Here is a 72,089-nt window from a genome sequence, read left to right as displayed (position 1 = left end):
AATTATTTCCAGGCCTTACTCAGCTACCTGTGGGGTGCGGGGAAGTAAATTACACTGCGCAAAACAGAGACACTTTACAGTATACAATCCGTACTCTGTGGGCTTCTGTTCTCATATATTGTGCCTCCCAGGTATTGTGGCGTATTGAGTTCACAGCATTTTTTTGTGAATGTAAAATAAAAGTAAAACCCAAACAGGGAAACAGCAGAGCACATAGTGCAGGCCTTATGCAGCTAGCAGTGGGGTGAGGGAAATTAAAATATGCTGCGCAAAACAGGGCCAATTCACAAAGACACAAGCTATACTCTGTGGCCTCCTGTTCTCGCATATCGTGCCTCCCAGGGATTGTGGCCTATTTCGTTGTCAGTGATTTATGGTGACTATAAACCAAAAAGAATAGAAAACCGGCAACAGAAAATACACACAGTGCATGTCAATGACCTCAGAGTTGTTCAAAGTCGAGAGTGCATCCACTACTAATTATTGGCAGGCCTTACGCAGCTGCATATGGTTTTTTGCAAACAGAGTTAGCTGAAAAGCTACATAAAACTGCACTAAAAAAAATAAAGAAAGAACGAATAAAAAGAAAAAATGAAAGCAAGGGCAGGGGATGTGTCGGTGATGGTGGTGGAGGTGATGGTAGAGGATGGGCCAAGTTGGCCCTTCAAGCGGCTCCCACTGAAGCAACAGCTCCTCATTCTGTAGGAGGCGATGCAAGCCTATCGCTATACCTTAGATGTGTTCTGTCAATGCAGCCTGCAGAACACGTCATAGAGTGGATGACACAGCATGCCTCAAGTACCACAAAGGGAAGTCTAACAGAGGGGTGGCATCATTTTTTTAGCCTGTCGCAGCCAACAGCAACACTACAGGGTAGGACTGACAGTCACAGGCAGCACTTATCAATGATGGTCCAAGAGTATGTCAGCTCCCGTGTGGTGTACTGCTGGAGACTGTCCCTGGTGGTAGTGGAGGTGGACAGGAGGTTTCGCCCACTAGCCCTGTCTTTTTGCACAGCCGGCAGGCCGTTCTTTTTTATCAGGGCTCTGCTATGCTGTCGGGCCAGAATGAAGAGGGGAGGAAGGAGGATGCAGAGAGGACAGGGGCATGTAGGAAGATGTTCAGTCTGCTTAGTCTTGTCCTGTGCTGACTGGGTAAGAGTCCTCTGCTGCTGTCCTGGACTTAATTTCAGCAGCAGGGATGGTAAGTGTATGTGTACTGTATATGTATATATGTTCCTAATGTATGTGTAAAACCACAGAAGGGGAATATTCAAATAGACAAAAAAGTCACAGAAACCATATACCTACTGATTAACTGATGCAAGAGGGCAGGCATATAAAGTATGTTACCCTCAACATGCAGACAGTCAGAGTGCTAAATGGGGGAGCGATTCACACATATGCTGGACACTGATGAGTCAGCCACTCACAAGCCCTTCTTATACTGAGAGGGGTGGCTGCTTAGTTACATAGTATGTTAGGCTGAAGGGAGACAATATCTATCTAGTTCAGCCTTTTTCCACCCCCTCTTGTTGATCCAGAGGAAGGCAAAAAAAAAAAACCAATGAGGCAAAAGCCAATTTAACCCATTGGCGGAAAAATTCCTTCCCAACTCCATAATAGCAGTCAGAATAATCCCCGGATCAACATTTTGAAAGTTCTTACCTGACTCTAAGACGCGGATTAACATCCCAGTTGATTATTTAATGTCTATATCCTGTAATATCAAGTGCTCTAGAGAGGCATCTAGTCTCCTCTAAAACTCCTCTATCGATTTTGCCATCACCACATCCTCAGGCAGAAAGTTCCACAGACTCATTGCTCTTACAGTAAAGAACCCCCTTCTATGTTGGTGATGAAACCTTCTTTCCTCTAGATAAGCAGGATGCCCTCTTGTTACCATGGCAGTTCTGGGTATAAGCCTCTGCACAGAAGAGCAGATACAGAAGTGCACCATGCAGTCTTATAACCTATTAATGATGCCATATTTGAATCCAGCGGGTTGCCCTGCACCCCACAGGTGGACCACACTGGCACTGGCAGCCTGGGCTTCCCTAGTGTTCCAATCTGCACTGCATGTTATTGATAAATACTAGAGATGAGCGAGCGTACTCGTCCGAGCTTGATGCTCGTTCGAGTATTAGGGTACTCGAGATGCTCATTACTCGAGACGAGCACCACGAGCTGCTCGAGTCACTTCCATTTTCTTCCCAGAAAAGTTTGCGCCGTTTTCGGGCCAATAGAAACACAGGGAAGGCATTACAACTTCCTCCTGTGAAGTTCCAGCCCTATCCCACCCCCCTGCAGTGAGTGGCTGGGGAGATCAGGTGACACCCGAGTATATAAACTGGGGCCGGCCACGGCTCACCACAGATGCACGCTGAGAGACATTAGGGAAAGTGCCGTCCTGCTGTAGCTGCTATAGGGAGAGTGTTAGGCTGTTATCTTCGTCTTCAAGAACCCCAAAGGTCCTTCTTAGGGCCACATCGGACCGTGTGCAGTACTGTTGAGGCTGCTTTTAGCAGTGTTGCACAATTTTATTTTTTTTGTATATTGGGCGTGCAGACCATAGCGTCCTCAGTCTGCAGTCATTTTACTGAGTATAGGGGCAGTACTGGTGAGGCAGGGACAGTGGTACAGGGAAAGAGATATACTGGCTATATAGGCGTGTCTGCTGGGGGTAGTAGTCGCTGATTAATACCCAGCCTTGCGCATAATTTTTTCTGGCTGCACTGTGCTTTCAATAACCACAGTCATCCTCCAACAGGGAAATCCATATACAGGCTATATAGGCAGTGGGCTTTTTCCCAAAAATTGGAAAAAAATACTATATTTGGGCTGCCTGTGACCGTCTTCGGTTTACTGCGTGTCTGCTGGGGGTGGTAGTCGCTCATTATTACCCAGCCAAGCTTGTGACCGTGTACAGTTTACTGCGTGTCTGCTGGGGGTAGTAGTCGCTCATTATTACCCAGCTAAGCGTTAGAGTAGGCTTGCGCATAATTGTTTCCTGGCTCTGCTGTGTCCGTAACATGATCGCCGTCATCCCGCAGAGGGAAAGAGTATACATATATACGCTGCATACGGTGTCTGTCTGGTTTTTCACCTCACCATTTTAAAAAATTGAAGCAAAATACTTAAGGCCTACCACTGGCCTTTGGCCACTTGACTGGTTCTGCCCTGTGAATTCCAGTAGCTCAGTCATACGCACCAAGGTCTCACTAGAGGCTTGCGCATAATTGTTTCCTGGCTCTGCTGTGTCCGTTACATGATCGCCGTCATCCCGCCACAGGGAAATAGTATACATATATACGCTGCATACGGTGTCTAGCTGGTTTTTCACCTCACCATTTTAAAAAAATTGAAGCAAAATACTTAAGGCCTACCACTGGCCTTTGGCCACTTGACTGGTTCTGCCCTGTGAATTCCAGTAGCTCAGTCATACGCACCTAGGTCTGATTACAGGCTTGCGCATAATTGTTTCCTGGCTCTGCTGTGCGTTCCGTAAGCAAAGTCAGCCTCCAACCACAGGCCAATAAGAGGCACATTTAATTACAGCGTTCTGTTTCTGCTCTACTCGTAATACCCCATGCTGAGGGGTAGGGGTAGGCCTAGAGGACGTGGACGGGGGCGAGGACGAGGAGGCCCAAGTCAGGGTGTGGGCACAGGCCGAGCTCCTGGTCCAGGTGTATCGCAGCCGACTGCTGCGGGATTAGGAGAGAGGCAAGTTTCTGGGGTCCCCAGATTCATCTCACAATTAATGGGTCCACGCGGTAGACCTTTACTAGAAACTGAGCAATGTAAGCAGGTCCTGTCGTGGCTGGCAGAAAGTGCATCCAGCAAACTATCCACCGTCACCACCCAGTCTTCTACGCCGTCCACTGCTGCATCCCTGAATCCTCTCGCTGCTGCTCCTTCCTTCTCCCAGCCTCCTCCCTCCCAGCAAATGACACATTCAGAAGAGCAGGTAGGCTCCCAGGAACTGTTCTCGGGTCCCGGCCTTGAGTGCGAAAAAATGGATCCTCTATCACCTGAGGAGTTTCTCATGACCGATGCCCAACCTTTGGAAAGTTCCCGGGATCCGGGTGAGGAGACTGGGGACTTCCGGCAACTGTCTCAAGAGCTTTCAGTGGGTGAGGAGGACGATGACGATGAGACACAGTTGTCTATCAGTGAGGTAGTAGTAAGGGCAGTAAGTCCGAGGGAGGAGCGCACAGAGGATTTGGAGGAAGAGCAGCTGGACGATGAGGTGACTGACCCCACCTGGTTTGCTAAGCCTACTGAGGACAGGTCTTCAGAGGGGGAGGCAAGTGCAGCAGCAGGGCAGGTTGGAAGAGGCAGTGCGGTGGCCAGGGGTAGAGGCAGGGCCAGACCGAATAATCCACCAACTGTTTCCCAAAGCGCCCCCTCGCGCCATCCCACCCTGCAGAGGCTGAGGTGCTCAAAGGTGTGGCAGTTTTTCACTGAGAGTGCAGACGACCGACGAACTGTGGTGTGCAAGGTTTGTTGCGCCAAGATCAGCCGGGGAGCCTCCACCACCAGCATGCGCAGGCATATGATAGCCAAGCACCGCACAAGGTGGGACGAAGGCCGTTCACCGCCTCTGGTTTGCACCACTGCCTCTCCCCCTGTGCCCCATTCTGCCACTGAGATGCAACCCCCCTCTCAGGACACAGGCACGACCGTCTCCTGGCCTGCACCCACACCCTCACCTCCGCTGTCCTCGGCCCCATCCAGCAATGTCTCTCAGCGCAGCGTCCAGACATCGCTAGCGCCACTGTTTGAGCGCAAGCGCAAGTACGACGCCACGCACCCGCACGTTCAAGCGTTAAACGGGCACATAGCCAAATTGATCAGCCTGGAGATGCTGCCGTATAGGCTTGTGGAAACGGAGGCTTTCAAAAACATGATGGCGGCGGTGGCCCCGGGCTACTCGGTTCCCAGTCGCCACTACTTTTCCCGATGTGTCGTCCCAGCCCTGCACGACCACGTCTCCCGCAACATTGTACGCGCCCTCTCCAACGCAGTTACTGCCAAGGTCCACTTAACAACGGACATGTGGATAAGCACAGGCGGGCAGGGCCACTATATCTCCCTGACGGCACATTGGGTGAATTTAGTGGAGCCTGGGACCGCTCACGTCCTACCCACCCCCAGAATTGCGGGCCCCAGCTCGGTGCTGGTATCAGCAGCGGTGTATGCTTCCTCCACTAAACGACCCTCCTCCTCCAACGCAACCTCTGTCTCGCAATCAAGATGTGTCAGCAGCAGCACGTCGCCAGCAGTCGGTGTCGCGCGGCGTGGCAGCACAGCGGTGGGCAAGCGTCAGCAGGCCGTGCTGAAACTACTCAGCTTAGGAGATAAGAGGCACACGGCCCACGAACTGCTGCAGGGTCTGACAGAGCAGACCGACCGCTGGCTTGCGCCGCTGAGCCTCAAACCGGGCATAGTCGTGTGTGACAACGGCCGTAACCTGGTGGCGGCTCTGCAGCTCGGCAGCCTCACGCACGTGCCATGCCTGGCCCATGTCTTTAATTTGGTGGTTCAGCGCTTTCTGAAAAGCTACCCACACTTGTCATACCTGCTCGATAAGGTGCGCCGGGTCAGCGCACATTTCCGCAAGTCCAACACGGACGCTGCCACCCTGCGGACCCTGCAACATCGGTTTAATCTGCCAGTGCACCGACTGCTGTGCGACGTGCCCACACGGTGGAACTCTACGCTCCACATGTTGGCCAGGCTCTATGAGCAGCGTAGTGGAATACCAACTCCAACATGGGCGGCGTAGTGGGAGTCAGCCTCCTCAATTCTTTACAGAAGAGTGGGCTTCGTTGGCCCACTACCCAGATGGTGAGCGGCGATGCTGCAATTATTAGCGTCACCATTCCTCTGCTATGCCTCTTGAGAAGTTCCCTGCAAAGCATAAAGGCAGACGCTTTGCGCTCGGAAACGGAGGCGGGGGAAGACAGTATGTCACTGGATAGTCAGAGCACCCTCATATCTATATCTCAGCGCGTTGAGGAGGAGGGGGAGGGGGAGGAGGAGGAGCAGGGGGAAGAGACAGCCGGGCCCACTGCTGAGGGTACCCATGCTGCTTGCCTGTCATCCTTTCAGCGTGTATGGCCTGAGGAGGAGGAGGAGGAGGATCCTGAAAGTGATCTTCCTAGTGAGGACAGCCATGTGTTATGTACAGGTACCCTGGCACACATGGCTGACTTCATGTTAGGATGCCTTTCTCATGACCCTCACGTTACATGCATTTTGGCCACTACGGATTACTGGGTGTACACACTGTTCGACCCACGGTATAAGGAGAACCTTTCCACTCTCATACCCGAAGAGGAAAGGGGTTCGAGAGTGATGCTATACCACAGGACCCTGGTGGACAAACTGATGGTAAAATTCCCATCCGACAGCGCTAGTGGCAGAAGGCGCAGTTCCGAGGGCCAGGTAGCAGGGGAGGAGCGGAGATCAGGCAGCATGTACAGCACAGGCAGGGGAACACTCTCCAAGGCCTTTGCCAGCTTTATGGCTCCCCAGCAAGACTGTGTCACCACTCCCCAGTCAAGGCTGAATCGGCGGGAGCACTGTAAAAGGATGGTGAGGGAGTACGTAGCCGATCGCACGACCGTCCTCCGTGACGCCTCTGCTCCGTACAACTACTGGGTGTCGAAGCTGGACATGTGGCCTGAACTCGCGCTGTATGCCCTGGAGGCGCTTGCTTGACCTGCGCCTAGCGTCTTGTCAGAGAGGGTGTTTAGTGCGGCTGGGGGAATCATCATGGATAAGCGTACCCGCCTGTCAACTGACAGTGCCGACAGGCTTACACTCATAAAGATGAACAAAGTCTGGATTTCCCCAGACTTCTCTTCTCCACCAGCTGACAGCAGCAGTACCTAAACAATACGTAGGCTGCACCCGCGGATGGAAGCATCGTTCTCTATCACCATAAAAAACAGGGACCTTTTAGCTTCATCAATCTGTGTATTATATTCATCCTCCTCCTCCTGCTCCTCCTCCTGAAACCTCACGTAATCACGCCAAACGGGCAATTTTTCTTAGGCCCACAAGGCTGTCATATTACTTTTGTAAACAATGTTTATACGTTTCAATTCTCATTAAAGCGTTGAAACTTGCACCTGAACCAATTTTTATTTTAACTGGGCTGCCTCCAGGCCTAGTTACAAATTAAGCCACAGTAACCAAAGCGATTAATGGGTTTCACCTGCCCTCTTGGTTGGGCATGGGCAATTTTTCTGAAGTACATTTGTATTGTTGGTACACCAATTTGTTTGGGCCCTCACCTACAGTGTAATCCTAGTAATTTTTATGGGCTTCGCCTGCACTCATGGTACAGCAAGGTGTGTGGGGTTGGCCTACACTTTTGCTACATAAATGTAACTGGGGCCTTGCCTATACTGCAACTACTGAAATGTGAAAGAGACTGTTATCTCCCTAAACTGCTGCAACGGGAATGTTACTGTGGCCTGTCTTGACTGCTACTACTACTGAAATGGAGCTAATACTGTGCTCCCCCTATACTGCTGCTTCGGAATTGTTACTGGGGCATGTCTTGACTGCTACTATTACTGAAATGGAACTAATACTGTGCTCCCCCTATACTGCTGCTAGTGATATGTTACTGGGGCCTGTCTAGACTGCTACTACTACTGAAATGGAACTAATACTGTGCTCCCCCTATACTGCTGCTTTGGAATTGCTACTGGGGCCTGTCTTGACTGCTACTATTACTGAAATGGGCGGTTGGGCAGCATGTTACCCAGGAGAAGTGGCAGCGGAGTGTCATGCAGGCAGTGATTGTGCTTTGTTGGAGGTAGTGTGGTGCTTAGCTAAGGTATGCCTTGCTAATGAGGGTTTTTCAGATGTAAAAATTGTTAAGGGGGGGCACTCTTGCCGCTATTGTGGCTTAATAGTGGGACCTGGGAACTTGAGATGCAGCCCAACATGTAGCCCCTCGCCTGCCCTTTTCCGTTTCTGTGTCATTCCCATCACTTTCTTGAATTTCCCAGATTTTCACAAATGAAAACCTTAGCGGAGCATAGGTCCTATACAAAAATGCTCGGGTCGCCCATTGACTTCAATGTGGTTCGTTACTCGAAACGAACCCTCGAGCATCGCGGGAAGTTCGACTCGAGTAACGAGCACCTGAGCATTTTGGTGCTCGCTCATCTCTAATAAATACTGATAAGTATGAGGTATTAGCTGATATTTTGGCCAAAATACGTGAGCCCACAACCCACTTCAAGGGTCCCTACACTAATAAAGGTTAAAATCGCAGAAAGGGCATATTCAAATAGACAAAAAAGTCACAGAAAGCAGCCATACACTTAGTGATAAATTGATGCAAGAGGGCAGGCATATAAACCATGTAACCCCCAACATGCAGACAGCCAGAGTGCTAAATGGAGAAGCCTTTGCACATGTGCAGGACACTGATGAGTCAGCCACTCACAAGCCCTCCTTATACTGAGGCAGGTGGCTGATTAGTGTTAACTCCTGCACTGGGGGAGCCCAGGCTGCTAGTGCCGGTGTTGTTCATCTGTGAGGTGAAGGGCAACCAGTTGGATTTACCACATGTACCATGTGGCCTGACACCTGGGATCTACTTTTCTGCACAATGCACGCACAAATATTCCCACATGAAGCTGCCTTAAAGGGGTTGTCTCGCGGCAGCCAGTGGGGTTATACACTTCTGTATGGCCATCTTAATGCACTTTGTAATATACATCGTGCATTAAATATGAGCCATACAGAAGTTATTCACTTACCTACTCCGTTGCTAGCGTCCCCGTCTCCATGGATCCGTCTAATTCTGATGTCTTGCTTTTTTAGACGCGCTTGCGCTGTGCGGTCTTCTCCCCTTCTCCTAGGTCCAGGCACGAGCGGCGTTCTGGCTCCGCCCCCTTCTACGCGTCATCGCGTAGCTCCGCCCCATCACGTGTGCCGATTCCAGCCAATCAGGAGGCTGGAATCGGCAATGAACCGCACAGAGCCCACGGTGCACCATGGGAAAGGACCCGCGGTGCATCGTGGGTGAAGATCCCGGCGGCCATCTTGGTGAAGGAAGAAGAAAGAAGGAAGACGTCACAGAGCGGGGATTCAGGTAAGTAATATGTATTTTTTATTTTTTTTAACACATCCCTTGTGGTTGTCCTGCGCCGAACGGGGGGCCTATGGAAAAAAAAAAAAACCCGTTTCGGCGCGAGACAACCCCTTAAAGATGTGCTGCTGTGTATGTAAACTGTATTGCAATGTGTATGCATGTAGGTAAACTTGTATTTATATGGGCAAGTGTGATAAAAGCTCGATAAAATCGGACCTATATCACACTTGCTTTTTCTGCTTGCTCTTTCTGCAGTTGCAATGCAGTTTGACAGTTAAATGTATCCCATCACTGTACATGCAGTTTTAATGCATGTTTTGCACGTTACTGTTGCTGGGGCCTGTCTATACTCCTACTACTGAAATCTTACCAATACTACGCTCTCCCTACACTTCTGCCATGGAAATGTGAATCTGCTGCTTTGTCTCTACTGCTTCTATGTTACTGTTGCTGGGGCCTGTCTATACTACTACTGAAATCTTACCAATACTACGCTCTCCCTACACTGCTGCCAGGGAAATGTGAATCTGCTGCTTTGTCTCTACTGCTTCTAAGTTACCGTTGCTGGGGCCTGTCTATACTCCTACTACTGAAATCTTACCAATACTATGCTCTCCCTACACTGCTGCCAGGGAAATGGGAATCTGCTGCTTTGCCTATACTGCTTCTACGTTACTGTTACTGGGCTCTGTCTATACTGATACTACTGAAATGTTACTGGGGTCTGTGTATACTGCTGCGAATGAAATGTTAGTGGGGTCTGTTCTCACTGCTGCCAATGAAATGTTACAGGGGTTTGTGCAAACTCTTACCGCTGAAATGTTACTAATTCTCGGCTCTGCCTATACTGCTGCTACTGCAATGTTACAGGGTAGTGGAAACGGAGGCTTCCCAAAGACATGATGGTGGCGAGGCCACGCTACTAGGTTCCACAGGCGCGACAACTTTTTAGCGACGCGGTCACTGGGAAGGTGCATATAACCACGGACACGGGGACAGGACACGTACTGCCTCAAAAACCTTCCCGTCCTCCTCCTCCAACTATGAAAACATTCTTGGCCGAAGCCCACCTGCATTTAATCTGACGTTAGCTCTGCTGTCCAGGGCACTGCAATGGGATATATTTATGTACCACCGGTGGCTTCCTGGGACCCACCCATGCTGTGGGTCCACAGGGACTTCACATAGGGGATTTGTACCTGCCTGTGTCTATGAATTAAAAACCCCGGTCAGGTTGGGGCATGCAGTGTGGGCCGAAGTCCACCTGCATTTAATCTGACGTTACCTCAGCTGTGCTGGGCAATGCAATGGGATTTATTTATGTACCGCCGGTGGCTTCCTGGGACCCACTCATGTTGTCGGTGCACATGGAGTTGTAACTGCATGTGTCTACTTATAAAGAACCCCAGTCTGACTGGGGCATGCAGTATGGGCCGAAGCCCACCTGCATTAAATCTGACGTTACCTCAGCTGTGCTGGGCACTGCAATGGGATATATTTATGTACCGCTGGTGGGTTCCAGGGAGCCACCCATGCTGTGGGTCCACAGGGACTTCACATAGGGGATTTGTACCTGCCTGTGTCTATGAATTAAAAACCCCAGTCAGGTTGGGGCATGCAGTGTGGGCCGAAGCCCACCTGCATTAATCTGACGTTACCTCAGCTGTGCTGGGCAATGCAATGGGATTTATTTATGTACCGTCGGTGGCTTCCTGGGACCCACCCATGCTGTCGGTCCACACAGAGTTGTAACTGCATGTGTCTATTTATAAAAAAACCCAGTCTGACTGGGGCATGCAGTGTGGGCCGAAGCCTACCTGTGTTTAATCTGATATTAGCTCTGCTGTCCAGGGCACTGCAATGGGATTTATTTATGTACCGCCGGTGGGTTCCAGGGAGCCACCCATGCTGTCGGTCCACACGGACTTCACATTAGTGAATTGTACCTGCCTGTGTCTATGTATTAAAAACCTCGGTCTGACTGGGGAATGCAGTGTGGGCCGAAGCCCACCTGCATTAAATCTGACGTTACCTCAGCTGTGCTGGGCACTGCAATGGGATATATTTATGTACCGCCGGTGGGTTCCAGGGAGCCACCCATGCTGTCGGTCCACAGGGACTTCACATAGGGGGTTTGTACCTGCCTGTGTCTATGTATTAAAAACCCCGGTCAGGTTGGGCATGCAGTGTGGGCCGAAGCCCACCTGCATTTAATCTAACGTTACCTCAGCTGTGCTGGGCAATGCAATGGGATTTATTTATGTACCACCAGTGGCTTCCTGGGACCCTCCCATGCTGTCGGTCCACACGGACTTCACAATAGGGAGTTGTACCTGCCTGTGTCTACTTATAAAAAAACCCAGTCTGACTGGGGCATGCAGTGTGGGCCGAAGCCCACCTGCATTTAATCTGACGTTAGCTCTGCTGTCCAGGGCACTGCAATGGGATATATTTATGTATCGCCGGTGGGTTCCAGGGAGCCACCCATGCTCTGGGTGCACACGGAATTCCCATTGCGGAGTTGTACCTGCCTGTGACTATTTATAAAAAACCCTGGTCTGACTGGGGCATGCAGTGTGGGCCGAAGCCCACCTGTATTTAATCTAACGTTAGCTCTACTATCCGGGGCACTGCATTGGGACAAACTACAGGAGCAATACAGCGCTAATGAGACGTGCACAGCTACGCTAGCATAGGAGTCCGCTGTAGGCCCGCGATTGCTGAGGGTTTGTGCAGAGGCCTATGTCCTGGGTGCAGTGAAAGTCCGCTTCCTGTCTAGGATTGCTCAAGCTGTGGGCCGAGGCCTATGTCGTGGTCGCGGTGCAAGTCTGCCATGTTTGGCCGCTCAGATCAATTTTTTGTTCATGTCTTGGGTTTCCTAGGACCCACTTATGCTGTTGGTGCAAACTTAGTTCTCATCGCGGTGTTTGACCTGTCTGGCACGAAGACACTGACTGACTTGGGTAGAGGGCAGAGCGCTGACGGCTTTGCCCTTGCAGTGTGGATTGAGGTATGCGACACCTTGACAGAATGAATACTGTGTGGCACATGGATACTGTGTGGCACATGCAGCTCCTGACGGAGGTGGCACAGGATTGGATGTCTCATTGCTTCTGTACAGCATTGTGGGCTATCGCCCCGCCCCTTTTAAAGAGGGTCGCTGCCTGGCCCTGCCAACCCTCTGCAGTGTGTGCCTCTGGTTCCTCCTCATGGCTGACGCACTTATAAATAGACATGAGGGTGGTGTGGCTGTGAGGCCAGCGTGTGGCTTGAGGCAACTGAAGGCTGCGCAGGTACACTTTGTTGTGCGCTGTGGACACTGGGTCGTGCCGGGGGATGGGGGGGGGGGGTTGGGCAGCATGTAACCCAGGAGAAGAGCAGGGGTGTGTCCTGCAGGCAGTGCTTGTGCTTAGTTGGAGGTAGTGTGGTGCTTAGCTAAGGTGTGGCTTACTAATGAGGGTTTGTCCAAAGTAAAAATTGAAAATTGGCAGGGGGGGGGGCACTCTTGCCTCTATTGTGGCTTAATAGTGGGACCTGGGAACCTGAAATGCAGCCCAACATGTAACCCCTCGCCTGCCCTATCCGTTTCTGTGTCATTCCCATCACTTTCTTGAATTTCCCAGATTTTCACAAATGAAAACCTTAGCGGAGCATAGGTCCTATACAAAAATGCTCGGGTCGCCCATTGACTTCAATGGGGTTCGTTACTCGAAACGAACCCTCGAGCATCGCGGGAAGTTCGACTCGAGTAACGAGCACCTGAGCATTTTGGTGCTCGCTCATCTCTAATAAATACTGATAAGTATGAGGTATTAGCTGATATTTTGGCCAAAATACGTGAGCCCACAACCCACTTCAAGGGTCCCTACACTAATAAAGGTTAAAATCGCAGAAAGGGCATATTCAAATAGACAAAAAAGTCACAGAAAGCAGCCATACACTTAGTGATAAATTGATGCAAGAGGGCAGGCATATAAACCATGTAACCCCCAACATGCAGACAGCCAGAGTGCTAAATGGAGAAGCCTTTGCACATGTGCAGGACACTGATGAGTCAGCCACTCACAAGCCCTCCTTATACTGAGGCAGGTGGCTGATTAGTGTTAACTCCTGCACTGGGGGAGCCCAGGCTGCTAGTGCCGGTGTTGTTCATCTGTGGGGTGAAGGGCAACCAGTTGGATTTACCACATGTACCATGTGGCCTGACACCTGGGATCTACTTTTCTGCACAATGCACGCACAAATATTCCCACATGAAGCTGCCTTAAAGGGGTTGTCTCGCGGCAGCCAGTGGGGTTATACACTTCTGTATGGCCATCTTAATGCACTTTGTAATATACATCGTGCATTAAATATGAGCCATACAGAAGTTATTCACTTACCTTCTCCGTTGCTAGCGTCCCCGTCTCCATGGATCCGTCTAATTCTGATGTCTTGCTTTTTTAGACGCGCTTGCGCTGTGCGGTCTTCTCCCCTTCTCCTAGGTCCAGGCACGAGCGGCGTTCTGGCTCCGTCCCCTTCTACGCGTCATCGCGTAGCTCCGCCCCATCACGTGTGCCGATTCCAGCCAATCAGGAGGCTGGAATCGGCAATGAACCGCACAGAGCCCACGGTGCACCATGGGAAAGGACCCGCGGTGCATCGTGGGTGAAGATCCCGGCGGCCATCTTGGTGAAGGAAGAAGAAAGAAGGAAGACGTCGCAGAGCGGGGATTCAGGTAAGTAATATGTATTTTTTTTTTTTTTTAACACATCCCTTGTGGTTGTCCTGCGCCGAACGGGGGGCCTATGGGAAAAAAAAAACCCCGTTTCGGCGCGAGACAACCCCTTAAAGATGTGCTGCTGTGTATGTAAACTGTATTGAAATGTGTATGCATGTAGGTAAACTTGTATTTATATGGGCAAGTGTGATAAAAGCTCGATAAAATCGGACCTATATCACACTTGCTTTTTCTGCTTGCTCTTTCTGCAGTTGCAATGCAGTTTGACAGGTAAATGTATCCCATCACTGTACATGCAGTTTTAATGCATGTTTTGTTTGTTTTTAAATCGTATGTTACAATAAAGTGGAAAAAGTGCATCACATTTGCATGCAAATTACATGGCATGCGAGTGGGATGCAATTTGTTTCATGCACTCATAGTAAATAGGACATGCTGCCCATGTGTATAGACCTATCTCACAACATGCAGAACTTGCTTATGAAAATGGCCCGTATAAGCACAACCTCATGGCTCTTTCACACAAGCGTTATTTTAACACTCAGATAGCCGCGTTAAAGGGGTTGTCCCGCGGCAGCAAGTGGGGGTATACACTTCTGTATGGCCATATTAATGCACTTTGTAATGTACATTGTGCATTAATTATGAGCCATACAGAAGTTATAAGAAGTTTTTCACTTACCTGCTCCGTTGCTAGCGTCCTCGTTTCCATGGAGCCGACTAATTTTCGCCGTCTAATGGCCAAATTAGCCGCGCTTGCGCAGTCCGGGTCTTCTTTCCTCAATGAAGCCGCTCGTGCTGGATGCCGGCTCCTTGTAGCTCTGCCCCGTCACGTGCCGATTCCAGCCAATCAGGAGGCTGGAATCGGCAATGGACCGCACAGAAGCCCTGCGGTCCACCGAGGGTGAAGATCCCGGCGGCCATCTTCAGCAGGTAAGTAAGAAGTCACCAGAGCGCGGGGATTCAGGTAAGCACTCTCCGGTGTTCTTTTTTAACCCCTGCATCGGGGTTGTCTCGCGCCAAACGGGGGGGGGGGGTTGAAAAAAAAAAACCCGTTTCGGCGCAGGACAACCCCTTTAAAGCAGCGTGGCTATCTAAGCATTAAGTTGAGCCACTTGAAGAATTTCTCCCCAGCCAAGGAATTCTGGGCTGCGGCCTATATACACTGTACCCGACTGTGTGAGAAAACATGCGATTTTCAGATGCGATGCAGGCGGCCAAAAATCACAACGCTCGTGTGAATGAGGCCTCAAGGTCTAGGTAGAAGAGGTAATGCTGTCTTTTAAGACGAGGATCTGATTGCTGCATCAGAGTATTATTGTTTAACTTTAATAGCAATTGACTTGTGTATTGGAATAGAATCCTCTTTGTTGGGTGGCAGCTATGGAACCGCTGAGCAAAGTAATGTTTTGGCAAGTTTGGAACTTTGGCACCTCAAAAATCTGCTCCGCTTGTTATTATTTTACGCAGTAATAAAATGACGTGATGCCTTTTATTAACAGAATTACATCCCTTAACCTTATAGGATGACTGTCTGACTTTAGTCATAGTTAGTTAGTCATTCTTAGTCAATAAGATTCAATGTATGTTACTTTAGGGTGACTACCCACTAGCGTTTTTTTTCTGCTGCAAATTTGCTGCTATTTTTTCTTCCAATTGTCAATGGAACTTTATAATGTTAAAACGCAAAGTTGCGATGCGTTGCGTTGTCGCGTTGCGGTTTTAACATTAGGAAGTCCCATTGACAATTGGACGAAAAAATAGCAGCAAATTCGCAGCAGAAAAAAAACTCTAGTGGGTAGTCACCCTTATAGGGAGTAGAAATGAAAAAACAGGGGGGTGAAGGTGGATATTGATGTAATAATTACAGAAACTGGAACGAAATACTCTTGTACAAATGGAAAATGAATAGTCCATACAATAAGTAATTAAGGAGGTGCAGTTCACCTGTAAATCAGCGCCTGGACCAAAGTTCTTCAACCTTCCCTACCAGTACAAAGGGATGAACTGTATCCTAATCAGGATAGGATGAAAGTGGAGACGGGTGGAAGAAAATGGGGGTGGCAAAATGTCACGATCAGTTGTGTGCACAGGAATCTCATTGAATTTGAGTAAAAGGGTATAATATAATGGATAATGTGAGGGTCATTGAGTATATGCTGCGAATTATATAAGTGAGTGCTGGAAATTGTGCTAAACAGATGAAGTTGAACAAGAAGCACTCACCAGGGCTAATTTAAAAACACTTATTCTGACAAAACTATGCATAAAAAGTAGTGCAGAAATATTAATAGCCTTTAAAGGGTCAGGCATTAACTTCAGGGCAGCCATCTATATGTGGCATTAGAGACAGTTTTCTTCCTACCATAGGAGATATATTTTGCATACTTTCCTCCAGAGAGCATCGCCCTAAAGACCCTCTTGTACCTAGATGTCCACAAGAAAAATCAGTGCCTTTCTTGAGGTCTTTTTATTAATATAATTATATATACTATTCTGTAAGAGGTATTTGTTATATTAACTATCATTTATCAACTACAGATGTAGCGATCATTAACATGACTGGTGCATCATTAGCGTGATATACAGCATTGTAGTATATTGCACTTAAAGAGCCACTTTGGTGATTTTTCCCCCCCATTGAGTATATAGAAGTCAGTTAGTATTACGCTCTTTAATTATTCCTTTTAGGCCTCCTGCATACGGTTGTGTTGGACCCCGCATGTGGGATTCCTGCAGCGGAGTTTGATCTGGGGCCTGGCCTGTGACCCCTGCGTACTTGTCCGGCGTCTTCTGTTCAGCGCTGTGGACGTACCGGCCACCACTCCGTCACACATGCACAGTAGCTGCAGGCGCTCTGCGATTACGCGGATCCCATGATACCTCTGCAGTACTCATTGCGGGAGTGCTGCGGGACGGACGGCTTCCATTGACTTTAATGGAAGTCAGCCCTGCGTAGCCTGCACAAAATTGCAGCATGCTGCAATTTCTCACTCGTGAGTGGAAAATCGCAATTGATTTCCGCTCATGGGCAGGAAATCGCGGATTGTCATAGCCTGCTATTGGCTGGATTTGCTGAGGAATCCAGAGGTGGAATCCCGCTTCGGATTTCGCAATGCAAATTCACCCGTGTTACTATACTACATTTGTGTAAACATCTGATAATTTGCAGGTACGGCTTAAACCGATTAACGTGTTTGCGCACATTTTTACGCATGCGAAACTCACACCAGTATACTGTGATGACTCAAACCCATTGATTTCAATGGGTTTGTTCTCATGAGCATGGCTCGCGCGCGCAATACCTGCCCTATCTTTCAGGTTAAGAAAAGACAAGTGGAGGGGTGTGACCGGGCGTACAGCACAGGAAAAAGAAGACAGCTGTCCCTTATTAGGCTTTAAATCACCATTCTGTTCAATGGAAAGGGAGCACCACGCCCGTAACAGCCTAATTATTGCCATCTTCAAACGTTGTAATGAACGTATTTGTTCATACGCTCGTCTGTCGAAGCCCTTAAGAAAAACATATACAAATATCAACATATATATACCAGAAGGATTCTATATTTGGCTTATTTCTAGCTAATGATAGTATGAAGGCATGTTAGAAGGATATTTGGTAAAGGTAAAAAAAGTAGAGCCTTAGGCCTACTGCACACGGCAGAGCTGGATTTCGCTTGTGGAATCTGGCTCTGGCAGTGGCAGCGTCTGCCCGTACCTGTCACTCAGCTATCTTTTCTATACTGCGGCTGGACCGGGCAGCTCGCCATGGCACGTGCGCAGTGCAGATTTCTTTTTCCTATGCCATCGATAGAGCTGAATCCGCAACGTGTCCACAATATTCATTGCGGACGGGCTGCGGGTTGGACTGCTTCCATTGACATCAATGGAAGCCATCTGCACCGAGTCCACATGAAAATGGAGCATGCTATGATTGTTCCTCCGCGAGTGCAAATCGCAATTGATTTCCGCTCATTGGTAGGAAGCAGCGGATCTCCATGGGGACTAATGGGCGGTATTTGCAGCGGATTCACGGTGCAGACGCTGACCGCGGATTCCACAGCAAATATCCACCCATGTGCAGGAGTCCTAAGAATTACCTTTGCTGGACGGGTTTGTCGAAAGGTTAATTTACTTCTAAAATGCCATAAAGCAGCAAACAATCCTCCTGTTCCAGGTGCATGAAATCATGCTGGACCTGTACAGTTTGACAAACAATGAAGTATGATTATTCCTTTCTAATAGGATGTTGCTCATAAATTAACGGTAATCATCTGCATGTAATCTTATTAGGAGATGAAAAATGTGATGCTCCCTTTTAAATAATAGATATAATTATCTTCTGTGCTTTAAAACCTGATCCACCACTTTGATATACAATTAGTCAATAAATATTTTTCCCAATGCTAACACACCCATTCAGCATGATAAATTTTTAACACAAAATGTGTCTAATAAATACATTGAACACTCTCTGCTGTGCGTGCGCACATTAACGCTGACATATATTCAATAAAAGCCGAGCAAGGATCTGGAGTAATTTACAGTTTTGGCTCAAAACTGTGTTTGTTGTTTCTTTATGATGCTTTCCATATCTTGCCTTGTGTAGAGAGAGCAGATATTGTAGACAGCGGCGTTGTGCAGCCTCGGTTCACACCCCCGCAGCAGCGCAGAAGGGAAGGAGAGAAGAGTCAGGAGCTGCTAATGAATGCACCAGCTGTGTGAGGAAATATCAGGCTTGGCCTGCCTCTGGGCTTTCATTTTTCCACTTGGGTTGTCATCCTACACGAGCTCGAAGCACTGCATAAAATCGCTGCAACGGCTGAGAGAAGCAGTGCTGGCAAAATAGCATTACACTGCAACACTAATTTAGTGGTGTTTGGAGAGCATCGGGTTCCTGATGACACCACACAAATGTAGTATAGTAACAGAAATCATGAACAAGTAACTTAATGGAATCCCTCATCTCCGTTGTACTAACAGTGTCCAACTTTTCGTCTTGCCTAAGGCTGCAGTTCCACATAACAATTACAGAACAGTGTATTTTGCAGAGTTATGGCTTTACTTTTTTATTACAGCAGTTACTATTCATCAAATCACTTCCTAGCTCAGATCTCCTGTTTATTTTATGCTATGAATTTGACTTCTTAAGTAATAGATGCAGTAAAAAGATGTTATAAGGGCGCTTACACTCGACAGTTTTTATGTTCAGTTTTTTGTGAGCCAAAACCAGGAAAGTATAATGGAAAGATTGGCATGTCTTCCGTATTTTGGACCCACTTCTAGTTTTGGCTTACAAAAAAGTGAACATAAAACCTGTCGTGTGAAAGCACCCTAAGATCCATAAACTTCTCCAAGAGTTCAAGTAACAGGATATACTGCAGAAATCCACTGACCTTCACAAATCTGTAGGAGAGGCAGTTCTGCCCCTTTAGATGTAAAATTGCCCTCCATACTGTTGTCTCTGGCTTTTCTTCCCCTTATGTGCATTCCTCACCTCCTGCTGTGTGGTCCCCACTGCGTCCTGTGGGGAATGTTCAATTTTACTTGAAGAAGCAGTCCAAGAATTTTTTTCAAGGTAGCCAGTAGTATGGTTAAAAAACCTACAGAGTAAAGCTATCAAAATTTTCATTCTCAATTCTGTCTTTTTGTTAGACAGCACTTTATCAGACACTTTGTCTGAATCCTACGGCATCTTGTTGGTGTGCCACAGATTGTTAAGGCAACAGAAATACAGTCCTAAGCACTTCCTCACGACCTGAAGGTTGCAGGTTCAGGTAGCCGGTTCAAGGTTCACTCAGCCTTCCATTCTTCCGAGGTCGGTAAAATGATTACCCAGCTTGGTGGTGGTGGTGGGGAAGAAGACTGGGTAAGGCAATGGCAAACCACCCCGCAAATACAGTCTGCCGAGAAAAACGTCACAATGTGACATCACCCTAGGAGTCATGCATAGTATGTTAGGCTGAATGAAAACAATGTCCATCTAGTCAGTCATGACTCAGTGCTTGCACTGGGGGTGCTTTACCTTTAACTTACGTGTCAAATTAAAATCCACATGAATGCTAGAAGCCAGAGTTTCTCAGCAAAACATTGCCTCCTCTAGATTATCGTCTTCCCATACTGCATCGTGGTGCCATCTCTTTCCAAGAAAAGCATGGTCCAGTTCTGATGCTTATGTGCCTGCTGTAGGCACATTCAGCAGTGGACAGCAGACAGCAAGTACAGAGGTAGAAAAAAATGAGTATGGTGCAACTCTACATGAGATGGAAAAATGTACTCAAAGCCAAGGGATGAGGCTGTTTGCCTCAAAGCATGCAAATTGCTGAATTTAAAACAAAGACGACAAGTTTTTGCCTCTTGGCTTTGAGTATATTTTTCCATATCATATCATATCATGCCCTGACTGACCAACCATCTGTAAATTTATGGACAGTCCTAGGTCAGCAGCATCTTTAACATGCCTTTGATTCACCTAACCAGTATATCAATCCTCCTTTTCAGTACACATTCATTGCAGTTCACCCCACTTGAGCTACCATGCCATTGTATTACTCCAACCTTGTTTTTCTCACTCCTTACTGGACATCTCTAGGAGGGTCAGCATTGGCACTCTAACTAGTCGGCACTTACTCAGCTCCATAGTCAGCAAGCTGCGCTACACAATGTGCTCTGGCATCTTTCTATCATAGCCAGCATTAACTTTTTCAATCATTTCTTTGCTCTGACCTTTCCACCCCATGTTCATGAATGAGCCCTTGGTTGTTCATGACCATGTCATCGAATCACTGATTGTCCTTTCTTGCAACAGTTTAGGTAGGTACTGCTGTGGAAACACTCTTGTCCATTTGTCTAGCCATCACAATCCGACTCTTGTCAGATGCTCATATTCATATACTTGCTCATTTTTCCTGCTTCCAACACATCTACTTCAATAACTGACTGTTCACTAGCAGCCTAATATATCCCACTACGTGACAGGTGCCAATTTCATAAGGTTGTGGCTGATCAGTGTATAAACTAACTCTAGGCTCAAACCTTTTGCAGCATATATGCGACTACTGGAGATGTGAGGATCCATTTGTCTGGCTTTAGATTTGGAGTCACCTTCAGGCCTTTATTCACATGAGCGTTGCGATTTTACACCGTTGCATCACGGACGAAAATTGAATCACTGAAGAATGGCCGCAATCGAGTCCCACAATTAATTAGTATTAATTAGTCCCACAATTAACTCTCATCCACTCATATAGGCGTATTGCGGGAAAAAACGCTACAGTGCGTAATTCCATCAACCGTCAAAAATCCTCGCAATTACTTCTAATACTTAAATAGAGCCAGCTGTCTTCTTTCCTGAGCACCGGCTGCAGGTAAACTCCCTCACCCTCCCTTTTTTTTAAACTCCTACAGGAGTCCATGGCAGCCTGCAGCATTTTCCGTCTTTTGACGCAGCGTGAAAAATCAGCGACCGAAAATGGTCAGCGATTTGATGATTTAACAGAGCAATTTTTTTCACGCGCCCAAAAATCACCCATGTGAATGAATGCATTCACATGGTTGCGATTTTCGGCCAACGTATTATTGCAGCAAAACAGCCACATAACAATGCTTGAATGAATGAGGCCCCAGGCTGACTAGCATCTTGAAGAATCAATTGAGGAAATTAGAGTTACAGTATATTCACTTATAATGTATTGTTTCAATATAAAAACTAAAATGTGTCCTAGCTATACCTATACCATTTATGTACTGTATGTTCCAAATCAGATCCTAAGCAATGTGTGTCCTGTCCAGTACCTAGATTGTCTGGTTAGATAACCATTAGAGATGAGCGAGCGTACTCGTCAGAGCTTGATACTCGTTCGAGTATTAGGGTACTCGAGATGCTCATTAATCGAGACGAGCACCACGCGATGTTCGAGTTACTTTCATTTTCCTCCCAGAAAATTGTGCGCCGTTTTCTGGCCAATAGAAAGACAGGGAAGGCATTACAACTTCCTCCTGTGAAGTTCCAGCCCTATCCCACCCCCCTGCAGTGAGTGGCTGGGGAGATCAGGTGCCACCCGAGTATATAAACTGGGGCCGCCCACGGCTCGCCACAGATGCACACTGAGAGACATTAGGGAAAGTGCCGTCCTGCTGTAGCTGCTATAGGGAGAGTGTTAGGCTGTTATCTTCGTCTTCAAGAAACCCAACGGTCCTTCTTAGGGCCACATCTGACCATGTGCAGTACTGTTGAGGTTGCTTTTAGCAGTTTTGCAAATGTTTTTTTTTTGTATATCGGGCGTGCAGAGCATTGCGTCCTCAGTCTGCAGTCATTTTACTGACTATAGGGGCAGTACTGGTGAGGCAGGTACAGTGGTACAGGGAAAGAGATATACTGTCTATACAGGCAGTGGGCTTTTTCCCAAAAATTGCAAAAAAAATACTATATTTGGACTGCCTGTGACCGTCTTCAGTTTACTGCGTGTCTGCTGGGGGTAGTAGTTGCTCATTAATACCCAGCCTTGCGCATAATTTTTTCTGGCTGCACTGGCCATGCCAACCCTCTGCAGTGTGTGCCTCCGGTTCCTCCTCATCACAGAGGCAATTATAAATTGACATGAGGGTGGTGTGGCTATGAAGTGAGCGTGTGGCATGAGGGCAGCTGAAGGGAGCGCAGCAGACGCTGGGTCGTGTGGGGCGGTTGGGCAGCATGTAACCCAGGAGAAGTGGCAGCGGAGTGTCATGCAGGCAGTGATTGTGCTTTGTTGGAGGTAGTGTGGTGCTTAGCTAAGGTATGCATTGCTAATGAGAGCTTTTCAGAAGTAAAAGTTGTTGGGGGGGGCACTCTTGCCTCTATTGTGGCTTAATAGTGGGACCTGGGAACTTGAGATGCAGCCCAACATGTAGCCCCTCGCCTGCCCTATCCGTTTCTGTGTCGTTCCCATCACTTTCTTGAATTGCCCAGATTTTCACAAATGAAAACCTTAGCGAGCATCGGCGATATACAAAAATGCTCGGGTCGCCCATTGACTTCAATGGGGTTCATTACTCGAAACGAACCCTCGAGCATCGCGGGAAGTTCGACTCGAGTAACGAGCACCCGAGCATTTTGGTGCTCGCTCATCTCTAATAACCACCCTACTCAACTGTATACACATCCTAATGAGGATGTGGCTACAATTGAAGATATATAGACCCTGAGCCGATGAAGTGGCATGAAAAAGGGCACTACATAGCGCTGTTTAGCTGTGGGGACCGGTAATATAATAACCGGCTCTAGGGGTTTAATCTGAGTCATTTTGCACAGGTGATGCAGGTAACCTAGCAACCAGTTAGGTCATTTTTATTCAGCTGCACAGGATCGAGAAAATGCCTAGAGACTCAGGTGATCCAAGTAGCCTAGCAACCAAATAGGTTGTGATTGGCTGCAGATAGACTAGTCAGTTGACTGAGGCAAGCTATAGAGGGACACAACGGTCGCAAAAGGAAGAAGGGGAGAAGAAAGGGAGAAGCAGGAGAGAAGCAGAAAAGAAAGAAAGAAGGAGAGAAGCAGAGAAGAAGAGTCAGTTGTGACAGTGAGTAGTGCCGAGTCAGCTGTCCCAGGGTGAGTGAGCTGTTGCAGTGAAGAGAAGAGGAGATGCTGAGATGCAGAAGACAGGAGAGAAAAGAGAAAGAGAGAGAGCTGAGATGAAGAGAGGGAGATAAAGAGATGTAGATATGAAGAGGGATGGAGAAAAGACATTTATCGTAAGCTCCCAGTATATAGGCGTGTTATACACAAGTATCTACATTGTTGCATATTGCATATAATTCACTGGTAATTCACTGGTGATATCATTTATTACTCACTGCGTGTTGAAGAGAATGACCTCATCTCCCTGTCTGACTTAATAATAACACCGTGTTTACTACAAGTTAAGCAGAATATTTGTCTCTGTGTGTTATTCAGCACCTCACTACTCACTACTTCAAATCGTGCCCAAGGGCACTGGCGTCTCGAATCCAAAACAATCATAATTACCCACTAATAAGCCAACCACACTGTGGCACAACACGTCCCTCTGTATAGCACCATATTGTCCATAGGCAGTAAACATGAACCAAGTTCATTAAATAATATTAAATATATAATTTAAAATTACTTACATTAATAATTTGAATTCTTAATATAATGTGGGGCGTACATGAACTGAACTGCAGTTGTATTGTTTATCACTTGTTTCTTCCTTTTACTACATGAAACATTTCCGAAATATAAAGAAGAAAAAGAAGGAAAATTCCACCTCTGTGAGCTCTTGATCCCCTTTTTCTGCTGACTTCATATGACTATTTGGATAGGACTAATCACTTCCACTTTTCTATTTATTTAGGGATGCTGGAAAAACTGGGATGCTGGAACCGTAACAATACTGCTGTGATACATGGTACAGGAAAAATGAATCAAAATGAAATGTCATGTAGACTTCACATTATATTCCATTCAAGCACAGGTTACTGTAAAAGGCCCCATGTTGTAATCTCCTATGTAATAATAAATTAGTAGTGTGAATGTAAGGATTCGGGTTCACGTGGCAGATAACCATACAAGACAGAATGTACTGTTTTATTAAAAAAAATGCATATATTGATAACCTAGATGTCAGCATGAAAAATGTGCATAGGTTAAGCTTAAAAAAGTTCTGACATATAAAAAATAAGATAACTTTGTGTTATGCATAGCAAGTAAGAGGCTATCAGACTGGTGCAGTTTTCCCAGTGGACTTGATAAAGAATTATATCTGTTTGTGTGAGATAGGAAATTTTACAGAGAGGGTGGTGAATTTATGGAATAATCTCCGAGTACACAATGTTGGGTGCCTCCAATAGATACATCTGTCATAAGAAATGCAATGCTATGCTGAATACAAACACAGCCTGGGCTTCACATGAGATGCAATGTTACATTATAGTTAGAAAAGGACAAATAATTGTACAACCGCTCTAAATCAATGTAGTGCTATTCGCCTCTGATAAGGAGTGAGCATTTCAGAAAATGAATCGGTCACCTCCCTAGAGCACAATAAACTAACTTATAGTGCTGTTAGGGAAGGGTACAGAGAGCCGGTGATGTATTATTTATACCGTGTTTCCACCAAAATACCCTGATTTTGGGGGGGAGCTTAAAACATCCCAAAAATAAGCCCTAGCTACACTACATGAAAAAAAAAATCAATGCTTACCTAGCAGTTGCCATCCAGGTCACTCCCGCTGGTCTCTGTCGCTCCAGCAGGCTTCCATGCATTACTCATCGTCAACAGAACATCGCTTGCTGGTAACGGGGGTTTGTAAACCCTGCCTGCAGGGCGCAATTTCTCTGAATGGTTCATCGAGCACCGGCTTTGATTGGCTGAGCTGTGCCGCTTGAGAACCAATCAGCGCAATCACTTGCTGGAGGCGTGGTTACCAAAACCCAGTTACTAGCAAGCAATGCTTTTTCAGCGCTTAGGAGTGCACAGAAGCCTGTCGAGTGCTGAAGACTGGCAAGAGGAACCCAGACAGCATCTGCTAATTGAGTATAAGACGCTCTCTGAAAATAAGACCTTGTGCCTCTTTTGGAGCAAAAAATTAATGTAAGACATGGTACTTACCTAGTCCATGGTTCCTATGGTGCCCTCTACTGAAGTCCAGGCTGTGCACAAAAATTTGACTCACTTCAGAGTCCCATGTGCTCGCTCTCCCATACAATTTTGGCTTGCATAGAAAAACAGCTCGTTCATATCTGCCTTTCCAGCTCCCCATGAGGGCCAATGTCTGACAGTGCACTTCTGTTTAGACCACCAACATTTCTTATAATATTGAGTTTAAAGCTAACTGCAAATACTGTTCTGGCTATATGTTTTATATTTGTAATCTCATCCATGGTCATGCAGCCAATTATTCCATTGGGTTGCACTGTATTGATAATATACAGTACAGTATGTAGGTTATGAGACTGTTATGCCGTAACCTCCTCTGTGAGATCATTAGAAGTGCTATAGTACATTATAGGGAACTTATTACATGGCAGAGAGCTAAGCAGTGAAAATGTATTCATACCCATTTTCAAAAGGCATCCTTAAAATTTCATTCGCATGTGAAAATGATTTTCGAAAAGTCAGATGTGAGGATTTACACTTTTGAGGTCTGCTTTGTTCACTGCATAAAGTTATTCCCTTTAGTGATCATAACACAGTTTCGCTCTTACAATACTGATATCTCTGTGCATGCAGATAATTACTGCAAAGCCTAGATAGCTATCCAGGGATACATTGGGTATTCCATCTTATTACTAATAAAATGACCTTCAATGGTATTCCTATCGCTTAAAAACACTACACCCACAGCTACAATTTCCATCATAACCCACAGTCTATTTCCAAAAGAATCTATTTCCTACAAAGGAAATGAGTCTCAGGAAACACATTAGAAGCTGCTGAGGTATAAATTGGCTTCAAGAGAGTGATCAAAAGCCTGAGCAGGAAGTCTTGCACAGGGGAAATGACATGGGGATTTGCCAGATATGTTTGGCTATTATGGCAAGTGGCATATATGGTGCTGCTAGTCATTCTCCATCCTGCTCTTTCACGTATATCCTTTTGTTCTGGTCTTTCTGGTCATCTCAGAAGGTTTAGACCGCACATCTCACCTGGAAGCCAGAAGAAACATATCCAAAAAGACAGAAGGGGACACAGGATCTGATCGGCAAATCATTACATTAGTATGGATTGTCTTGTATGTCTCTGAAGATTTCACTTTGAGATATATTGGCTTTCCAGCAGCATCCGTTGGGACATATGCCTTGAGCTCTACTAACTGTACTCTTTTTTCCCTCTTAATATGATACCCGATTATCCAGAAAGTCCAATATTCCTGGAACTAGTTAGACCCTCTTTTTAATAGGTCTTATTAATCATTCTGCTGACAAAGCAACGCTACTCATGACTAAACCCCTTGACAGTGTGGAGAGTTGCCACAATTAAGACATAATAATACAGATCATTTTACATTGTCTAAGTTAATTATTCTTGGAGTTGGATCGTTATCGGGAACGATAGGCTTGCTCTAAAAGAAATGTGTCGAATTCTTAAGTAGAAAAAATATATTTTAATGCTCAACATAAGAAATACTTTTTCAATAGTAGACAGGTAATCCTACTTATTACCAAACAGGTTCTTTATGATGATGAACATATTGGTGATACATATATATTTTTTATTTGTGTCTATCTATCTTTACTGCAAAACAGATTGTAACGTTCCCCCTTACAAAATATATAGTCTACATTCTAAACTAGAAAACACCTAATGAAAAAATGCAGACCACAGCATAGTAAAAATTAACAATCGTTAATTGAATATTCCATATAAAAACAGTAAAAATGGGCATCACAACACTAAAAACACCAACACTCCCATATTATGGTGCATTCAGACGACCGTATATCTGCTGGGTTTTCACGCTTAGCCGATATACGGCGTCTCTCTCTGCAGGGAGAGGAGGCTGGAAGAGCCGGAAGCAGTGCTCTGAGCTCCCGCCCCCTCTCTGCCTCCTCTCCACCCCCCTGCACTATTTTCAATGAGGAGAGGCGGGGCGGGGCTAATTCACTGAACTTAGCCCCACCCCCATCCAGCCTCCTCTCATTGCAAATAGTGCAGAGGGGTGGAGAGGGGGCGGGAGCTCAGAGCACTGCTCCCGGCTCTTCCAGCCTCCTCCCCCTGCAGAGAGAGGTGCCGTATATCGGTCGGCGTGAATACCCGGCCGATATACGGTCGTCTGAATGCACCCTAATATTGTATATTTCATATAACAGATAACAATGACATTCTATCTAAGTACACAAATATATAAACACATTTCCATTATACTAATTAATGTAAAGTGCAACAATGCTACACAAAGTACACATAATATTAAATAGAATTAAATATACAAATACCAACCCATACACAATGAAGTAACTGGGGAGGATGGCATGATCCCCAATTCACAAATCAGAACACCCTTCTTGGTAAAGTCTAAATTGAAACATGTATCGCAGCTCATGCTAGCCTCCCCAGTCGCTTCACTGTGTATGGGTTGGTATTTGTACATAGTATTTAAAGCGCACCAGACTTTTCAACAAGTTTTTTAAATGACACTTGGTTCTAATTACTAACTCATTTGTTGTTTACACCCTGCTTTATGTCTGTATGTTCTGATTTTTAGGTGGTGTTCCCCATTTTCTGCTATTGTGCTGTTTGCAATCTACTTTGAGAGAAGGGGAGTGTAGCAAGCCTAGCATTCTGCCAGTAGTTCACTGCCCTACAGTTCCTGCCCTTACTTCCCATGCACTGTCTCTGGTCTAATCAGCAGGAAGGCATTATCTGAATGCCTGCACCTCTGCTGTCCCAGGACAAACAAGTATTGTGAGACATTCTGGCCAAATAGTTAACAAACCCAATAAAATGTGTGTATAATAGGTGAACATACGCACACACACACATCCTGTTACAACAGGAGAGGCAGAGATTGTGCAGATTATTATCACAGTGTCTGCATATCTGTCAGCCTGCAACCTCTGTTTGCAAGGCAGCTGCGTACGAACATAGCTCCTCGCCCTGTTGCTAAGGAAATTTCCATGTGTCCTTGTTACTATAGAAGCTCTGTACCTAACGCCAGAGAGTGGATTGCAGAGAAGCTGGCAGATACTTCAAATATGATTTACGGTTAAACAACAACATTTTTAATGTAAGTTAATTACATAAACGATGAGACTAACACGAGCTAGTAGATGAGCAGAATATATCTGAAAAGTTAGTGCCCCTTTAGTTCTGTTTAATATTCTGTGTACTTTGTGTAGCAGTGTTGCAATTTACATTAATTAGTATGGTGAGGATTTATTTATATATTGGTGTATCTAGGCAGAATATCATTGTTATCTGTTGTGAGATATATAATATTATATGGGAATGATGGTGTTTTTAGTGCTTTTATACACATTTTACTGTTATTATATTGAATATTCAGTAAAGGATTGTTAAAGGGGGACTCTGGTTGTGAAGCGAATTTTAAAACATTCCAGATATGAAAGGTGTTTCCACTATATTTATGTACAGCTGGTTATCAGTATAAATCATGTCCACATTACCTTCTTATCCTGTCTTCCCCCACATTGCTATTTTCCAAGATGGCTGGCGTACCCCTGCTTATATGCAGCTTAAAACTCCATTTCACACAATTCCCTGATCTGTACTTCCTTCCTGTGTGCATCCCCACTAAGCGCTGTCCTACTATTGGTCAGCAATCCAGTCCTAAGAGCTGAAGAGGCAAGAAGCCATCCCTGGCCGTTCCTATTGAGCAAACCAGACCAGTAGCACTGGAATGTCTATAGGACGTATCCATGGCAACTGGAAATACACACTTCTGAGTGCAGTTTGTTAATACTTTATACTATACATTGCTGCAGAATTTTGGCTTATATTCCGTAGCAGAAACTTTGCAACAATTCCGCTGTCTGTGAACTTAGTCTTGCAATGTTATTTAAATAGATCTATGTATAGATAGAATTTTGTTTGGACAGACATTTGATACATTTTATAGCCTACTATAACTACTAATTATATGATAGGATTGTAGAATAGTAACATAGTAAGATAGGCTGAATGAAGACAATGCCCATCTAGTTGAACCTGTTTCAAACCCCCCAACCCCCCCCCCCCCTCGTTGATCCAGAGGAAGGCAAAAAACCCCAATGAGGCAGAAGCCGATTAGCCCATTTGGGGGAAAAATTCATTCCCCACTCTATAATGAAGTGCATCATCCTTTGTGTACGCATGATATATATGTAGGCAAATAATTTTCTAACATGTTATAGGCTGTAAAAGTAGATGATGTAATGCTGAAATTGTTTTGTCATTAAGGTTATATCTCTGTAATGTAAATGAATGTAGTGCATAATTACATTAAAGGCCATTACATAAAATAAGAGCATACGCTGTAAAAAAAATAGCTTACAATGCTCTCAGCGTGATGCATTAATGGGGGAACTATCAAGAAATGGTTTATATTGGTGAGTTATAATAATGTTTATCATTTATTAGTGCAAGAAATCGTCCAGAAAGAATAGTCACAACACTTAAAACATGCTGAATTTTGAGATTTCAGATCTGAATAGGCAAATGACGACTGCATATTACTTGAATAACACAATTGTCTTGTGCATGCTAAACTGTATGATTCAATGAGCTATGTATAATATTCACAGTCAGTGATGAACCCCACGCCTCAGCGGATATGATGAAGCAGTGGTATAGTCAGATGTCAATTGTGCTGCAAGCCTGATAGCACACTCTGAATTACCACTTTTATAGTATTCAAACCCAATTGAACACATTTTCTTAATGTTACATGCCTCTACTTAGTACTATATACAAGAAACGATGCAACATTTTAAGGACTTTAAAGCAGAAAACACACTGTATCATGTCACTTCACACTACAATCAATAGAAATTCTTCTGGTTTTAGAGGAGATTAAGATACGTTTTTTACAATGTACTATTATTTGCACTAATCAACTTCAGTGCAATGGTGTTCTCTGACTTGTTAAGATTAGTGATGAGCAATCATTGGAATCAAAAATCGGAAGCGATTGGCCCAATCTTCCAAAAATAATTAGGACAATCTGATCCCAATTCCCATTAAAGTCAATGGAAGTCAAAATCATGTTCACTAATTTGGCCTCCGGAAGGTCCCTAACACCCCCAAAGTAGTGGTGGGGCTGCCTACTCTTCAATGAATGTAGCTCAGTGGTTAGTACTGTTGCTTTGCAGTGCTGGATCCTAGGTTCAAATCTCAGCAAAGACATCATCTGTATGGACTTTGAAAAACTCCATACTGATGTTACCCTTGGTCAGATTTGAACCTAGAACTGGAGAAGGAAAAAGGGTGGTGGCTCATTTATTAGTGCTGTGCAGTTCTAGGTTCAGATCTGTCCATTGACAGCATCTGTATGGAGTATTTATGCTCTTTTTGTGTTTAATCTTCTCTTTATTCCCCTCTTTGGGAGAAGAAAGAACAAGCATGATGGCTTGGTTGTTAGCATTGCTGCAGTCCATGCAGATGATGTCCTTCATGATATTTGAACCTAGGACCCCAGCACTGCAACAGTGCTAACCACATTGAAGAGGCACCAACAATAATAGTAATTATAACTGCAGGAAAGCCGATTTTTGCAAAAAATCAGATTGGGCTGACCCGATCCAATTCTGCAGAAATTGATCTAATTTTATCCCCTAGCTTATAACGATGAGCTACCCTTGTAGAGTTCACTATTGGCCCTGGAAAAACACACAGTCCGATGGTGAGTTGTGCCGCAATACGTCAGCTGTGATTTTTTTTTCTTCTACAATGACTCGGTACACAACTAGGGCATCTTGAGATGTATAATGTGTATAACATATTTTATGTGTATGCTATGCACTTAGGCATATTAGATAATCAGCAGTAGAGCACAGGCAGAAGCATTCCCTGCAGGATACAACTAGCTTATTCTAGTTAAATGAGAGTTTAATCACAGCAGTTCCCAGCTACATAGGAGCATTTTACTGCTCTGTATATACAGTGATTCAGGAGGATGGGCAGAGATAATTAATCTGGAATAGAAAGTGTTTTCTATCCTGTGTGACAGCCTTAGGAGGGTCCCCGCATAGCACAAATGTGCATGCAGACTAGTGCCAAACTACAACTGTTGAGGTAAGTTCTTAATTGAGCAAAGAAAAAGCAAAGACGAGTTATTTTTAAAGATAATGTGACGAGCGGAATTTTATAGAAAATGTATAATATGGCAGGGGATCATGTAAATACCGAAAATATGCTTCTAAATTCTTTTGCCCTTTAGGCCTCATGTCCACGGGGAAAATCAGGCCCGCTACGGATTCTCCATGTAGAATCCGTAGCGGGTAGAGATGAGCGAACACCAAAATGTTCGGGTGTTCGTTATTCGTAACGAACTTCCCGTGATGCTCGAGGGTTCGTTTCGAACAACGAACCCCATTGAAGTCAATGGGCGACCGGAGCATTTTTGTATTTCGCCGATGCTCGCTAAGGTTTTCATGTGTGAAAATCTGGGCAATTCAGGAAAGTGATGGGAATGACACAGTGACGGATAGGGCAGGCGAGGGGCTACATGGTGGGCTGCATCTCAAGTTCACAGGTCCCACTATTAAGCCACAATAGCGGCAAGAGTGCCCCCCCCCCCCCCACTGTCAGCATAAAGATCGTCCTCCTCTGGCACAGCTGTAACAGCTGTAGCAGAGAAGAACGATGTTTGCCCATTGAATTCAATGGAGCGGCAATACAGCATGTTCCACTGAATGCAATGGGCTGCCGGCGATCGCAGGATGAATGGTCGGAAAGGGGTTAAATATATAACCCCTTTCCTGCAATTCATCCAGAAATGTGTTACACTAAAAATATATACCGGCGTATAAGGCGACCGGGCGTATATTCGTGGAGAAAGCTTGTCTGCCGTGGACCAGGAGGGAGTGACAGCCTGCAGGAGCGCCGCAGATCATCTAAAAACGTAAGTAATGCTTTTTATTCTTTGCTCCACTGTATTACCGGCGTATAAGGTGACAGTTGGGGGGTCGTCTTATACGCCCCGTCGCCTTATACGCCGGTATATATTTTTAGTGTAACACATTTCTGGATGAATTGCAGGAAAGGGGTTATATATTTAACCCCTTTCCGACCATTCATCCTGCGATCGCCGGCAGCCCATTGCATTCAGTGGAACCTGCTGTATTGCCGCTCCATTGAATTCAATGGGCAAACATCGTTCTTCTCTGCTACAGCTGTTACAGCTGTGCCAGAGAAGAAGGATTTGTCTTCTATATGTTCTCAATGGGGTCAGCGCTGCTGCCGCTGGCCCCATTGAGCGCATATAGAATGCATCCATAGCGAGCAGCGGGAGGGGCAGATTTCAATACTCGGGTGACACCTTATCTCCCCAGCCACTCACAGCAGGGGGGTGGTATAGGGCTTAAACGTTGCAGGGGGAAGTTGTAATGCCTTCCCTGTCTTTATATTGGCCAAAAAAAAGCGCTAACGTCTCAGGGAAGAAAGTTTAATTTACCAGAACACCGCATGGTGTTCGTTACGAATAACGAACATCCCGAACACCCTAATATTCGCACGAATATCAAGCTCGGACGAACGCGTTCGCTCATCTCTAGTAGCGGGTCCCTCCTGCCCCGCGGACATCAGAGCTGAAAATAAGAATTAACTCACCTCTCGCACGCTCCGGATCTTCCCTTCGCCGCGGCTTCATCTTCTCTCCGTCGCGGCCGGATCTCCTGTCTTCGGCCCGGCGGATGTGCACGGCACGTCGGTTGCATGCCAGCTCATGCGCCGGCCCGAAGAAAAAAGATCTGGCCGCGACGGAGAGAAGATGAAGCCGCGAAGAAGGGAAGATCCGGAGCAGGTGAGTATATTCTGATTTTGGTCTCCCGCGGATCCGGACGGCTTCCATAGGCTTCAATAGAAGCCTGCGGGAGCCGTCCCCGCGGGAGACCCGCACAAAAATGGAGCATGGTCCATTTCTTTTCATGCTCCATTTTTAAAAAAATCACTTTTATTGACCATCCGCAGGTATTTATCTACCCGCGGGTGGTCAATGCATCCCTATGGGATGCGGATCTGCATGCGGGTGATCCGCTGCGGATCCTAAATCATATTTTGCCCGTGGACATGAGGCCTTAACCATCAGAGGTGTAGCTAAAGGCTTTCGGACCCTTGTACAACACTTTCGCTTGGGCATCCACCACTGACACCGACTTCTCACCCCTGTAGGATGTCATTGATAATTTTGGACCATGTGCTGTCTGTGTATTCCACTGACCCATAATAGCTCATGATGCTATTCACGCTGTCCTTTTTCTCACGCGGACTGATGGTTCCCGTGAAAAAGATTGCTCTATTTCCTATTCTCATCTGTTCTCATGGATGGGAGTCTGGCATGCAATGGATGAAACTTAATGTAAAAATAGGCAGCAGACTGTGTGCTTTCTGATGATTTTTGAATTTAAAAATTCTTGGACGACACACAGCCATGCCCATATGATTACAGCCTTAGCGTGTTTGTGCCATGTATTATGCGCGCAATTTCTGTGGGCATAATAGCAGTAAATAGAACCCATTGATTTCAATGGGTTTGTTCACATGAGCGTATTTTTTCACACGCAATTCGATTGCATGAGAAAATACATGGCATTTCCTAATTTGGTGCATATTATTCACCGTAGACGCGTGCGTAAATATGTGCGAAATACGTAGGAAACCTGCAAAATCTCTCCGTATTTAAACACAAAGTCAATGCATTTTTGTGTGTTCCTTTTTTCGCGCATAAATATGCAGCCTATTTGCGGGCACAAAAACACACCAAAGCTGGCGAATGACATGGGGTAAGCAATTTTCAGTAAGTACACAGTGTTTTTACATGACCAAAACATGCTTATGCCCGTGTGAACTGGCACTAATAGTTATATAAACTCTTGCCTCATCTTTAGGCCTCATTTACACGGGCGTCGTTTTCACGCAGTATAAGTGCGTGAAAAAATTGTGTCTATGAGAACCGATAGTTTCCTATAGAAACTTTAAGATGAGGGAATTTTCAGACACGCAAAAAAAATCGCACCTTAAAACGATAGGACATGCGTGGCTACAATACACGCATGTAAGGTCCGTGCTGCGTGAAACGATAGGACCTGACTTATCTTTGGTGAGAGCTGCGCAGGAGTCTCCATAGTCTCCTATGGAAGCTGGAGCTTAGTTGTGTCCGACGCTCAGAAAAGAAGATTAGAAGTCATTCGAAGGATTTATGCCAGACAGCAGCGGCACCACTCCACCCAGAAGCACATTTTAAATGTCTCTCTGTAAACTCCTGTTAGTTCCCGCAGGGATGAGGAGAAGCCCTAAGGGTTCTGTTCATCTCTCCGGGGGTTCCTTTCATCCCTGTGGAGACTAATGGCCCATTTAGATGGCACGAATGTCAGGCAATCGATGCCCGACACTCATCCCTGCAAGTACCCACTCACGTGCTTTTACAAAGGAGCGAGTATCATTGCTTCACAGCGGGACAGCTGGAGGAGATTTCACTCCTCACTTTCCCTGCCCCTCTCCATTCACTTAACATAGTGGCTGTTCAGTACTGAACAGCTGCTATTTACACTCATTGCTCATCGTTCAGAATTTTAAGCTGCATAAACGATGGATGATGACTGTAAACAGCAGCCGTCTAGTACTGAACGGCCACTATGTTAAGTGAATGGAGAGGGGCAGGGAGAGCGAGGAGAGAAATCTCGTGCAGCTGCCCGCTGTAAAGCAAGGATACCCGCTTCTGCGCAAAAGCACGTGAGCAGGTACTTGCAAAGACGACTGTCGGGCATAGTTTGCCCAACATTCGTCCCGTCTAAATGGGACTTAACAGGAGTTTACAGCGAGACATTTAAAATGTGCTTCTGGGCAGCAAGTTTTAAATGTCCCGCTGTAAGCAGCAGGGAATTCCTCCAACCCCAGTAAGGGGGCAGTAAGGGACTCCCTCCATCTCTCTCCCCAGCATCAGGTTCCCCAAGGGATTTCCCATAGTGGGGAGAGAAAGGGAGCAGGGTTAGAGGGCTTCCCCAAAAGTGGGAAGCTCTGCCCCTCTATCCCTGCCCCCTCTCAACTTGCTATGGGAGAATCCCTGGGAGAAGCCCCGCTAGCCTCACCCCCTATCTACGCTATCCAGATATCCATTGGGGATTCCCTGTAGCCCCACCCCCTCTCCCAGAGCAGGGAGAAAGAGCATAGGGCTATGGGGGATTTGACCATAGCAGGGAGAGAGCAGGCCTATGGGTTAATCCCTCATAGCCCTTCTCTCTCTTGCGATACAATGGGTAAACTCTTGAAGCCCTGCAGGGCTTCATCTCTCTCTCCTCCTGGAACAGCTGTGTTTTTGTAAAGCAACGCACTGCTCCAGTGAATGAGCGATTTTCACGCGCATGAAGCTCGGGTCTTCTGCACATGAAAAATTGCCCATTCACGTGATTTTTTTTTCATGCCTATACAGTGCTAAAACCACACTCATGTGAAAGAGCCCTTACTGATGGGCTAATATCAGTTATAGGAATATCTTTTATATCTGTCCGTCTATCTATCTAACCTTTCCCCACCATGTTCTGTACTGAAATGCTACAACCACTGTATCATACTGCTATATATGAGCCCCATGTAATAGCTGTCATAATAAAACACACGGGGATACATTTATTACTGGTGTTGTGCCAGAATTCTACATAAATTGCATCTTTTTTAGTGTGCAAATCAGTTTAGATTATAATTGATCTGCGCTAAAAAAGAACTAGGATTATATCTTTCACTTCACTTTTCCAAAATGTCTAGAAAAGGGGGCAGGGTTTAAGTAGAGTGAGGTGCTTCGACAGATTTTAGAATTGTGACTTTTTAAAAGGACACAAAATTTGTCAGAATCTCACTCCAATAGTGGGGTGGTGTACAAAGTATAGCTCCATATGTCCACTAATATTCAAAGTCGCAATAGATTTTTCAATATTATGCAACATTTGATAAATTTGTTGTACTGTAATCCGAAAAAAGGAAGAGTGCATATGGTAGGGATGAGTCCGGTACAGGGAATAGCCCTGACTTCATAGCATAGTCCAGGAGGCCTATCTGCGAGCCAGTAGCGGTCATGCACCACATAAACTCGCAGCGGTCGCTCAGGACAGGCACGGGTGGGTAGAAGCGAGCTGATGGAACATGACCATTGTCTTTGCCCAACTTGGTACAATTTAATGAAAGTTGCTGAACAGAAAAAAAACAGGAATGCAAAACGAAAGCAGCATGAGGTCAGGGTTCCAGCATAGTGGACTTCTGTGGTGCGTGGCAGCATGAAGCTTTATCCTCCAAACCCTGGAGGATGACTCCCAGCAACCAGTAACTCACCAGACAATAGTACTTGATGCAGCTTGCCAGCTTCTGTACCATCTACCGTAATAACCATTGTTATTATTACCTTTTCTGAGTACAAATAGACACTTTTACAAAGTTTTCTTAGGCAGTTGGGAGCTGAAGGCATTGTGTCTACTTGCTTGCTTTTCTTCTAAGAAAGAAAAGTTGGTATGCTACATGTTATCATGGGGTTCTAGTGCTTAATACTGAATTGGCTGGTGTGAATTGTCAATTTAGTTTGTGGATTAGATTGAAGAGGTCACTCCTGGTTGATTTGCATTTGGATCCCCTGAGAAGAGCAACAACTGTTAATTTAATTTATTGACTTTGAACAAACTGGACATTTCTTCAGATTGTTTTCTCGGCCCGGGTGTTTAATGTGACTAGCCTCAGCGCTGCTCGATTTTTTCATCTGTTCACATCACATTAAGAGCCCTGCAAATGTTGGGAGGATCTTATAACATATACCTCCAATGGAAGGCTAGGATGATTTCCAATATCACTGATAGGCCCACATTTGAAAAAAAAGTATACTCTACGGTATGTGTTTTTTACGGTTATACTTTTGTACGGAATAGCAGTCTATTATGCTATTGCATACCACAAATAAGATATTACGGCCTTGGAGACCTAAAGGACCTGCTATGGCCTCTGTTAGGTGAATAAACCATGATGAATACGTCCCCATTCACTTCGTCCACTGTTCATAGGCAGATCCTTTATAAGAGCTGTTACCAGGGTATATGTTACAGGCAAAGTGTGAAATGTAGGCATTGTATAGAAAGCCTAGTTATTTTATGCAAATAAGTAAGATGGAACAATATCTTTGCAGCGCCACCTATTGGATGGCAATATTCCTGCAAATCAATGTCCGACTCTTTATACAGGTCTTTAGAACGAAGATTGGGGATTGAAAACCAAGCCAGGATCCATACACAAACAGCTGTTTCGGGGTGTTTGCCCCTCATCAGTGTGCAGTAGGATTCTGGCTAGTGAGAGGCCTGTGACGTGGGTCGGGAGGGGTATCATCACTCCTTAAGGAGAGCACCTAGAAGGTGAGTGAGGAGACTTACAAGGCCATTCATGCTCCTCTGGGAAAAACATGCAAATGAAAAAGATGAAGCAATACCTCTGCAGCGCCACCTATTGGATGGCGGTATTCCTGCAAATCAATGTCTGCTCCTTTATACAGGTCTTAGAAGAATGATTGGGAATTGAAAACTAAGCCCTTTCAATCTGCAATAGGTCGTGCTGCAGAGGTATTGTTCCAATTTCCTTTTTGCATATATTACTCAGAGGAGCATGAATGGCCTTATAAGTCTTCTCACTCACCTTCTAGGTGCTCTCCTTAAGGAGTGATAATACCCCTCTCGACTCTGGTTATTTTATAGAATGACTAACATGTTTTAAGCAAAGTGTGAAATAACATTTCATTTTTATATTATATATGTTACAGGCAATATGTGAAAAATAGGCATTGTATAGAATGCCTACGCAAACCAGTATTGACCCAGTGGGGTGCAGTGCTTGTGTCTCCAAGTCCTCCTCCCTCTGTCTCTTTGTGACTGAGTGAGACATTTAAAGTGGTTACAGCTGGGAAGCCCCGACAACAGGTACAGCACCACAAGAGAAACAGGTCCCAACTGAGTGAGGGGAGTGAAAGAGTTCCCGCAATCTGACACCGTCTAGCGGCAGAATCTTGGTTGAAAAAAACAGAGAGCCGGACTGTATACAGTCTTGCCGGCATTGTGGCCCCTGAAGTCTGGACTGTCTAGTGGAGGAGCAAGACAGCAAGGGCCGGGCTGGCTCTGTCAGTGGTGACTGACTATGGGACTGTAGTAGTTCACATTGGAGGAGGAGAAGGATTGGATTGTGGGACATTGGAAGAAGATGATGGGCGTTTATGGTGCAAAGGGTGGAATCATATTTTTGATGCAGAGGAAAAAAAGAGGTGCTCAGGGAAAGTGGGGGCTCAGTCCACTGCTGGTGGGAATATTTATACTTTGCCAGTTTGCCTTATGGCATTGTATAGAATGTCTAAGAGATGAGTGAAATATTCATAATTTCATACTTTGATGTGCCATTTTTATCATTCTATACATTGTTTAGGCCTTCTATACAAAGATTCATTACACAGTATCAAAATGAATCGATGTTATTTCATTCTTTGCCACAAACATGTTAGACATTCTATACAATGCCTACATTTTAACATTTTGCCTGTATCGTATATATTGTTCTTATTTGACAATTTTGTGGGGTTTACTTATTTATTAAATATCTGAGCAATATATAAGGGAATTGGTGCTTCAGGGAGTATCGATAACTCAATATTGCTCATTCAAAACTAAACTTGCCTTTTTTTGTTTAGATGGACTGAGGGCCCTTTTAGAATTAAAGGGGTTCTGACATGAATAATTTTTTTATGCTTTAGCAGCCATTGTCCCCTGGTGTGCCTAATGGACCCAGGGAACCCATGGTTTAATGGCTGCTAAAGCATAAAAATATAACACTTACCTTGTCTTCTGTTGTTGTTGACATCGGGGGGGTCAGCTCCCGGCAGGCAGTCTTCTTCCTCCAGCAGCCGCGCCGCTCCGGGATCGCGCGCATGCGCAGTAGAGAGGTGCCCTCTGACAGGAGTCAGGACGGGCTGCGTCTCCACTGCGCATGCGCAGCACTCCGGAGTTCAGCCGGACGGACGGGCCGCCCACAGCAAGCACTGCTTGTGACGTGCTTGCTGTGAGCGGTCCGTCCGTTGACCTCGGAAGTGCCTGACGGACGGAGCAGAGCCAGGAAGCGGTCTTTTTGACCGCTCCTGCTCTGCTTTAAAGGCACAGAAGATGATGCCGGCTGGAGGGGACATGCCTGGCGATCGGGCCAGGCCAGACAAGGTGAGTACAATTTTTTTTTCTTCATGTCAGAACCCCTTTAATTCCCCTGCTGGGCTCTATGTATCCGGGTCTGAAACTGACCATTATAGTTTTAACTAAGCATGTTTCATCATTGCTGTTATGCTGACAAAGCTGTTCCTAAGTAGACATACAATCTGCAACAGTAAACGTACAATCTGCAACAGTAAACGTACAATCTGCAACAGTAGACATATAGTGTGCAAGCATAGACATACAATCAGCAACAGTAGACATGCAATCTGCAACAGTAGACATACAGTGTGCAAGCGTAGACATGCAATCTGCAACAGTAGACATGCAATCTGCAACAGTAGACATGCAATCTGCAACAGTAGACATGCAATCAGTAACAGTAGGCATACAATAAGCAACAATAGGCATGCAATCAGTAACAGTAGGCATACAATAAGCAACAATAGGCATGCAATCTGCAACAGTAGGCATGCAATCTGCAACAGTAGGCATGCAATCTGCAACAGTAGGCATGCAATCTGCAACAGTAGGCATGCAATCTGCAACAGTAGGCATGCAATCTGCAACAGTAGACATGCAATCTGCAACAGTAAACGTACAATCTGCAGCAGTAAACGTACAATCAGCAACAGTAGACATATAGTGTGCAAGCATTGACATACAATCAGCAACAGTAGACATGCAATCTGCAACAGTAGACATGCAGTGTGTAAGCGTAGACATACAATCTGCAACAGTATACATACAATCTGCAACAGTAGGCATGCAATCTGCAACAGTAGGCATGCAATCTGCAACAGTAGGCATGCAATCTGCAACAGTAGACATGCAATCTGCAACCGTAGGCATACAATCCGTAATTTATCAATCGATTGATATGTCTAAACAGTAGCCAAGACTACCCAGGTGACTTATTATATATCTTGCACAGCTAAAATAGATGAACATGAGAATGCTTGTAGTAAAGTATGCTTTGACACTAGATAATTCCTTCTTCTCCATTTCCCCAACTTCGCTCTAGCACAAAGCAATTGACCAATAATTCATAACCACTATAATGCTCCATTGCTTGGCTCAGCTGAACAGAAAGCTGTTTATATTCTTTATGTAATATGTTCTGTGGTGCGATCTGAAGCCTATAATGGAGGCAGCCGAAGTACCCCAGAATTGGAATGGTAATACAGGTATTGCACTGAAAGCATGCTTGAAGTTTACATAATTTATTCTAAAATAATGTAATAAAGCCATTCCACCGGGAGCAGAACCAAAGGAAAATTCCGTAGAAGAGAGTTTATATCCCATAAATCGTGGAGAGTAACAACAGATAGTTCAAGCTTTCTTGTTTTTTTTTTTTCTAAAACATTTTCTAATGAGACATTGTCAGGCCCATTATGTAGGAGACAGATAGGTACAGCACTGCACTGTATGCATTTTACACCTCCAGAGGCAGCTTTTGCAATTCAATTACATAATATTGCCAGATATTCACACCAAGAATTACATCTAGAGGCGATGTCTTCTACTGGCACAGGCAAGAAACACAGAGCTGAAATGATTAACCCAAGACACTGTAGCTGCCAAGTTAGTAGCAGCTCCATTATATAGGCACATTTCATGCTCAAAATATTCATTTTAAAGGGTCACTAACCCTAAACCCCTTAGGAATGTGGAAAGAACCAGTACTGGATAAGCACCGCAGTCTGTAGAAATAAGTATGGCGCTGTGACGATAAATGTCAGTATGCGTGATAAATTACTATATTTTGCAAAAAAGATGACCAGTGCAATGTAACTGGTGAATACCCTAGATGTAAGCATTCCTGCGCCATGTGTGACAGAACTGTAGATCAGGCTAGAACACATCTAGAAAATAAACACATTTGTGAACTTATAGACTTCTAGGTATATTAGCATTTTAAAATCTGCATACCACTTTTCACCCCGCTTACTATGTCATACAGGGAGGCTACTGTATAGTTATACCTTGCTTCAAAGTAAAACATTAATAAACTGCACCCTATACAAGGAAAAAATGGAAGTTGAACGTAAGATGATGAGGGGCTACACTGCAAGGCTCAACAAAACAGATCTCATTATCCCTTTGAGGACTTAGTCACACGGGCATTTTTTGGCCCGATTTACAGATGCACTTGCGATCTATATTGGGTATATATATATATACCCAATGCTTTGCAATGGGATCTGTCACATACCCTTTTTTTATGCGGATGTGCCGAAAATTATATGACACAACGATTCACAGAACTCATGTAACTGCGTTCTGCGCAAATCGGTGTTCTTGTATATGCGCTCAATGGGGCCGGCGGCAGCAGCGCCGACCCCATTGAGAACATATACTAAAGATCCTTCTCCTCTGCCACAGCTGTAACAGCTGTGGCAGAGGAGAACGATGTTCTCCCATTGAATTCAATGGAGCAGGCAATACAGCCAATTGCTGTATTAATTTTCAGGGAAGGGCTTCAAATATAAGCCCTTCCCCGAAAAGCATCCAAAAAAAGTGTAAAAGGTAAAAAAAAATATATACTCACCTTTTTGCAGGTGCCGGAGATCAGCTGCGTCCACCCTGCTCTTCTCCTGAACTGCTTTTTGTAGTATTCAGCAGGCGGGGATTTAAAATCCCCGCCTGCTGAATGGGCTGCCTCTGATTGGTCCCAGCCCTCAGCCAATCAGAGGCAGCTCTCACTCACCCATTTATGAATTCATGAATGGGTGAATGAGTGCTGCCTCTGATTGGATGAGCACTGTGACCAATCAGAGGCAGCTCTCAGCTGTCATTCAATAGCTTTTGCGCACAATCACATGAGAAAACCCCCGTGTGACTGAGCCCTAAGGGTGAATGCACACGAGCAGATTTGAATTGCCGTATCCAGAGCGGGCGACCGCTTCCGGATTCCACAGCAAATACCGCCGATAGCATGCAATGCAAAAAAGATTCTTTATGCACACAAGCGGAAACCAATTGCGGTTTCTGCTTGTGGATGAAAAATCGCAGCATGCTCCATTTTCCTGCGGATTCTGCACAAATGACTTTCATTAAAGACAATGGAAGCCCTCTGACCTGCGGCCTGTCCGCAATTGACATTGTGGATGGGCCGCGGATTTTGCAGGAAAAGCTGGAGTTTATGAAAAAAAATCTGTACTACACATGTTTGAGGGTGAGGGTGATGTAGGTCAGTGAAAATCTGACTGGTTTCCCTGCGATTTTACATAAAAGTTTCATGCATGCACGATGCTTTTTGCAAAAAACCCAGCGTATTTTGCATCAGATTTACTCGCCATTTCCATGAATGTTTTTATTGTACACTTTCCTTTGCTCTGTATTTCTTTTTTTTCAGGGGCTGCCCATAGTAATTCATATTAGAAACTCAATACATGAACATGAAATTCGTATAACATGCGATTATGATATATATATTTTTAGCACTCCTAGAGAAAATATTGACCGATTGTTGAAGAAAAATCACACAAAAATAGGACAAGCGGCGATTTTTCCAACTCGGACTACGCGTTCGAGAGAAAAATTGCTCATGTGTATTAACCCATTGAAAAAAATGTGCTAGTTCTCAATAAGAGAAAACAAGTAGTCTTGTAGATATGATCCCTTGGTTTTTTAAGCTTTGGTTTCTGTTCCAGGGAACACTCACATTTTGCTCTACTGGTTAACACGATCCCAAACTCTTTTCATTAAAAACATTGAAACTAATGAGTTCTTCTTACGTGCAAATTCTGTCCATCTTACAATCGGACAGAACTTGCATGTGAAAGGTGCCGGTGTAAATACAGCCTAAGGGGTCTAATAAATAACATTTATGGGCTTCTTCAGACTAGCGCATGTCCTGCTGAGGATTAGGCATAAAACATATGAAGGGACTCATATGCAAATTTTCATATACAGTATAGATACCATGGGGACAAACAGAGAGATGTTTGGCAGAGTACTTCCAAATCCACAGGGAACGGCCTATAATTTCATTAGTAAAGAATGATTACCCGGAGAGGATTGCATTCCGAGGGTCCCCTTGTAAGCCATGTGCCACAAGGGGGTTTCTTTACTGGCATAGTAGAACCCCTGGTTCATTTTTTGCTGATACAGGGTGGTACTATTGACTCTGGGGACCACCTCTCCAACACTATACTGATAGAGCATCTGGAATATCTGGACGTACTGACGTATGGCCAATACTGGAAGCATGTGGAAGAGAAATAACAAGAGCTTGATTTTCACTGCATGTACCCACCCAAGCCAAGAAATATGTTATTTGTTCTGAGGTGCCTCAACATAGGGGTATAATTGGCCTAACAGAGTATATACATCATTAGTGAAATAAATTCCCAGATAGTCAAGCTGCCTTGACACCCACTGGAAGGGAAAGGCTGTTTTTTTTTTTTAAAAGTAACCTCTGTGGGGGATAAGCAGATATTCCATGCTCTGGTTTAATGACCATTAGGTAAAAATTGACCCAAAAGGGTCTACAGGAGGTTGGATAAAGTGGTAAATGAAGATCTTTAAGCTAGCAGGATGTCATTAGTAAACAGACATAATTTGTGGACTATTGCGGCTATTTCTGTTCCCTGGATGTTAGGGTCCTAGTGACTATAAATTGCTAGAAGCTCAAAGGCTTGGATGAAGAGTAAGGATGAAAAGAGGCAGTCCTGTTGTGTGCCCTGAGTGATAGGGAAAGGATCGGAGGATAACCCATTACGTTGAACAAAGGTCTTGGGTGTATTATAAAGAGCTTTAAAGTACTTTTAAGCTCTAAGCATCATGACATTTCCTTAAATACACTATCCTACCAAAAGTATTTGGACACAACTATCACTAGAATGGATGGTGTGTCCTATTAGCATATTACATGTCCTAAACTGTTCTTTATAAGATGCAATCCATTGGAGATGTCAACCATTGTCTGTGACAGGAGCTGTACTTGATTGGATATACGGGTTATGCTGCTGCACACAAGCTGTCCATCATGAAACACAATGCATTGCTCATCTACAATGGTGCAAGAAGCGACGTCCTTGGACAGTTGAGCAATGGAAGAACATTTTATAGAGTGACGAATCATGCTATTGCATCTTCAAATCAGATGGACGTACCCGAGTGTGGAGGAGACTGGGGAGCACCTTTTGGCTGAGTGTGTTGTCCCAACAGTTCTGTTATGGTCTGGGGATGTGTTACGTGGCATGGTCTGAATCCATTGGTTGTAGTGATCCATGAAGATCCATGAAAACTGAGGTGCACCTTGGCATTCTAGACTATAATATGCTGCCAACAATGTGGCAATACCCTGGGAATAGTAAGCAATACGTCCAACAAGACAACGTACCTTGTCACAAATCTAATACTGTTTCATGTTTTTTGAGGATATGGGTGTTCCATGATTGGACTGGTCTGCACAGAGTCATGACCTGAATCTTACAGAACATCTCTGGGGGGATTTGGAAAGTCGGATCAGGAAATGTGAACACCGCCCATCAAAGAGATCAAAGAACAATGTCTAAATGTTGCTCATATCCGGTATGTATTAATCATGTCCTGTTAATAAAAAAGTGAATATAATGGATATCATAGAAGCTGTTGGCAGTATCTGAAATATTGTTAGTCAATGTTAATACAACACGGAATCTGAATTCTACAGCCTGAAAACTTTCATCTTTTAGCAGTATAAGAGTAATCATTTTACAATGGGATTGTACAATTTTGAAGCAGTTAAGGCTTTTTGCAGATATTTGCCTTTATTATACAGGCTTCATTGACTTCAAATGCTCATAGACTGGGCTAGATAATATTATTCCTATAGTACATTTGCATTGATATACTATCGCTCTGTTAGGTAATACGTTGACTGGTTTATTACACAAGCAGATTGTTTAACACGTTGTTACATTAACACGGCAGAAAGATTACCGATGACCTTTTTTAGATATTATGCAGGTGGACATAGGAAACAATGAGTGGAGCAGGTGCTGTATCAATTAAGTGAGCAGGATGGACTATGAGCCATTCACAGAGTAATCAGATTACAATTCAGAGGAGAAATCACTACTTCCTTACAAGGTCCATTTACTCTCCTGCTGTAATTGAGATGGCAGGCATTGCTTTTCCCTGCGTTTATATCACAGAGCAGCATGTGCAGTAGTGGCGGCTTACAAAAAACATAGAAAAATGGATGAAAAATAAAATGCTTTACTATCTGTCTTATTTAGTGAAAAAAATTCTAGGTGTTACAATCCAATTAAGGGACCTTTCGCATGGGACGGAATAATTCACAACAGTGTTGCGGAATATTCAGCCCCAAAATCTGTACTGCTAACATGGATTTTGATGCGCAATTGAAAATAGCAGAATTACACCAGCAATTCCACATCAAAATCGGCAGTTCGTAGTGTGGATTTTGGTGCGGAATACAGGGATGGCATAATCCGCAACACTGTGGCGGAATATTCTGTCCTGTGTGAAAGGTCCCGAAGGCCGAATGCCCACGGACGGATAATCGCTGTGGGATTCGCGGTCAGACACCTGCCGCAAATCCAGCAGCAATAGCCGTCCATAGACATGCTATGTTAACAGAATCTCCCCTGCCCACTAGTGGAAATCAAATGCAATTTTCATCTCGCAGGGAAGGATCGCAGCATGCCCTATTCATCGTGGAAAATCGCGCGGGTGGCTTCAATTGCAGCCAATGGAAGCCATCCGTCCCATGATACTTCCCGCTGTGAGCACAGCGGAAGTATCACGGGAAATCGCGTCACCGCTCAGTGCCGGCACGTCATGCGCTGCACTGCGCATGCGAGTGGGCTCGCCGGCAGAGACTCTCTCCGCGGATCCAGAGAGGTGAGTATGGGGTCTTTGGGGGGGCGCCTGGTCTGAGAGATTTCGCAGGCGGTATCAGACCCGGTTGTGGGCATGGGGCCTAAAGGATCTGCGCTAACGTCTTGGTGCCAGATACCACAGGACTCCTTACAGGTCTTGTGGAGTCCATGCCTTGATGGATCACAGCTCCTTGTCCTGCACAATTGGGACCTACACAATATTAGGCAGGTGCTTTTAATGCTATGACTGATCATCGAATACACTTATTCTTGCAAAAAGGAATAAGAGGAGATGCCAATATCAAACAATCTCTGCTTTCATTTTCCAGACTGCCGTAGAAAATTGAATTTAAACCTAATTGGTTTCTTTATCATAAATCTCCAGTGTTCCGTTACCCATGCAGGGTGAAGTAGTCATAAGTGCAATTTAAAGGGAATCTATCATGACAGACCCCTTAAGTTAGTGCATGCCTAAAGAGGCACTAAATAAAACATACCAGCAGATAAATGGGTCCTATTTGACTGGTGAGCAGGTGCTGAGTCTTCATTTTTAAGCTGGAATCATACATGCAATTTTTGATGCAGTTGTTTTTAGCCAAATCCAGAGGAGCCTCCAAAAAGAATGAAAAGTATACTTGTGGTCTATTCTGTAAGCACTCCTGTGTTGGGCTCAAAAAACTGTCACACATCCATGTCCCCACATAGCGTAAATGTTGTGGATTTTCTGAAATAGGATTGATTGTGGAAAATCTGCAGCATTTTACAGTATAGTCAATGAGATTTTTTAAAAATCTCATCAACATGTTGTAGGAAAACACCCCTAGTGTAAATCGCCCCTTAGGGTTTTTACCCACTAGTGTTTTTTTTTTTCACTGCAAATTCGCAGCGTTTTTTTTTTTCCAATTGTCAATGGGAGTTTATAATGTTAAATTTGCATTGCACAAAAAACGCAAAAACGCCAACTCGCGAAAAAAAAGCAAGTGTGTGGGAGTCCTTAGTGTGGGTTTTACATAGAATGTTAGGCTGAATGAAGACAATGTCCATTTAGTTCAGCGTGTTTCAACTGTCCACCTTTCCTTGTTGGTCCAGAGAAAGGTAAAAAAACAAACAACTAGACAATGTAGCTCATTCGGAGAAAAAAAATCATTCCCAACTCCGTAATGGCAGCCTGAGTAATCCCTGGATCAACATTTGAGATAAACAAACTATCTGGTCACCTAATGTCTGTATCCTGTAATATCATAGCGCTCTAGAAGGACATCTAGTCTCCTCTTAATCTCCGCTATGGATTTTGCTATCACCACCTCTTCAGGCAGAGAGTTCCACAGTCTCGCTGCTCTTGCAGTAAAGAACTCTTTTCTGTGTTGGTGATGAAACCTGCTTTCTTCTAGACGAGCGGATGCCCTCGTTACCAACGCAGTCCTAGGTATAAACAAGTCATGGGAGAGATCCTTGTATTGTTCCCTCATGTATTTACACAGTTATTTGATCTCCCCTTAGTCGTCTTTTTTCCAGCATAAATAATCCCAATTTTGATAGCCTCTCTGGGTATTCCAGTCCCTTCATTCCGTTTATCAATTTAGTTGCTCGTCTTTGAACCCCCTCAAGCACTGCAACATCTTTCCTGAGCTCTGGTGTCCAGAACAGTACACAGTATTCCATGCGGAGCCTGACTAGTGCCTAATATAGTGAAAGAATAATGTTCTCGTCCTTCGTCCCTATACCTCTTTTAATGCACTCCAAGACTTTATTAGCTTTTGTAGCAGCTGACTGGCATTGATTGCTCCAGTTAAGTCTACAGTCCACTAGTGCCCCCAGGGCTTTTTCCATCTCACTTTTCCCTAGCAGTACCCCATTAAGTGTATATTGGTGATATCCGTTTCTCCTGCCCATGTGCATAACCTTACATTTATCAATATTGAACTTCATTTGCCATTTTTCTACCCAAGCCCCCAGTTTATCTAGGTCCTTCTGTAGTCGCATATTGTCCTCCATTGTATTCATTGTCATGTATAATTTTGTATCATCTGCAAATATTGATATTTTACTGTGCAGTCCCTCTATAAAGTCATTTATAAATATATTGAACAGAATGAGCCCTGAGCACTGAGCCCTGTGGTACTCTGCTAGCAATGGTGGCCCAATCAGAGTATTACCACCCTCTGCTTTCTATCTCTGAGCCAGTTCTTTACCCAGATACAACCGTTTTCACCCAGTCCGAACTGTCTCATCTTATATATCAACCTATTATGCGGCACAGTGTCAAATGCTTTAGAGATGTCCAGTTATATGAGACAAATAGACTGTCCCAGGTCCAGCCTAGAACTTACTATATCATAGAAGCTGATCAGATTGGTCTAACATGATCGACCCCTCATGAACCCATGCTGATGAGGAGTTATACCGTTGTTTTCCTTGAGGTATTCTAGGATGGCGTCTCTCAGAAACCCCTCGAATATTTTTTCAACTATTGAAGTGAGACTTACTGGCCTGTAGTTACCAGGCTCTCTTTTGGACGCCTTTTTGTATATTGGAACCACATTGGTCTTTAGGCATCTTTCACATGGACAACAGCAATATCGCCACAAGAAAATTGAGTGATCTTGCAGCTGTGTTCTGTGCAATATTGCTGCATTTTCTCACAGCAATATCATGATTTTGCATTGCCACATAGTCGCACGACAATATAGCACTCTTTTGCCAGGATTTTTTTGGGGGGCTTGAAATTTAAGCTGCAGCCCAAAAATAAACCCCAACTACCTTTAAAAAAAAAAAAATCCTTCACCTATCAGGCACTGTCCGGCGCACCTCTTCTCTGCAAATCTGGCACATTTGCTTGTAGTTTTCAGCCAATGCTTCCTGGACAGAGGTTCAAAAACCCCGCCTTCAAGAAGTGCTAGCTCTGATTGGTTCTCGAGCGCCGCGGCTCAGCCAATCACTGCAGCACTTGATAAATCAATCACAGCCATCGCATTGAATGGCTACGACTGGTTCATTGAGCGCTACAGTGGTTGGCTGAGCTGCAGCGCTCAAGAACCAATCAGAGCAGCGCTTCCTGGAGGCGAGAATTTTAAACCTCCAAACCAGGAAGCGCTGGCTGAAAACTACAGACAAGCGTGCCAGAGCTTCAGAGAAGAAGTGTGCCGGAGCAGACAGTGCCTGATAGGTGATGTATTGTTTTTTTTTGTTTGTTTGTTTGTTTTTTAAGGCAGCTAGGGTTTATTTTAGGGACTAACAGTAGAACTTCCTACTATAAAGGTTGCATTACACCGCATGAAAATCGCATTTTCATGCAATGCAACAGAAATGAAGGCTCCATGAGGAGCATGGGCTACAAAACATCGCAAATCTCAGCAGTATAGAGCATGCTGCAATTTTGTATTCTCTCAATGTAGCAGCCTACAAAACATCGCTAATATGAAAGAATCCATTGGAAAGCAAGAGCCTCACATACATACGATTTGTAGCACTGTCGCATCACGAGAAAATCACATGATTTTTTTGCCTGTGTGAAACCGGCCTTAAATTTGCAGCATGTCAATTTATGCTGTGGATTTTCATGGCACTTTTCACTTCTACGAATGAGGGGATAAAATCCACAGCAAATCCATACCAAAATCTTCATGTGACACATACAGATCTTTAAGTGTATCTGTGCTATTGAAATTATGTTGCATGCAGATGTACCCTGAAAAAGCACGTCCACCCGAAATCTGGCATATGATACAAACATGGATCTGTTAAAGGGGTTTGCCTGCAAAAAATATTGTTTATAATTACATTCAGCCCATAATTCAAAAAAATGCTTATCCCCCGGATATTCCAGGACTGATGTTTAAATAGCGCTACCTGCTATGTCTATTCTGTGGCCAAGTCAGTAACTGTACCACCTGCCCAGTCTTGTTTCACGCTCTGCCTTACTGACTATGTGGAGGGATCTCTGATCAGGGGAGCAGCTGCTTCTGAAGTTGCTGCTTCTTCTCCGATATCAGAAGAGATATTGAGCAAGTGATAAGAGGAGGCTCCTTAATAGAAATAGCAGGTTGCATTGTTCTAGCATTAGTCCTGGACTACATTTTTTGTTTTAAATACGTCTAAATGCAAAAAATGTCAAGAATTTAAAGATTTAAGCTGAAATAATACACAGCATTTTGCGCAGTCTTAGGCCGCCTGCACACGAGCGTTCCGGATTCCGCTAGCGGATTTTCACGCGCGTATGGTACCTAAATGTGCTTGCGGATAGGTGCGGATGCGTGAAAAATCACGCGCGGATATACGCGGATGTGTTGCGGAAAAAAACGCGCAGAAAACCAGCAGACACCCCTTATTGTAAACCCAACCCCTAGAGAACTGCCCATTCCTTGGAAAACAGCTTAAAAACCAACACCCAGACTCCGTTTTGTCCCTCTTGCTTGTGCGAGCACCGTTAAATTATTCTGGCAACATGCTTTCACCCGGTGAGCAGATGTCTTTGTGGGCATGGTTGATCCATGTAACTTTTTTCAGGCGCTTCTCCAGCATGACTTTATTTCAGTCGCTGCAAAAAAATTCACAAGAGGAATTCATTACTACAGATTTTGCGTTCTTACATCCTGCATTGGGAAGAAATACTACCTATCTCCCTCTACAAATTTGCCTGTGAAGCTCTGCTGTGTGTTGGGACGCCTCCTACCATGCCTACTTCCTGTAGTCATAGCAACCAGTGACTCCATCCGCAGCTGCACTGCGGATGACTGCGTGAAAAAACGCACCCATTCACTTATATTGGAGGCTTCACGCGCAGAATCCGACCCAAATTAGAACAGGTCGCAGATTTTTTCACGCGCGTGAAAAAACGCGATACAAATCCGTCCGTCTGGGGACAACTGCGGATCCTCATAGGAGTACATTGGCTGCGGTCTGGGGCAGATAATGTGCCTAAAATAACGCGCTGGAAATTCCGTTCGTGTGCAGGCACCCTTACTGGAATTTTTTGTTGGCAACTTTAACAGTATTTCTTTTACAGGAGTTGTCCAAGAGAAAAAGCCTTTGTAAAAACGGGTCCCCAGTGTGAAAAAAATAATAGTTTATACTCACTTCTCCTGGCTCCCCAGAAGTCTCTCACCGGTGGCTCCATGCTGAGGTATTGCTTACAAGCTGCTGCAGCCTGTGGCGTTTTGTAAACTGGTTCTGCAGCCTGTATAGATTACGTCAGTGAAGAGACCTGGAGTTGCCGGTGGGGATTTGTGGTAAGCCAGGAAAGGAGAGTACAAACTCTTCATTGTTTTTTCACATGGGGTAGTTGTTTTTACAAAGAAGTTTTATCTTGGATAACCTCTTTATCCCTCATGTAGTTCCAGCTTTAAAGTGTAGCACTGCAATTATTAAAGGGGTTGTCTCGAGGAAGCAGTGAATTTTTTTTGCCCAGTCCCCCTAATTAAGCATACATTACTAAGCCCCCCTGTAAATGACTTTTCTAGCTGGTTTGTACGTACAGTTCCAGCATTTCAGCAACTTATAAAAATTTTCCCAAGATGGCCACCGGCTTTTTTCCCGACGCTTGCTGTAGCCCGACGTGCGCGCTCCCGAGACGCTACCAGCTGTGTCTCCCTGACAACCAGACGCCCCGCAGCCGCCAACCGGACCCCTGGATTGAACGCGGCCGACCACGGCACACAGTCACCCACCGCCAGGCAGCAGGTAACCGGCGCTAGACCCCTGACAACAGACGAAGGCCCCCCCGGCCCAGCGGCAGCCCCCCCCCTGGCCCAGCGGCAGCCCCCCCCCTGGCCCAGCGGCAGCTCCCCCCGGCCCAGCGGCAGCCCCCCGGCCCATCACTTACCTGGGCGGCAGGACTGCGGGACGGCAGGACGGCGGGACAGCTAGGCGGCTTCTCGGGACAGCTGGGCGGCTTCTCGGGGCGGCTGGGCGGCTTCTCGGGACAGCTGGGCGGCTCAAGTTTCTGCACCTTCCTCTAAGAGAGGATGGTACAGAATGGCCGCTCCAGCGCGCTCCCGAGAAGTGACAGCTCGTCTGCGTATGCGCAGAAGAGCTGTAGCGGCTAGCAGGCTGAAGAGGCTCGTGCTGAGAGCAGAAGACCGGACTGCGCAAGCGCGTCTAAAAAAGCAAGCCGCCAGCGAATTTAGACGGAACCATGGAGACGAGGACGCTAGCAACGGAGCAGGTAAGTGAATAACTTCTGTATGGCTCATAATTAATGCACGATGTATATTACAAAGTGCATTAATATGGCCATACAGAAGTGTATAACCCCACTTGATTTCGCGAGACAACCCCTTTAAGGCTGGGGTCAAATAGACCCCATGGTAACAAACTAGGGTTAAGTAAAAAGTACAGCGACCAGATGTAATTTATAGTCTATAGCACATTATTTTTAAAGTCTACATACATTGCTTTTTTTCTTGGGCGTGGAGGTTTATGGTGTCCTTTTTCAAAATACAGCATGTTCTGGGCATTACATTTTTCACATACGGTAACTAGAGAACTTGAAAAACACCATAAAAACATGTTTAAAATGTTACAAAAAAACTTGTAAAACACTATGAAAGCACTTAAAATTCATGGCAGTTTTAAAAGCTGAAACAAATGTATGTGTGATAAGTTGGGAGCTTGGGCAGAAAAGTGGCAAATGAGGTTTAACACTAACAACTTTAAGGTTACGCACATGGGCAGGGAAATACATGTCACCATTGCACACTAAAAGGAAGAGGACTTGGGGGTTTTAGTTAACTATAAACTTAACTGGAGCAACCAGTGTCAGGCAGCTGCTGCCAATGCAATTAGGATTATGGGGTGCATCACAAGAGGTCTAGGGGCACATCGTGAGAACACTGTTCTTCCTCTTTACAAGTCACTGGTCAGACCACACATGGAATATTGTGTACAGTTTGGGGCACTGATACTCAAGAAGGACATATCAGGGCTTAAGGGGGTTCAAAGGCAGGTGAAGTAATACATGAAATCGTCAGACTACAATACCCAGAGAGGTTATCAAGATTGGGGTTATTTAGTTTAGAAAAAGACGACTGAGGGGCGACCTAATAACTATGTATAAATATATCAGGGGACAACACAGAGATCTCTCCCATGATCTGTATATACCCAGGACTGTGACTGTAACAAGGGGGCGCCCTCTACGTCTAGAGGAAAGAAGGTTTCTAGACTGACACAGAAGGGGATTCTTTACTGTAAGAGCAGTGAGACTATGGAACTCTCTGCCTGAGGACATGTTGATGGTGAACTTAATAAGAGTTTAAGAGAGGCCTGGACGCCTTTCTTGAGCATTGCAATATTACATGTTATAGTCACTGATTACATCAGAAGGGTTGGTGATCTGGGGATTATTCTGATCGGAGTCGAGAAGGATTTTTTTCCTCTTACATTAGGAAAATTGGCTTCTACTTCATTAGGGTTGTTTGCCTTCCTCTGCATCAACATTGCGGGGCAATAGGCTGAACTAAATGGACATATATCGTTTTTCATCATAACATACTATGTTACTATTTGTGTAGGTGTGGGTGTATCTAGGTTTGTGTGGGTGTGTCTAGTTGTGTGTGTGTGTCTAGGTGTGTGTATGTGTTTAGGTGTATGTGGGTGCGTCTAGTTGTGTGTGGGTGTGTCTAGTTGTGTGTGGGTGTGTCTAGTTGTGTGTGGGTGTATCTAGTGGTGTGTGTGTGTCTAGGTGTATGTGGGTGTGTCTAGGTGTATGTGGGTGCGTCTAGGTATGTGTGGGTGTGTCTAGTTGTGTGTGGGTGCGTCTAGGTGTGTTTGTGGGTGTGTCTAGGTCAGTGTGGGTGTGTCTAGGTGTGTGTGAAGGAAGCCTTACACATGCCACAAGATATCTGAATATATGAATCTAGGCCTAAAAAAAGTGTCAAATGTACGATTATTGGTTTGGCACATTATTAGGACATTTTTTCCACTCCATTTGCATCCCTTTGTTGCACTGCCACATTAATGAGGCCCATTACACTTTGGAACAAGAATTTTGTACATTTTGTGTAAATTATTAATGCCCAGTTTTAATATAATGAATGTTAAAAACATGTAGACAGATCCAATATCCAGGGGTAAATGGTTGAATCTGATTCATACAATCTAGGACTTTTCAATAACTTCTGAGATACGCTGCATCGCCAGAAGAGCCATCTGTTCCTATACAAGTAAGATACAGTCTTAATAACACTAATGAAGACACTTTCTTTACATTGAGGAAACTCTTGTTCCATTTTAAGTTCATCTAAATAATAAATGTAAAGTACAAATGTTATTAATAATGGATCGGTGAGGAAAAATATTTCAGTTCATACATTATTACTGGTGGATATTGTACTGCCATGTGAAAATAATCTCTTCAATGCATCCTTTAAAGACCATAAAAATGATGGAACAGCTTTCATTGTCTTTTCTATTCACTTCCCTCATTTTCAGAGATGCCGCTAAACATATACAGTATATATACTTTGGGGTTTGTCTGCAGCAAATGCCAGAAAATGGATCTTGAATGCGAATCAATATTTGACAATTGCTGTTGGGCCTAGTGTTGCCATGGTTACTGGATGACACATGGCAACAGTGGCCTAACAGGTCGCACCCTCGGCTTAGTTACAGAGTCTCTGGAGAGATGACCTTTAGCTTTTTTTCTTTCATTTTTTTCTATTTTTTTCCCCGTGTCACTAAGCTCTAAATTGTCTTTGTGAACACAATTATAGATTGGCTAAAAAGTCCAATTGTAGAAGACACCTGTCATGACCGGGCTGCTAATTAAATCCACAACCGTGTGTGCAATTACAATTTAGTGCTTATCGACAGGAAGACAAAGCGCGTGGGGTATATTAGCCAGGCGGACAAACTGAGTCTAATGTGGGACAATGACCCAGCGCTACAGTAGGTACCACTAAGGTAGTCCAGATGTACTGAGGGATGCTAACTAAATCACCTGAACACAGAAATGCTGATGTAATGATCCTAGCTGGGACATTCATGGCCGGGAGAGGCTGGGGATAACACTGGAGCAGGCTCTACTAGCCAAGCTTAAGGGTGCTTTCACACAGGGCGGAATTATTCTGTATTCCGTACCCAAATCCACAAATTCTGCAACAAAACCTACAAGTCTCATTGCGGATTTTAATGCAGAATTGCAGGCTGATTTAAACCATTTCAATTCCATATCAAAATCCACATGGGGACCAGTTGACTTTGGCGTGGAATCTGGATATGGAATGCAGAATAATTCCACCCGTGTGAAAGCACCCTTCAACGGGATGGAATTTGTCTGCGCGGCCATTTCTGCGCCATAATGTTATCCCTGTGGGGTTTGAATTCCATACCCGTGCGTCTTTACTTCAAAACCGCAAGAATAAAATCCACAGCAGAAAAGCTTTCTGCTGAAGAGTTAGGGACATCTTGTGGATGTAATTCAGCAATTGAAGCCTGTGGAATAAAACGCAGGAAATTATGCAAGATCTTCTGTAAAATGCATAGCGCAGTTAAAAGCACAACAAAATCCACACTACTTGACAAAATCTGCATTTGCGCTCCATCCTGCGGACAGGTTTGTCCTGTTAGAAAGGTCCCTTAGGTTCCCCAGCATTTACAGTACAAGCAATATGGAAGAAATTTTGGAAATCTCCTTCACAAGGTGCAGAAAATTTCCATAATGAATCTGCAGCGTTTTTCAAAAAAACACTGAGGATTCTAAATCTAAATGGCTGATTGGATTCTGCATGCAAGAAACAGCAGTGGAATCCAACCCTACCTGCGGCAGAGGACACTGCTATGAAGCACTTTCTGCTGGCCGGGGATTTAAAAATCCCTTCCTCCAGTAAGTGCTGGTCTGATTGGCTGAGCACTCAGCGAATCACAGGCAGCGCTCAGCCATTCATTGAATTCAATGAATGGCTGAGCGCTGCCTGTGATTGGCTGAGCACTGTGACCAATCACAGGCAGCGCTCAGCTGTCATTCAATGAATGGCTGAGCTCTGCTTGTGATTGGCTCAGCGCTCAGCCATGCATTGAAATTTCAAGCCCTTCCCCGAAAAATCACTGCAGGTTTGCCTGCATACTATTGCTTTCAATGGGGCCAGCTGCAGCAGCATGCCCATTGAAAGCAATGGGCACAGAGCTTCGGTCATGTGCATTTTTAACATGCATGGAGTGTTTTTTTGTTTTGCGCACATAGGTGCACAAAAAACAACACTTGTCTGACTGAGCCATAAATAATAAAATTGGCTTCTACCTCATTGGGTTATTTTGCCTTCCTCTTGATTAACATTGGAGAGGGGATTATATGCTGAACTAGATTGACATATGTCTTTTTTCAGCCTAACATACTATGTTACTATATTTATTGCTGGGAGGATTCCATTGTAGAATGTCGCCAGCAATTTCATGACGTGTGAAAGCAGCCTAACAGATTGTCCTGATTGCTAACAGATTTAAAATGCACCCATAACTTGGGGATCACAAGTAGTGAATGTAGGCTATTGTGAATGGTGTACAAACATGATGACCTATTCTAAGTTGGAAATAATAGGCCTGCATAGAACAAGATCCCAAGCAAATAGAATAACCATTCATCATGCTTTACACTGCTGTACATCTCATCTGACATTTCATTTCCCTCTGTAAATACTTTGGAGAAAAAAACTATGTAATAGATTTGCTTTCTCCTCATTGCACTCTACAATTTCTGCTACATTATTTATTAAAGGGCCAACACTTTCAGGATTAATCTTTCTTACTATTAGTATAGTTGAAGAGCAGTTTAGGGTTAGTTTTACTCTTTTTGGCAATGTCTCTGTCTCCACCTTTGCTGCTTTTATCTGCTTTTCACATAATTTAATTTTTTTCCTCATAGTTTTTCAGTGCTTCTTCTTGTTTTAGGAGTTTAAATGATTTCTTTTAGTTTTTATTGCCCCCTTTACCCTCTTTATTTTCCATTTATTGTATGTACTCTTATTTTTGAGAATGTTGTCTTAGTCAATAAGGTTAAGGGCATCTCTGAGCTGATTAAACTTTGACTTCCTAAAGTTTAGTAATTTTGTAGCTACCTGATACAATTCCCTAATGAAAGGCAAGCAGTAATTTCTTATTTTATGGTCACTATTTCTCAGGTGCCTCCCAACCTGCACCCCTGTTATTCTGTCAGGTCTGTTGGTTGAAAATAAGTCCACTTGCAGAGGATAAAAATCACAGTGGAAGAGAGTCATATTGCAGATTTTCAAATCTGTAGCATGCTTTATTTCCTGCGGAAATGGCGCAAATTTTCACAATGGAATTCATTCATTGCAATGCAGCAAGTGAGTTCAATGGTCAAACCAACACCAGACTCCATGCTTCGATTTTGGTGTGGACTTTGGCGTAGCTATTCTATGTGATGTGTGAACATACCCTAAAGCTGGGTTCACACCAACGTTCTTTTATCCCTCATTAATGGATCCATATTTTTCTTTTTAAAACAAAAAAGGCTGTCTAACTGCTGCAACCAGGCCAGAAATGAGAACAGATAGCTTCTGTTTGCATCAGTTAAGGCCTATTTACATGTAACAATTATCACTCAAAATGAGTTCAAACAACCGAATTTGAGCGATAATCATTACATGTAAACACGGGCATTGTTCACCTTTCGTTTGAACGATGATTTTAAGGTAAAGTTAAAATCCCTCATGCAGCTATTGGAGATAAAGCAGTTTGCATTTATCTCCAGTAGATTGCTTGCTGTGTTCTCTGCGGGGAGCCAGCACATAACATTGTATTCGCAAGCAGACCCAATGAAAACAATTCAGCTGCTCGCACAGCTGGGCTGTGACTAATCACATGCTGGGCTCTGCAAACAGCTCCTGGAGGCCCATTTATATGCAAATGAAGATGATAAGGTGTTAATGGAAATTACTGACCATTAACATTTTATGCTAAAAAATTGCTAAATCTTTCAATTGTTCAGTGGTTTGAAAGCTTATCTTTGCATGTAAATGAGCCTTTAGACCTCTGTTCTGATCAGTTTTAAATAGATCCCTCTTTTACTTTGTTTGAAATGCAACTCTATTTTACAGTTGCACATGCAAAGTTAAATCGCCCCCATAAACAAAAATACAAATGGAATAATTTCTGTTTGTGTGCGTCCACCTTAGAATACTATGCAAAAAAATAAATAAATAAAAAGGTCCATTCTATCTAGTTTACTGGGGGTTTTATAATAGAAAAAAATTCCTGCAGGTCAGTGTTTTTTTTCCATTAAAAAAAATCAGAAACCAGACACAATGGAAGCAAATTAAAATGAAATATGACCCAGAGGTTGTGTGATCATCATCAGTCATTGTGATAGAAGTGTCTGTGTTCGGGTCCATGTAATAGCATCACACAGACTGAGAAATTGACTAGAAACGGAACAAATAACAAGTAAATCTGAGCTGTTCAGAATTGAGATCACATGACCATCTGACGTGAAAGAGGCCTGGAGTTTAAGATGGAAAGAAATAACTAAGGTAACACTAGCCGACTTATATATACTGGGAGAATAGCTACATAATTAATCGGGAGAAAAATCAACAAATTTTTACAAATAACGGCTGCTTGGGTTCCTGGTCGCAGTTAAGGCCCATTTAGACTTCTGAGCGATAATCATTGTGTCATTCACAGCGCAAGATGAGCGATTACCCTGCGCTGCCAGCGGAAGATGCAGAAGACAAGTGGGGTGTCGCCGCTTGTCTTCTGAATCCAGCTGTTCCCCTATCCGAGCGCCAGGCTATTATACAGCCGAGCGCTCGGAGCGGAGGATGTAGAAGACAAGCGGTGTGTCCCCACTTGCCCTCTGCATCCAGCTGTTTTCTGCATGGAGAGCCCGGCTGTTATACAGACGAGCGCTCTGTGCCAAGTATGGAGAACAGAGCTGGACCGCTCTGTTCTTCAAACCCAGCCTGTGATCAGGGAGCGGGATACAGCTGAAACAATAGTATCAGCTGTATCCCGCTGTGAATCCCTGATAAGGCTCATTGTCGTCTTTCAGCATGTCAGTGCAGTTCCACACAACGATTATCGCTCAAAAGACGGCCTTTGAGTGAATTTTGAGCGATAATCGTTGTGTCTAAATGGGCCTTTACATATTACCTCTATGCATTGGTTGGGCACCCAATGGCACTACTCATTTTAGCACCCACAGATAATTGATCTGACTAGCACTATCATAGAGCAAGCCAGCCAGATACATCCAACATCCAGCTTGCAGCATTCCAATATGAATTTACTGCCACTGGTGGAGACTTATTAGGGTGTGGGGTCAGGTGGATACAGGGGTAGCTTTCAGTGGAAGTACGGCAACCTAGGAATAGTGTCATGCTCGATGCCAGTGATTATTAAAATGGAAAATAATAAAATAGAAAAAAGGAGAAATTAAAAAATGATCTTGCAAATTATAAAGTACAATAATTACTGAGGGCTGAACAGCAGATTTCCCATAAGTGTGTAGGAGTTCTCACTCTGTACATTGCATGCTATTTAGTGGCTAGGGTGCTTTAATACAGGAGTCATGTGCTATTTATTATAATTATGTAACTAAGTCACTATTAATCAATTAAAAAATGACCCTGAGCTAGTTTGTAGATAACACCATCCTCCTTAGTAACACTCTTTTTCTAGATCAGCTACATTGTTGTTCTGTAAGCTGATTATGTAGATTATCTGGGGATCAGCTGTGACTGTTTTCGGCTATGATACTCTACAGCTGCCATCTAATGCCAGGGGGTTAGCCATTTGTAATATTTTCTTACTGGGCAACTAGTGTTTTTCTGGTGAATGTTCCTTTTCCTAGTAATGTTTACTCCCTGGGAAAATATATTGTTGACATTAATATTTCTAACGACCCCAAGAATATGATATATGAAAAATATAGTAATATCAGCTTGTATAGCTGGTGCTGCTCTTGTATACATCTATATAAATATTTTCTAATGCTATTTCTTACTTGGAAACACTCATTTTTTTCTTTTGCCCATTTAAAGAGGTAAAGAAAAACATCCACCATTTTTTTAAAATCATTTATTTTTAACACAGACTGTAATATTTAGTTTTTTTATCTATTTAGTATTTTTTCATGGGATCTCATGCATTATTGTCATATAATTAAATTAATCTTGATTGAAATAAGACACCAGTTTTGGGGAATAATGGCCATGATATTTTATCAAAGGGTTCCCAAAGAGGAGTTTTTCTCCCAACACCATTCACCATAAACCAAATATCAATCACCATGTAATAACTCAAACCAAAAGTTGTCTTACAGACTCAAGTAACCATGTAATCACCTAAATGAGGACTTAGTCTTCCAGGCTTGACTCCACATACCAACCAAAACATTTAGACACCAAATCCACACACATTAGCTAGCAATGTCCTACTTAATTGAGTACCGCGACAGCATAAATCAAAAGGGGACTGAGGGTGGGGGAGCTTTGACTTGAATTCTTCAACTGCTGATGAATCATTGTACTCCAAACATCTTGTAGCTCTACTCTTTCCTGACGTTTTCCCACTGTCCAATCAGACTTTGCTGCTGGCCAGCTGTTCCTCTCCTTTTCTTCCCGCCATTTTCACACTGGCCAATCCAACACTGTTGTCAAGCCAACTGTTACTGGGGCAAATATTCAAGAATCTTCCATGATCTCATTAGACCCTGAAATGAACTCAAGCATAAAGTGAGATACTTAACCCCTTCCTTCCCCATGACGTAAGGGTACGTCATGGGAGCGGGGTGCTGCCCGCAAAATGACGTACCCTTACGTCACAGGGAGAGAGCGAGGTCATAGCAGATCTTGTGCTATCCCGCAGCTGGAGCTGGCTGTTATTAGTAGCCGGCCTCCCGCTGCGACAGCAGGGATGCATTAGAGGTGCGACCCCGCTGTTAACCCCTTCCCTGCCGCGATCTAAGTAGATTGCGGCAGGGAAGGGGTTCACAGAGGGAGCGCACTTCCTCTGTGACTTTAGCCGTCTCTCGTGATGTTATCGCAGAGAGCCTGGTTGGTTGCTCTGGCAACAGGATGCCAGATACCGGCGTCCTGTATTGCCATTGCCTAAGATTGCTGTAATCAGCGATAAGGCATGGCAGAAGAGAAGTCCTGCCATGCCTTATGGTAGCGATCATCAGTGCTGCAGCCCTAGATGACAGGAATAGCCAAAAGGCAAAGTTCTGGCCATCCAAAGATCTGTAGTTATATCTCAGATCAGTATATATTTTTCCTCTGAAAGGAGTTCTCTATATGAATCAAAGAAAAAATCTTTGATCTTTGTTACATAGACTTTGGATGGCCAGAACTTTGCCTTTTGGCTATTCCTGTCATCTAGGGCATACCGCGCATCGCTCTATAAATTCATAAGCCATCCTTTTGAATATGCACCATTGGACTTTGGGATGTGTATCCATCCCTTGATGATTGTAGGTATATGTGGGTTACCATAAAATAGGAACCCAGGATTTACAAATCATCTATTGTGGTGACTTATTCATTTGTTCCAGCCTGATATATGACCCTAGGATTCTATATATCTCAAAGTGAATACATACTCCATTGAATTTGGGGATATAGGATCCCAGTTGACACTTCCATCTGTGATTGGGGCACTTAGTAATCCCTGTCAACATCCACACATCTCCCCTTCGACTATATTATCTGATACACTGGATAATAGGAGAATTGATTTAAACCAATTCCCACCAACTTAGAAGGGAGAGAGAGTTTATGTATCACATAGAGTTCCCAATGGGTCATATAAGATTTCTTTCTTAAAGGGAATATCTGGACTTTAAGAAAGCAATCAGTATACATATGAGACCTCCTAGTCTTATCATTATATCAGCATAGATCTATTCTATCATTTTATATCGCACAATATTTTCTTTTTCTTTTTATCTAACTAATAAAAGTTATATTTTATATTTCTCATTTGTAAGTTCTGTAACCAATGTCATCATGTCACAAAAATCATTTGGGAAAGAAATGTATCCAGTTGACAACTGGGCAAGTGATTTGAAGAAGCTTGTCAGCAAAAGATTGGGCAGTTAAATCCCCTAGAAGTCGTACTCTCATATATTTAAAATATGTCTCCAAAGAGCTGATTTTCTAATTCCCAGGCTCCTCTTTGTTCCTTTAAGATGGCTACACTACTTCCCAGGACACCTATGCACACTGTGAACTGGTGGTGTTCCAGTAGTTTAAGATAATATGCACTGTTCTGATTGGCTAGCACTGCTGAACAATCAGAAAGCAGCATATAGTACCTCCAAATACCAATGGTCAATCTGGGGGAAAAAGCTGCAAAGGGCAAACAGCGAGTCTCTGGGACCAGAGGGTAACTAAATAAAAAGCATGAGGCCAACATGAATGACACCATATGATCCTGCGCTATCCCGCAGCGGGAGCCAGCCGTCAGTCACAGCCGGCGTCCCGCTGTTAACCCCTTCCCTGCCACAATCTAAGTAGATCGCAACAGGGAAAGAGTTCACAGAGGGAGCGGACTCCCTCTGTGTCTCCGGCCGGAACTCGCGATATCATCGCGAGAGCCTGGCCTGTCACCATGGCAACAGGCGTCCTGTATTGCCTATGCCTATGATCGCTGTATAAGCGATAAGGCATGGCAGAGCAGTAGCCCTGCCATGCCTTATGACAGCGATCATCAGGGCAGTGGTTAAAGTCCCTCAGAGGGACACAAACAGTGTAAAAAAACAAAGATGAAAAATGAATTTAAAAAAATGTAAAAAAAGAGTAAAAAAAAACCCATTTTTTAATGCTTTTTCTCAGATTAGCATAAAAAAAGGTAAAAAAAAATAAACCCCCACATATTTGGTATTGTTGCGTCCGTAACGACGCGTACAATAAGTTGCACATGCTTTTGACTGTGCACGGAAAAAAATGCTAAAAAAACTGAGACAAAATGCTAATTTTGCCTCACTAAAAACGCAATAAAAGTGATCAAAAAAGATGTATGTACCCCAAAATGGTACCAGTAAAAACTACAGCTCGTCTCGCGAAACATAAGCCCTCATAGAGCGCCGTACATCAAAAAATAAAAAAGTTACAGGACTTTGAATGCAGCAATTTAGAATAGAAAAAAGATTTCCAAAAAAAAAGGGTTTTTATTGCAGAAAAGTGGGAAAACCTAAAAAAAAGTAAGAATTTTGGTATCGTTGTAACTGTACCGGTCCGCAGAAAAAATGGAATGTCTCATTTATGCTGCATGATTAACGCTGTAAAAAAAAATAAAAAAAATCTATGGCAGAATTGATGCGTTTTCTCTCCCTGCTATCATTAAAAAAAAAAAAAAAAAAAGTTTTACAATATAGTCTATGTACCCAAAAGTGGCACCGATAAAAACTACAGTTCGCAACACAAAAAACAAGCCCTTATACGGCCGCGTCCACGGAAAAATAAAAAAGTTATGACTTTTGATAAACGGAGAAGAAAATCCGCCAAAAATTGTTGCGCCCTTAAGCCCAAAATAGGCCATGTCATGAAGGGGTTAAAGAAAAAAAAGGAGAGAGGTGCGCAAAAATTTTTTTTCTTTTACTAATTTTTATTTTTTCCCCTCTGTTAACCTTGTGCATGCCGCTCCTGAGCCAATGCCATCCATATGACATAAATATACATAATTTTGCAGGATCTCCTTCCCTGATAAGGCAAATAGAAGCAGTTGGTGAATGTTCTCTTTGCAAAAGTTGATCAAGGGTGAGCTATTGCCTTTCAATCGTTCGAGTTAGACCCTCCATCCTTCCTGCACTGTCTTTATCGGAGTTCACTCCTATATAAACTTAAAAAGGTTACCTTCCACCAAATCTTCTAGACAGTAACACAAATTATGAGCCCTTCAATGAGCGTAATAAACAAATAAAGAATAAATACTTGAAGAATAAATATAACGAAGCACAAAAAGCACTAATTATTTACTTGGCAGAGCTTCAATACATACAATTGACTTCCAGTTGAAATGTTTTGCAAATCATGTTTGCTTCTCCAAAACGTAATATAATTTATCTAAGTGGCTTTAATTTCCACCAGAATGTTTTTCATTATAAAACTTTGAACTAAATAATCACAAGGGAAGATTTCCAGCTTCTCCAGGGGTGGCTGATGTTGAGGATATTACAGAGGCCAGATATGTACAACAAGCCTCTATCTTCTCATCAGTGACACACATTTTCACTGATTTGGATAAATATATTCTGGTTATGTCACAAGATCTATCCTAGCAGTGCTACAGTTGCTTTTTTAAACTTTAGCCTACCCTTAGGCCTCCCTCACACAGGGCGTTTGCATAAACGCAGCGTTTTTCAACGCTGCGTTTACTGCTGATTCCGCCCCGTTTCAGCAGCGCTGGCATACTTTATGCCAGGGTTTTGGCTGCGTTTTCAGCTCGGCTGAAAACGCAGCCAAGGATGCTGAAAAGAAAAAAAAAAAAGCAATACTCACCTAGCCGCTACAGTCCGGGTCGCGGCCACTGGTCTCTGCCGCTGATCCGGGCTTCCTCTGCACTCACAAGTCTATTGGCGTAGGCCAGGTTTGAGAACCCCGCCTCCAGCAATAGAGTGCTGTGATTGGTTGTCGGTGCTGGCTCGATGCCCAATCACAGCCCTTCATTGACTGTCTCAGCCAATCAGAGCTTGCCGGCGCTGATTGGCTGAGACAGTCAATGAAGGGCTGTGATTGGACATCGAGCGCGCCGATAACCAATCACAGCACTCTATTGCTGGAGGCGGGGTTCTCAAACCTGGCCTACGGCAATAGACTTGTGAGTGCAGAGGAAGCCCGGATGAGCTGCAGAGACCAGCGGCCGCGACCCGGACTGCAGCGGCTAGGTGAGTATTGCTTTTTTTTTCTCTACCTAGCTGGGACTGATTTTCGGGGTAGGGCTTCTATTGCAAGCCCTCACCCCAAAAATTGGCGAGCGGTTAACGCTGCCAAAAACGTGGCACCAAGTGTTGCCGCATTTTCAGCAGTGCTAAAACTGCTGCCCATTCATTTTAATGGGTGATGCAGGGCTGAAAACGCCTCAAAATAGAACTTGCATCGCTGTCAAAGCACAGCGTTGGAAGGCGCTGCGTTTTCAGCCCTGTGTGAGCAGCCCCATTGAAATGAATGGGAGTGTTGTACGGCGTTTAGCGCTGGGCTGAAAAGGCAGCACTAAACGCTGTATAAAATGCCCTGTGTGAGGGAGGCCTTGGGATTCCTTTGACAAGCGGATTCTAATGCATATTTTTCTACACAATGGAATATTCTACAGTGTCTTGTGGGATATTGTAGTTTGCGTGAAACTACCCTAACATGCAGAATTGGATGTGGATTTGCAAAAAGTTTAATTTTATCAACAATTCCATGTCAAAATCAGTACTTAGATATGTGGGTTTCGATAATGAAATTTTACACAGTGCCTTGCGGAATATTCTGGTGTGTGTGAAAGCATTCAGTATTGCGGACTACGCCATTGCTGAATTTTGCAACAAAATCCGCAGATTAGCAGTGCAGATTTCGGGACTGAATATTCCGCAGGAGGGCATATTCCACAACTCTATTGCAGAACATTCCATCTTGTGTGAAAGATTCCTTAGGGTTGAACTCATACATGCAGTTTTGGATGCAGTTTTTTGAGTCAAAGCCAGAAGAGGATTCATCAGGAAGTTCTTCCTTTAGGGAGCTTTCACACAGGTGGAATTTTTTTTGCATTCCACACCACAAGCAATGGTAAATTCTGCACAACAATCTACAAGGCTCCATGCAGATTTTGATGTGGAATGAAAATTGTTTAATTCTACCAGCAATTCTGCATCAAACTATGCCTAGAGAATTGTGGAATGTGCAGTGGCAGATTAAGGGCGTCTCACATGACATGCTGCAAAAATGTGTTCCATTCAGTGACATGACGTAAAGTCATGGTGGAGGGAGGCGCAAAGACGTCCCTCCTCCCCATTCAGGGTCATGTGACACAATGCGAAAAACTTTAGTAACAATCCTAAGTGATTGAGCATTGAGAAAAAGGGTTTACAATACCAACAATAAGTTTGTTATGCAGCTGTTAGTAAGTGTATAAATAAAATATAAATACCCTCATTTTCTATAATTAGATATATAAGATAAAAAACATTTATTCATATATATATAACACGTCATTGTTTATACTAAAAGCTATTAAAGTTCATATAATAGAATAATTCATTCCATACTAACTCCTAATATACATCGAAAATACAGTTACAGTTATAAAGAGATTTGCATAGCTCGGTGCAAGCTTTGTGCCCATGGCGGTACCGTACGTCTGTAAATAAAACGTTTTTTCTGAAATAAAATAATTATTTTCTAAAATAAACTGGACTGCATTTAGAATGAAGGTCTTTTGCTGAATGGGCACTAACAAGTCTCCCTCTAAATAATGTTCCACAGCCTTAAAACCCAAATGATTTATGAAAAACAGTTTTATTTACACACGTACGGTACCGCCATGGGCACAGCTCACACCAAGCTATGCAAATCTCTTTAAGAATGCGTTCAAGGAGAAGTTCATGAGCTGTAGTTTTTTTTGGTACCATTTTTTGGGTACATATAATGTGTTATAAAACTTTTATTAATTGGTTTAGAGGGATGGAAGAAAAAACATCAATTTTTTATAGCATTAATCATGACACGATTAGAGATGAGCGAACGTGCTCGGCCACGCCCCTTTTTCGCCCGAATACCGCGATTTTCGAGTTCTTCAGTACTCGGGCGAAAAAATTCGGGGGTCGCCGTGGCGGCGCGGGGGGTTGCAGCGGGGAGTGGGGGGGAGAGGGAGAGGGAGAGGGCTCCCCCCTGTTCCCCGCTGCTACCCCCACGCCGCGACGCCTCTCCCCGCCCCCCGGCGCACCCGAGTACTTTTCACCCGAGTAGTGAAGTACTCGAAAATCGCGGTATTCGGGCGAAGAAGGGGCGGGGCCAAGCACGTTCGCTCATCTCTAGACACGATACATTTTTTTCTGTGGGTAGGTATGATTATGACGGTATAAAAATTTTTTTTTCCACTTTTGTACAATAAAAACTCTTATTTAAAAATTTTTTTTTTTACATTGTTACTAGAGATGAGCGAACGTACTCATTAAGGGCGATTTCGCAATTGAGCATCGCTATTTTCAAGTAACTGACTACTCGGGCGAAAAGATTCGGGGGCGCTGGGGGTGAGCGGGGGGTTGCAGAGGGGAGTGGGGGGGAGAGAGAGAGAGCTCCCCCCTGTTCCCCACTGCTACCCCCCACTCCACCACGCCGCCCCCCGGCACCCCCGAATCTTTTCGCCCAAGTAGTCAGTTACTCGAAAAAAGCGATGCTCGATTGCGAAATCGCCCTAAACGAGTACGTTCGCTCATCTCTAATTGTTGCATACAAAGTCCTATAACGTTTTGTTTTTTTTCCATGGATGGAGCTCTGTGAGGGCTTGCTTTTTATGTGACGAGCTGTAGTTTTTATGGACACCATTTTAGGGTACATATGGGTTTTTTTGATCACTTTAAGTGCGTTTTTGGGGAGGCAAAATGCCAGGCAGGATAAGTTTTGTGTTCAATTTATTGTACAGCTCCTTACAGATATGATAATACCAAATATGTTTTGTTATTTTTACATTTTTTTCCACTATTTAATTTTTTCCCCCATATTTTTTGTCCTTGTAGGGGACTTAAACCAGAAAAGCTCTGATTGCTATGATAATGCACTGCATTACTTCTCTACTACAATGCATTATCACTCACAATATCAATCACAGGCTATGGCAAGCCAGACCACCAGTGTCTGGCGCCCAATTGCCATGGCAATCCATATGCCCTCCACTATTACATAGCGGAGGGCCGATGCCATTACAAATGGAGCACACTACCTTTGTGAAGCCTTTACATGCTACAATCTACATTGATCACAGCATGAAAGGGGTTAACAGCAGGGATCTGTGTGCTCACCGATCCCTACTATTGCAGAGGGAGGCCGTCTGTCAGTCACAGCTGGCTCCCTCTGTGGGATGGCGCAGGCTCACTTCTGACCCCATGCCATCCACAGGACGTACTTTTATGTCCTGTTACTTCAACTACCACCCTGCCAGGACGTAAGCTTATACCCTGTGGCGTTAAGGAGTTAATTAATATTCTTTGAACAATTCTTCATTTGTATTGTTGCTTTTATATACTTAAAGATTTTATATACCAAACATTTACATTTTATCTATGGAATTGTCAGATGTTAATAATGGGTTTTGCCACATTTTTTGTCTTGGTTTTTGTGTTTTTAATGATTTTTTTTAGTTGTTATTATATTGTGAAGGGAGGGCTGTGACTTTGATGCCTTGTTACTCTGCTTGTGGTGGATGATTTAATTCCCCTCCACCGCTCTGATTTTTATAACTGTCTTGAGAAAAAAGCCAATAGGATTTCTATATACAAATAGGTTTTCAAATCTTTTAACAAATTCATTGTTTTTTTGTTTATTTTATTTTTTTTTTGCTTATTTTTATGTACCAATTGTTGTATTTTAGTGCATAAGCTTGTTTGTGTTTTGTCACTTGGTCCCTGTGAGTGTAGCGGTGCTGTAACTGGCCTGAGGAAGGTGGCATTCTGACTACGTTTATTTCTACTACATCTCCTGGCCTTGATTCTCCCTTTTGAAGCATGCTGTGGTCCCTGTTTTATCCTTTCTCCTGATTTCTTTATTTACAGAGGCTTTGGATATTCTGTCCCGGGCTGGCGGTTTCTGTGCGGACAGGCTCATATGCGTGCTATGCCGCTGTACAGCTTCAGGGGATACCGATATTACTTATATGTCATTATTCTTTTCTATTTGGATCCCTCTGCAATGTTTCTGTTCATTTTTCTGGTTTTTGATATTTTCCAGATAGGTAGATTCCTGTGTGATGCTCTCCTAGCAGTAGTTTTGTCTCTGCATAAAATCAGTTGGATAGGTCAGAGGATTCTGTGAAGGTTCAACTGACTAAAATAGCAAAAAAAAGAGAAATGAAAGATTTCCTTATCTGTAACTTGCACAGTAGATTAGTGAAGTGGATGTTGAATCAGCATGAATATATCATGAATCATTTTAACCAGAAGTCATTGGTTTTGCTGACTAAATGGCTGATATTAAAGTTTACTGTCCAATTACTATCATACTATGTTATAATAAGCTTCACTGGATATTTACTCCCTTTCAAACTGTTGCTTGATTGAAAAAATGTAAAGTAGAAAACTATACTGATTATCCCAGACAAGTGAGTAAATTTACTACTTTGATACATGGTTGTTATAAATTTGGCAAATTGTGCCGCTGTGCAGAAGTATGGTGTCAAACTAGATAACATCTGTTTAGAACGTGGAACCTGTATTTTCTTTTGGGCAACTTATTTCAGCCAAAAACAAACAGGCTCATTAATGAGTCTAAAAATAGGTGAAATCAGAACAATGCTAATTTTCAAAAGTAAAGACTCGGTGTCGAATAAGGGTCTTCTTACACGGGCTGATTGTCAGGAGCAGAAGAGCCTGGCAGTCATCTCATTGCTTTCACACAGGGACAATTATCACTTAGTGAATAGAGGAGGAGTGTGCTGGACTTTGTTCTGGCTGCCCACCTCCATTCACAGTAAACAGTTGTATGTAAATGGCCCGCCTGTTTACACAGGCAGATTGTTATTTGATTTTTATGCCTGCCCAATGTGAACGATAAGTAAACAAATCGTTAATCGTTCAGTGGCTGCAAGCAATCTAGCGAGAAGCTGAACAAAAATGATTTCTTGTAAAACGTCTGCAAACCGCAAAAATCTGGTCTTTTTGGTGCAGTTTATTAACATACAAAGATTGTGTAACAAAAACAGGAGAAGAAATTATGCTAGTGTGCTAGAGCCATAATGTGTTGTTTATTTCAAGCCCCAACAGAGCTCCATGCAGACTGTTCAGAGAGAGAGAGATATATGTAGTTTAGTGCATTTAGAAACTATTCACTCACTTCACTTTTTCCATTGAATTCAATGAATGGCCAAGTGCTGCCTATGATTGGCTGAGTGCGGTGACCAATCACAGGCAGCACTCAGCTGTCATTCAATGAATGGCTGTGTGCTGCATGTGATTGGCTGAACACTTAGCCAATCAGATACAGCCCTTTCAACACATTCTATGGATCATTTTCAGGGAAGTGCTTATATTTAAAGCCCTTCCCCGAAAGTACCTGCAAGGCTTGCCGGCAGCCCATTGCTTTCAATGGGACTGCAGAAGCGCCGGTCCAATTGAAAGCAATGGGAGAACACCCAATCCTCTGCCGCAGCTGTCATAGCTGTGACAGCTGTGGAAGGGATTTCTTTACAGTGCTGTTACAGTGTTCAGTGACAAGGGGACTTCCCACTGGTGAATATTGACATGCACCATGGACATATGGTGCACGCATATCCTACGTTTTGCAAAGTCAAAGATGCTACTGGATGTTTACAGGATGATAATGGTGAATTTGTTAAGAATGATGTGGAGAAGGATGAACTTTTAAATTCCTTTTTTTGTATCTGTTTTCTCTCAGATAGTGGATGTAACATCAACTGATCTTCCCTGTGCTTTTGGGACAGTAAAATAATGCAGGCTAACTATAAGCAGAGAGATGGTGAGGGAACACTTAGCTAAGTTAAATGAATTTAAGTCTCAAGGTCCAGATGAATTACATCCTAGGATACTAAAGGAAGCAGTGGAGGTAATTGCTGAACCACTCGCCATAATCTTTGAAAATTCCTGGAGAACAGAAGTCCCAGAAGATTAGAAAAGCACAAATGTCCCTATCTTCAAAAAACGGAAGAAAGTGGATCCAGGAAACTACAGGCCTGTGAGCCTGACTTCTATACCAGGAAAGATCTTTGAACAAATTATTAAACAACATGTATGCAAGTATGCTTGGATAAAAATGGAGTAATTTACCAGAGCCAGCATGGGTTTGTAACAAACAAGTCATGCCAGACAAATCTAATTTCCTTCTATGACAGAATCACCGACTGGGTTGATCAGGGAAATGTGGTGGATATAGTATATCTTGACTTTAGTAAAGCATATGACAAAGTAGCTCATACCATACTTATTAAAAATATGACAAAATATAGGATTGACAAGGTAACTGTTAGGTGGATTCACAAAATGTGATTGTTCCCAGCAAGAGAAATCACGTAATCTTTTAGATATGATACCTTTTAATGGCTAACAAAAATATATGATGTAATAATAGCGAGCTTGCGAACCAACGCAGGGTTCTTCTTCAGGCTTATGGATTGGATCTGAAGAGGCAAGAATTGATAAAATTCCATGAAAGATTCAATGCATTCCACCCCACCATAAAACTGACATTAAGCTACTCGCATACAGAAATCAACTTTTTGGACACCACCATAAAGATTTTAAACAACTCAATACAGACATCCCTATACCGAAAACCAATTGATCGGCTCACATACCTCAGATGGGACAGTTTCCATCCTAAACACATCAAAAAGTCCATTGTCTACAGCCAGGCCATCAGGTATAACCGGATCTGCTCCA

At 44.0% G+C, this 72,089-nt stretch overlaps 1 long non-coding RNA gene across 1 annotated transcript; it reads left to right on the top strand.

Moving 5' to 3' along the window:
• Nucleotides 1-39,668: 39,668 nt before the first annotated feature.
• Nucleotides 39,669-71,433, top strand: LOC136577530 (uncharacterized). Its single transcript, XR_010786503.1, has 3 exons — nt 39,669-39,719; nt 45,098-45,251; nt 71,089-71,433. It is a non-coding gene; the product is annotated as an uncharacterized lncRNA (long non-coding RNA).
• The last annotated feature ends 656 nt before the right edge of the window (nt 71,434-72,089 follow it).

Source organism: Eleutherodactylus coqui, chromosome 8 (genome assembly GCF_035609145.1).
Source record: "Eleutherodactylus coqui strain aEleCoq1 chromosome 8, aEleCoq1.hap1, whole genome shotgun sequence".
Lineage (NCBI taxonomy): Eukaryota > Metazoa > Chordata > Amphibia > Anura > Eleutherodactylidae > Eleutherodactylus > Eleutherodactylus coqui.
The sequence above is the reverse complement of the archived record's forward strand: the minus strand, read 5'-3'. Positions and strand labels throughout refer to the sequence as shown.